The 60270-nt window shown below is 47.1% G+C and overlaps 1 protein-coding gene across 5 annotated transcripts; it reads right to left on the reverse strand.

Moving 5' to 3' along the window:
• Nucleotides 1-26158: 26158 nt before the first annotated feature.
• DCAKD (dephospho-CoA kinase domain containing) lies at nt 26159-59744 on the reverse strand. 5 transcript variants are annotated; one of them, XM_077252635.1, is made up of 8 exons: nt 59658-59740; nt 59499-59566; nt 59317-59391; nt 58406-58483; nt 55413-55526; nt 53637-53840; nt 41999-42086; nt 26159-27010 (listed from the first exon to the last, which is right to left on the reverse strand). In XM_077252635.1, exons 5-8 carry the CDS (start codon nt 55522-55524, stop codon nt 26725-26727), a joined length of 690 nt encoding a protein of 229 aa, XP_077108750.1. In that variant the 5' UTR covers nt 55525-55526; nt 58406-58483; nt 59317-59391; nt 59499-59566; nt 59658-59740; the 3' UTR covers nt 26159-26724. The 5 variants fall into 5 exon arrangements, with proteins under 5 accessions (XP_077108750.1, XP_077108749.1, XP_077108752.1 ...); XM_077252634.1 differs by lacking the exon at nt 59317-59391 and having other exon boundaries at nt 59658-59744; XM_077252637.1 differs by lacking the exons at nt 58406-58483; nt 59317-59391 and having other exon boundaries at nt 59658-59744.
• Nucleotides 59745-60270: the final 526 nt, after the last annotated feature.

Consider the following 60270-nt stretch of genomic DNA (forward strand, 5'->3'; position numbering starts at 1 on the left):
AAGTGTGTTTTTGGGGTACAGAGGATTTCCTTTTTGGGATATATTTTTTCCCCCTCTTCCATTGAAATGGATCCTGTCAAGGTTCAAGCTATTTGTGATTGGACGCAGCCCTCTTCTCTTAAGAGTCTTCAGAAATTTTTGGGCTTTGCTAACTTTTATCGTCGATTTATTGCTGGTTTTTCGGATATTGCTAAGCCATTGACCGATTTGACTAAGAAGGGTGCTGATGTTGCTGATTGGTCCCCTGATGCTGTGGAGGCCTTTCGGGAGCTTAAGCGCCGTTTTTCCTCTGCCCCTGTGTTGCGTCAGCCTGATGTTGCTCTACCTTTTCAGGTTGAGGTCGACGCTTCTGAGATCGGAGCTGGGGCAGTGTTGTCGCAGAAAAGTTCTGACTGCTCCGTGATGAGGCCTTGTGCCTTCTTTTCCCGTAAATTTTCGCCCGCTGAGCGGAATTATGATGTTGGGAATCGGGAGCTTTTGGCCATGAAGTGGGCTTTTGAGGAGTGGCGCCATTGGCTTGAGGGGGCCAGACATCAGGTGGTGGTATTGACTGACCACAAAAATTTGATTTATCTTGAGACCGCCAGGCGCCTGAATCCTAGACAGGCGCGCTGGTCATTATTTTTCTCTCGGTTTAATTTTGTGGTGTCATACCTACCGGGTTCTAAGAATGTTAAGGCGGATGCCCTTTCTAGGAGTTTTGAGCCTGACTCGCCTGGTAACTCTGAGCCCACAGGTATCCTTAAGGATGGAGTGGTATTGTCAGCCGTTTCTCCAGACCTGCGGCGGGCCTTGCAGGAGTTTCAGGCGGAGAGACCTGATCGTTGCCCACCTGATAAACTGTTTGTTCCTGATGATTGGACCAGTAGAGTCATCTCTGAGGTTCATTCTTCTGCGTTGGCAGGTCATCCTGGCATTTTTGGTACCAGGGATTTGGTGGCAAGGTCCTTCTGGTGGCCTTCCCTGTCACGAGATGTGCGAGGCTTTGTGCAGTCTTGTGACGTTTGTGCTCGGGCCAAGCCTTGTTGTTCTCGGGCTAGTGGATTATTGTTGCCCTTGCCTATTCCTAAGAGGCCTTGGACGCACATCTCGATGGATTTTATTTCAGATCTGCCTGTTTCTCAGAAGATGTCTGTCATCTGGGTGGTGTGTGACCGTTTTTCTAAGATGGTCCATTTGGTTCCTCTGCCCAAGTTACCTTCTTCTTCCGAGTTGGTTCCTCTGTTTTTTCAAAATGTTGTTCGTTTGCATGGTATTCCTGAGAATATCGTTTCTGACAGAGGGACCCAATTCGTGTCTAGATTTTGGCGGGCATTCTGTGCTAGGATGGGCATAGATTTATCTTTTTCGTCCGCTTTCCATCCTCAGACGAATGGCCAGACCGAGCGGATTAATCAGACCCTGGAGACATATCTGAGGTGTTTTGTGTCTGCTGACCAGGATGATTGGGTTGCTTTTTTGCCATTGGCGGAGTTCGCTCTCAATAATCGGGCCAGCTCTGCCACTTTGGTGTCCCCGTTTTTCTGTAATTCGGGGTTTCATCCTCGATTTTCCTCTGGTCAGGTGGAATCTTCGGATTGTCCTGGAGTGGATGCTGTGGTGGAGAGATTGCATCAGATCTGGGGGCAGGTGGTGGACAATTTGAGGTTGTCCCAGGAGAAGACTCAGCTTTTTGCCAACCGCCACCGTCGTGTTGGTCCTCGGCTTTCTGTTGGGGATTTGGTGTGGTTGTCTTCTCGTTTTGTCCCTATGAGGGTCTCTTCTCCTAAGTTTAAGCCTCGGTTTATCGGCCCGTATAAGATATTGGAGATTCTTAACCCTGTTTCCTTCCGTTTGGACCTCCCTGCATCCTTTTCTATTCATAACGTTTTTCATCGGTCATTATTGCGCAGGTATGAGGTACCGGTTGTGCCTTCCGTTGAGCCTCCTGCTCCGGTGTTGGTTGAGGGTGAGTTGGAGTACGTTGTGGAGAAAATCTTGGACTCTCGTGTTTCCAGACGGAGACTCCAGTATCTGGTCAAGTGGAAGGGATACGGCCAGGAGGATAATTCTTGGGTGAATGCATCTGATGTTCATGCCTCCGATCTGGTTCGTGCCTTTCATAGGGCCCATCCTGATCGCCCTGGTGGTTCTGGTGAGGGTTCGGTGCCCCCTCCTTGAGGGGGGGGTACTGTTGTGAATTTGGATTCTGGGCTCCCCCGGTGGCTACTGGTGGAATTGAACTGGTGTCTTCATCTTCTCTGTTCACCTGTTCCCATCAAGATGTGGGAGTCGCTATATAACCTTGCTGCTCTGTTAGTTGCTTGCCGGTCAACAATGTTATCAGAAGCCTCTCTGTGCTTGTTCCTGCTCCTAGACAACTACTAGATAAGTTGGACTCTTGTCCATGTTTGTTTTTGCATTTTGTTCCAGTTCACAGCTGTAGTTTCGTTACTGTGTCTGGAAAGCTCTTGTGAACGGGAATTGCCACTCTGGTGTTATGAGTTAATGCCAGAGTTTTAAAGTAATTTCTGGATGGTGTTTTTGATAGGGTTTTCAGCTGACCATGAAAGTGTCCTTTCTGTCTTCTGCTATGTAGTAAGTGGACCTCAAATTTGCTAAACCTATTTTCATACTACGTTTGTTATTTCATCTCAACTCACCGCCAATACATGTGGGGGGCCTCTGTCTCCTTTCGGGGTATTTCTCTAGAGGTGAGCTAGGACTAATATTTTCCTCTGCTAGCTTTATTTAGTCCTCCGGCTGGGCTGGGCATCTAGAATCAACGTAGGCATGCTACCCGGCCACTGCTAGTTGTGCGTTAGGTTTAGTTCATGGTCAGCTCAGTTCCCATCTTCCAAGAGCTAGTTCCTATATATGCTTATGCTATGTTCTCTTGCCATTGAGATCATGACATGCGGTTATCAACAGTGGGTACAGCAGATTCACTGATAGCAGAGGGAGGATTTGCCGGCTCAATGGTTGGCATGGCTTCATCAGGTAAGGCTTGTTGAGGTAGCGGGGCCAGATGATCTGGTACCACCATCGTTTCTGGCGGGTCCGGCTGTTGAAACATCATGACAGGTACCACGACGGCTTGGTTTATCTGAGTCCAGGACTGGGGAAAGTCACCAAGGACAGTATGGAACATCTTCTCCTTTTCCACCGGCGGGGAGATTTCTGGGGCCGTGCCCCTCTCTTTTAACTTATCGGGGCAGACCTTAAGGTGATCCCTGGATACCGCTGTCGAGGTCTCCCCTCTGTCCTTGCTGATGAGACAGACCTTTGTGTTGTCGAAGTCGGATGGCAGGATGGTATACGGTTCTGCTTCCCATTGGTCATCGAGCTTGTGTAATCTCTTTCGTTTAAGTACTTGCTCACCAGGTGACAGGGGAATCGCAGGAGCGTGTTGGTTGTAGTCCCTTTCTTGCTTCTGCCTAGCCTGGGCGAGACTTCTCTCTACACACTCCTGTACTTCGCGGTACCTTCGCTGCCTTTCTGCATCCCAATCTGCATCCGGCGAGGTATCTTCGGGTACTAGGACCCCCATGTCCAGATCAACGGGTAACCGACTAGACCTTCCTCGCATCAGGTACGCTGGAGTACAGTTGGTGGAACTTACTGGGATGTGGTTGTACATATCCACCAAGTCAGGCAACTTTGTCGGCCACAGGTTCCGTTCCTCCACAGGCAAGGTCTTCAATAAATCGATTACTACCTGGTTCATCTTCTCGCACATCCCGTTGGTTTGAGGGTGGTACGGTGTAGTTCTGATCTTCTTACACCCGTACAACTGGCAGAATTCTTGGAACACTTCCGCTTCGAATGCAGGCCCCTGATCGGTCAGTACTTTCTCTGGGTAGCCATGGGGCCTACAAAAGTGCTGCTGGAAGGCCCTGGCGGCAGTCCTAGCTGTTAGATCCTTGACAGGCACAACCACCAAAAACCTGGAGTAGTGGTCCACGATGGTAAGGGCGTAGATATAGCCCGACCGGCTAGGTGTCAGCTTCACATGATCCAGCGCGACCAGTTCGAGCGGCCGTTTGGTGATGATAGGCCGCAGGGGAGCCCGTTGACTGTCACGGTCCTTCCTGCGCAGACTACATGGACCACACTCCCGACACCACTTCTCAATGGTTCTCTTCATGCCAATCCAATAGAACCTCCCTCGGAGCAGCTTCTCCAGCTTCCTCCATCCGAAGTGTCCGGCTCCATCATGGTAGGCTCCCAGAACCATGGGCGCATCTCGCCTTGGCACCACTATCTGCCACACCAATTCATGAGTACGTGGGTCGATGCTCCTCCTGCACAACTTGCCATCATGGATAAACAGTTTGCTTCTCCCCTTCCACAGCTGTTGGGTTTCTTGTGGATCATCTGGGCCAGGGTGCAACCCAGCCTGCGTCAAGAGTTCCTTCACCTGACGGACCGCGGGGTCACTATCCTGGGTTTCTGCCCATCCGTGGTGGGGCAGGGGATTCAGCGTGGCATCCGGTTGGTTCTTGTGCCTGTTCTTCACATGGTGAGAGTTCTGAGTGGCTTTGGGGCGATGTAAGGCAGGCAGCTCCACCTCTTCAAGTGCCTCCGGGTCTTCTCCCACTTCTGGTAAATTGGGCATTCGGGACAGAGCATCGGCATTGGCATTCTGGTGTCCTGCCCGATATTTGATGGTGAAATCATAGTTGGACAGCCGGGCCATCCACCGCTGTTCCAAAGCCCCGAGTTTGGCAGTATCCAGATGCGTTAGCGGATTGTTGTCCGTGAAGACGGTGAATTTCGCGGAGGCCAGGTAGTGCTTAAACCTCTCTGTCACTGCCCAGACAAGGGCAAGGAATTCCAGTTTGAAGGAACTGTAGTTGTCAGGGTTCCTTTCCGTGGGACGGAGTTTCCTGCTGGTGTAAGCGATCACTCTTTCTTTGCCTTTCTGGACTTGAGACAGCACGGCTCCTAGTCCCACATTACTGGCATCTGTGTACAGCACAAACGGTTGGTCGTATTCGGGGTAAGCCAGTACCTCTTCTCCCGTCAGCGCCGACTTCAAGCAGGTGAAGGATTCCTCCAGCTCCCCGTTCCAGTCAAAGGGGGTGTTCTTCCCCTTGGTCTTCTTTGGTTGGCCCACCAACAGGTTTTGCAAGGGTGCGGCCTTCTTGGTGAAGTCTTTAATGAACCTCCGGTAATAGCCTACCAGCCCGAGGAACTGCCGGACTTCGTGGAGGTCACTGGGCTTTGGCCAGTCCTTGATCACTGTGACCTTGTCGGGGTCTGGGGCCACTCCTTCAGCGCTCACCACATGGCCCAGGTACTGCACTTTAGGTTTCAGCAGATGACACTTGGACGGTTTCACTTTTAGGCCGAAGTTGGACAAGGCTTCAACCACCTCAGCCAGGTGCTTCAGATGGTCTTCGTAGGTTTTAGAGAAGACTATGACGTCATCCAGATATAGCAGCACGGTTTAAAAGTTCAGGTGTCCCAGGCAGCACTCCATCATCCTCTGGAACGTTCCGGGAGCATTGCACAATCCGAAGGGCATGTAGTTGATCTCACAGAGACCCATTGGCGTCGTGAAGGCCGTCTTCTCTTTGTCCGCCTCCGCTACAGGAACCTGCCAGTACCCACTGGTGAGATCTAAGGTACAGAAGTAGTTAGCAGATTTTAAGGCAGCCAGAGACTCCTCTATCCTGGGCAGTGGGTATGTGTCCTTATGTGTAATGCGATTCAACTGCCTGTAATCAACACACATCCTCATTGTACCATCTTTCTTTTTAACAAGGACTAACGGAGCTGCCCAGGGGCTACAGCTGTCTCTCACCACCCCAGCCTCCTTCATTTCCCGTAACATGTCCTTGGCACACTGGTAATGAGCTGGGGGTACAGGGCGATATCTCTCTTTTATGGGTCGTGATCTCCCGTGGGGATGTGATGTTGGATCCCTTTCACCTGCCCAAAATCTGAGGGGTGTTTGCTGAATACCTGCTCGTACTCGTGTACCACCCTGTAAGCCCCCTGTATTTGATGAGATGGGGTAGAGTCAGTGCCCACATGCAATTCCCGACACCAGTCTTTCGAGTGCTCTGCAGAACCTTTGTTCTCCGCCACGTTTGACGGGACCAAGGGTTCAGGTGTCTGTAATACACTATTATTGACAGTGAACAGTTTGGCGAGCGTGGTATACTTGGTTAGGTGGACCTCTTCCTCCCCACAATTGAGGACACGTACGGGCACTCTCCCCTGTCGGACGTCGACCACCCCCCGGGCTGTCAGAACAGTAGGCCTATTGTCTGAATATACGGGTTCTACCAAGGCCTGGTAGTCCTTACCCCTGAGGCCTATGGCTGCTCGACACCATATTAACATTTCACTCTTGGGGGGTATCGCGATGGGGTTTGAATCACTCACAGTGACACGACCAATCTCACCACCAGTCAGCTCTACCTGCTGTCTCTGAATCAGAGCTCTGATTTCCTTCTGCAGGGCACGTTGCTCACTGTGGCCAGCGGTTTCTGCCACCTGTTGCAACAAAACAATCACTTCTGCAAGACAATTTTCTATAACATTAGTACCAAGAGTCATCATGGGATTACATTCTCGACGATCAATATCTACAATCACAATCCCTTGGGCTTTCAATTCCACCCGCCCCACTTTGATGGTGACCTCCTTATACCCCACTTGTGGCAACGGCTGACCATTACTGGCGATTATGGTGAAATCATCGTCAGGGCCACGAGTAATATCAGCATCCTCCCAATACCGTTTGTAGAGCACGTAAGGTATAGTCGTCACCTGAGAACCGGTGTCCAGCAAAGCATTCAAGGGGATTCCATCAATCACTACAGGGAGAACTGGTCGTCCTCCAATATACTTGGCTCTCCAATGCTGCGGGCCTGACCGTCCTACTCCTGGGGGTTGGCCCTTTGCCCCAGGGGTTGCTCGTTTAAAGGACAGTACCTTGCAAGATGGCCCACCTGGTGACAGCGGCGGCAGATGGGTCGTCCATCCTGGTGGAAGCGATCGTCGGGCCGGCTCCTGGTCGGCGGAGTCCTCCTCTGTCGCATCCAAGGGACATCCTCCGGGCTGGAAGCCAACTGGATCTTCTCTTTGGGGGCCTCCTGTAGGGACTGCACCGTCCGGGCCAGGGCAGCAATGCTCTTGGTTAGCTCTTGCATCTGGAGACGGAGTCCTGCAGGGGAGTCGTCCTCGAAGCTCTGGGCGTCGGCCTCCGCGGCAACTGGGGTATCCGATGCCACCTCCTGGTGGTATGTGAGAGCGGGGCGCCTGGGTGGTACTGCGCGGCTGGGCTGTCGCTCCTGCAATGCCTGGATAGCTTTATCTTTAAACTGCGCAAAAGTCAAGTCTGGATTTTGCATGGCCAGGAAGTGCAATTGGCCCCGCTGGTGACTGCACAGGAGCCCCTCAATGAACCGCTCCTTCAGGATTTTATCCTCATCCTGCATGCTGCCGGGGTCACTCTGCTTAATGGCCCGCATCGCTTCCTGGAGATTAAGGGCATAGTCCCGTAAGCTATCCTGTGGCCTTTGTTTGCATCCATAAAAAGTCAGTTTAATTTCTGTAGCAGTGCGAGTATCAAAGGTGGCTTTAAGCTTGGCAAAAATCTGTTGTGCAGTTTCTTTATCCTCAGCGGGCCAGGATTTCAATTCTCTCAGAGCCGCCCCAAAGAGTTGGCCGGTTATCATATGGACCTTCTGAGGCTCGGTTAGGGGATAGAACTCGAGCAGGCTGCAGAGCCCCTCTTTAAAGTCAGTGAACGTATGCGACTCCCCAGAGTATCGCGGAAGCCAAGCCGCTCCGGGCAGGTACGGCATAGAGAAGGGCATTATGGCTTTTGTGTTAGCGGCAGCGTCCGGCTGGTTGGGAGGAACAGCGGGTTCTGCGGCTACCGGTGGTGGTATTAGGGCCGCGGCTCCGTCCGCTGCGGGGACCGGAGCTGCCCCTGCGTCCGCGGCTGCGACCGCCACCTCCTCTCCTCCCGACTCAGACATGGCTGTCCCTTCCTCCCACGAACCTGCTGGAGGTCGGAGTTCCTCTTCCGGGATTGGCGCCTTACCGCGCTTTCCGTTCCGCGCTTCTTTTGGCTGATTCCGCCCACGTAGCTAAGGCTCCTCCCTCCGTGCGCGGCAATGGCGAATTTTGGCGGTAAATGGCAATACACAGTCTTTTCAATAAAGTACAATTCAAGCGCAATAAATCACAGTTCCAAGGCACACATGACCTGATTCTTCAGGCTTAAGTAGATCCTGTTCGTGACGCCAAGTTGGAGCGCCCCCACACCGCCGCAGGGCCGAGGGGTGCCCGGAGCCGGGGCTCTGAGTCTCAGTTCTGGGGTTGTCACGGTGGCTAGACCCGGTCCGTGGCCCTGTCTGTCAGTGGGGGACGTCCGGTGCAATAAGTGGTGTTGTAACGGTGCAGTTGTGGGGTGCAGGTCGCGGTAAATAATGAGGACACCAGGTTGCAGTCTCTTTTACCTCTTTACTGAAGGTTTTGGAGACCTCAGTCCAGAGCACTGTTAACTGGGTTGTCAGAGACCGGCCGGTCCAAAGGCACATCAGGAGTTCTCTTTACAGGTGGGAATCAGTGTCTACCTTCTAGCGCTATGTGTTGTAGTTCTTCCCTGCTGAGCTCCCGGGATAGTCCTCACAACTGTTTCTGTCTGTCTCTGATGTTCGCTTTCTCCGTCCCCCAGATGATATGGTAGGACGCACCCGTATGACGGGGTAGGCCTGGAGTTCTTCCGGGACCCTAGAGTCGCCCCTCTCCCACAGCTGCCTCCGTTGTCTGCTTAGGTGTTAAGTGAGACAGCCAACCTGTAATTAGCTATCCTGCCGTGGTTTGCAGTAGTACTTAAAGTCTCTTACTTGCTCGGCGTTCCGGCCACCGACTGTTTGCGCCTCAGAAGGATGTTGCCTCGGTCTAACAGCACGACTCCTTCTGGTTCTAATTCCTCTTTACTGTATTCCCGTTGTTCACTGGTTTGTTCTGCTCTGAGGAGTCTGCCAGGATCCCATCTCTGACAGGTCCTCTCACTAGCTCTTCCCAGCTACTTCTCCCTGTCTTCCTGTCCAACCCCCAGTTTTACCAGAGTTGTGAGGAGTGGCCTACTAGATAGGACCACCCCCCCTGGTGGCCGGAGTGTGAAGTGTGGTGTGAGTGTACCTGGTCAGAGAAACTCCTTAGTGCAATCAGACGTACCATAGCTCCCCATAGTGGCGGAGCCACAGTACTGCAACAACCAGGACTCTGGGGTGCTGCAACTGCTTCTTCACTGCGTACGATGCTACCGCAGCCTTACAATATATATATATATATATATATATATATATATATACATACGCACGAATGCACGCACACACTATGTGTGGAAAGCAGAAATGGTTTTGAAGCCTGACAGTCTCTTGAGGTACAAAGCAGCTTGGTGCAGGGTAAATGTAAATAAGATGATACACAATGCTGGCTATGAGATAATGATTGCCAGTCTTCTCGTGTGTAAGGCTGGCATGGATCTGTATGTAGGATTCTTGTCCTGCATTCGTGGGGAGCCTGGCATTGTGGATGACAAGTCTGGCATTGTGGATGACAAGGCTATGGCAGCGTTTTAAATATTGAAAGCTGTTATGGATGTGAAGTGTGGAGGACGGCGGTGATACCATGGGCACATATTACAGCTACACTATATGAACCTATTCATAGACAGACACTGGCTGCATAAATAATAACTTGTATATAGGACTATGAGTCAGGACTGAGAATGTATGTTTTGGGAGAAAGCACTCAAAAAATTGTCCCACTGGATGCAGTAAAATTCTTATCCTACCATCATTACAACTGTTAGTAAATTATTATTTAAAGGGAACAGTTACTGTAGCCTGAAAGGGTTGTTTGACAATAGAAAAGCATGGTCTTGCTGCCCTCATCCCAAGTCTAATGAGTCCGAAAACTATCCCAATCTTCATAATCTGTAAGTTGATATCCACTCTTTCTGAAAATGCAATTCTTCTTAAATCGGCATTCTGCCAGCACTATATATGCTGGAACATCCTAAAATTCCCAGAACGAATTGCTCCAGGGATTGCCTGCCATAAAGTGAATGCCTAGATTTCTGATGTGCCTCTATGTAATTTTACAAACAAGACACATGGAGAAAACGCACAAAGGCCCGCTACCAGCATACGTCTGATCTGTCGGACAGAGACAAATTACACTTGACAACAGGAATAAAGACACTAGTGTCTGCAGGTGAGGGAACAGAATTTTTAAATCAAGTGATATGCAGATTGTCCATCACATTATCTTAGTAAGGAAGCAGTTATCCTAGGCTTTTATGGGACGCTCTATAAATCCATGTCTGACACCATGGGGGCAGTATTTTGGGACAATCCCTTGGACCTTTTCTTTTTTCAGTAGTTAGTACTTGTCTGACAGCTAATGCCAACCATAACTCTCAGGGGGTTGCTTTATCTGTCACCTGGTCACCCAGAGGCTCCTCCACCCTCCTGACAGCAGCTAATCACAGGGAAATAACTCTCCACGTCTGTTCTCATCACTGATTGTGCCTGAAATACGATCTAGTATTATGCAATCAATCAGACCTGAGCCTTCATCCAGCTTATGTCAGAAAAAAGCAAGGGATGCTGGGAAGTGTAGTTCAGGAGTGAGGAAAGTAGCGGTACACTTCTCCATCACCTAGGGGCTGAAAAGAAATCGATATTGCTGTCAGCCTGAGACACACAAAAAAAAAAAGACATGAGATTTGTAACAAAGAATTAGAGCCGCTTTATTGCACTTCTTAGTAAACCCCCCGTTAAATGCTGGACAATCTGTGCCTGAAAATCCTGGGACCTTTTATACATTGTGAGCGCTGCTCCTGGAGAGACAGAGGGAAAATGCAGGAGACGGCGTGCGTCCATCCCGCCCGGCGCCGCGTCCATTCCGCCCGGCGCGCGTCCATCCCGCCCGGCGCCGCGTCCATCCCGCCCGGCGCCGCGTCCATCCCGCCCGGCGTGCGTCCATCCCGCCCGGCGCCGCGTCCATCCCGCCCGGCGCCGCGTCCATCCCGCCCGGCGCCGCGTCCATCCCGCCCGGCGCCGCGTCCATCCCGCCCGGCGCCGCGTCCATCCCGCCCGGCGTGCATGGCCGCTGACTAGACCTGGACCTGCTACTTCTAAGGCTACGTTCACATTTGCGGTCAGCGCCGCAGCGTCGGGCGCCGCAGCGGCGCCGCATGCGTCATGCGCCCCTATACTTAACATGGGGGCGCATGGACATGCGTTGTGCTGCGTTTTGCGCCGCATGGCCGCAAGCGTTGGACGCAAGAAACGCTTCAAGTTGCATTTTTTTTGCGTCCAACTTGCGGGCAAAAACGACGCATGCGGCGCAAAACGCAGCGTTTTAGCGTGCGTTTTGCCGCGTTTTTGTTTGCGTTGTGCGCTGCGGCGCCGACGCTGCGGCGCACAACGCAAATGTGAACGTAGCCTAATTGATCCTCATGGTCTGTGAGCGGTGCCAGGGCTTGCGCGCCCAGCAGTTATTGGGTTACACGTTCTGCACTCTGGTCACGTAACCACAGTGAGATGCGCTGTGACGGCCAGAAGATTGGGTGGTCTCCCTCCTTGCCGCTGATCCGTATTTGATCAGGAAAAGAACAATCTGATAAAATCCGCCCCCTGCCCCTTCTCCCAGGTCGATAAACACCTCTCGTCTTCACTAATAAGCACTGAAAAGCCAAACTAGGCCACACTGCCACCCGCTGACCACAGTGGGGAACTACACTTACCCAACATCAGGCACATAATAATTATTCCATGGTTCTAAGGCGAGAGCCACACGACTTCTGCCATGCACTGGCCGAATGAGACAAACTGCATTCTCTAGGAGCCAGGCCCTTTCCAATAAGCCGGTAATTGGGTGAACGTGCTTTCCTAAGAACGATCGTTCCCGATCATTGGCGCAAGTGAACATGAAAGCGATTAAACAACCAATACAGAAATGTGTAAAAATTGTCAGCAGCGCATCTCTGACAATTCTCCTGACAATATGCAAAGTACATGAGGACAGAACACTCAGAATAACAATTGTTCAACACCATAGAGTCTGCATCAGTCAGCGAGTAACTATCAGCTTGTTATTCCGACCGATCAGGCAGGAGATCTGCCCATGTTAAAGGCCCTTTAGGGTATTTCGGTCTATAGCTGGTAGCCGTTAGGTTGTGGAATATGTGCTAAATTAAAGAGGATAATCGTGTGGCCATTTTCGCTTAAAGGCCAGGGCTATGCAACGGCGGTGGCTACTGACAAAAGATAACTCTGAGGCCGCGCAGCCAAAAATCATTGTATGTTCCTGCCACATCATAGAATAATGGGGTTGGAACCTGCAAGATAACATGACAAGCAAGTCACAAAAAAGTGGGATTTTTTTTTTACAGCTTGCTTGTTGCAGTTCCCTTGCCAGTCACAGTATGAACCCATTCACCTACACCAGGAGTGGTTAATTAATTTTCCCGAGGCACTACGCAAGACCATGACTGTTGTGGCGGGCCGAACCAATAGGCTGAAATTAATTCTGATCACTATTAACATATTAAGTACAACTATTTACATTAATGGTATCACTTAACCCCTTCACAACACGTGCCGTACATGGACAGCACATGTCATGTATCTCCCTTTGATGTGGGCTGATTTGAACAGCTGACATGTGCCCTTAACAGCTGTGGGTGGAATCGCAATCCTACCGAGGCGGTTAACATGTTAAATGCTGCTGTTAATTTCTGTCAGCGGCATTTAATGTGATGGCGCAGGAAGCGAGTCACTAATCCCACCCATCTGTGCCCGTGTCACATGACTGCGGGTAACCGATGGGTTGGCATGACAACCTGGGGTCTGTAGCAGACCCCTGTGGTTGTCACTGCCGGATTGCTATGAGCACAGCCCAGCGGTCAGTGTTCATAGCAAGTGAGCATCATTTCTGCTATTCAGAGCAGAGCTGAAACCTTGCTCTATGTAGCACAAGCGGTCGGATCATGTAAGCTTCTAGTCTCCCATGGAGGCTATTGAAGTGTAAAGTTAAAAATATATATTTTTAAAAATATAAAAAAATAATGTTCAAATCACCGACCATTCAAAATAATAAAAAAAATAATATACATTTGGTATCGCCGCATTCAGAATCTCCCGAGCGATCAAGATATAAAAATAATTAATCCGATTGGTAAACGGTGGTAAATTAGCCCACACACTGCCCCAATATGCCATATTAGCCCACACACTGCCCCTATATGCCATATTAGCCCACACACAGCCCCCTATATGCCATATTAGCCCACACACTGCCCCCTATGCCATATTAGCCCACACACAGCCCCCTATATCCCATATTAGCCCACACACAGCCCCTATATGCCATATTAGCCCACACACAGCCCCTATATGCCATATTAGTCCACACACAGCCCCCTATATCCCATATTAGCCCACACACTGCCCCTATATGCCATATTAGCCCACACACAGCCCCTATATGCCATATTAGCCCACACACAGCCCCTATATGCCATATTAGTCCACACACTGCCCCCTATATGCCATATTAGCCCACACACTGCCCCCTATATGCCATATTAGTCCACACACTGCCCCTATATCCCATATTAGTCCACACACAGCCCCTATATGCCATATTAGCCCACACACAGCCCCCTATATGCCATATTAGCCCACACACTGCCCCCTATGCCATATTAGCCCACACACAGCCCCCTATATCCCATATTAGCCCACACACAGCCCCTATATGCCATATTAGTCCACACACAGCCCCCTATATCCCATATTAGCCCACACACTGCCCCTATATGCCATATTAGCCCACACACAGCCCCTATATGCCATATTAGCCCACACAGCCCCTATATGCCATATTAGTCCACACACAGCCCCCTATAGCCCATATTAGCCCACACACAGCCCCTATATGCCATATTAGCCCACACACAGCCCCTATATGCCATATTAGCCCACACACAGCCCCTTATAGCCCACACACAGCCCCTATATGCCATATTAGCCCACACACAGCCCCTATATGCCATTTTAGCCCACACACTGCCCCGTATATGCCATGTTAGCCCACACACAGCCCCTATATGCCATATTAGCCCACACACTGCCCCAATATGCCATATTAGCCCACACACTGCCCCTATATGCCATATTAGCCCACACAGCCCCCTATATGCCATATTAGCCCACACACTGCCCCCTATGCCATATTAGCCCACACACAGCCCCCTATATCCCATATTAGCCCACACACAGCCCCTATATGCCATATTAGTCCACACACAGCCCCCTATATCCCATATTAGCCCACACACTGCCCCTATATGCCATATTAGTCCACACACTGCCCCCTATATGCCATATTAGCCCACACACAGCCCCCTATATGCCATATTAGTCCACACACTGCCCCCTATATCCCATATTAGTCCACACACAGCCCCTATATGCCATATTAGTCCACACACTGCCCCCTATATGCCATATTAGCCCACACACAGCCCCTATATGCCATATTAGTCCACACACTGCCCCCTATATGCCATATTAGCCCACACACTGCCCCCTATATGCCATATTAGTCCACACACTGCCCCCTATATCCCATTAGTCCACACACTGCCCCTATATGCCATATTAGCCCACACACAGCCCCTATATGCCATATTAGCCCACACAGCCCCTATATGCCATATTAGTCCACACACAGCCCCCTATAGCCCATATTAGCCCACACACAGCCCCTATATGCCATATTAGCCCACACACAGCCCCTATATGCCATATTAGCCCACACACAGCCCCTTATAGCCCACACACAGCCCCTATATGCCATATTAGCCCACACACAGCCCCTATATGCCATTTTAGCCCACACACTGCCCCGTATATGCCATGTTAGCCCACACACAGCCCCTATATGCCATATTAGCCCACACACTGCCCCAATATGCCATATTAGCCCACACACTGCCCCTATATGCCATATTAGCCCACACAGCCCCCTATATGCCATATTAGCCCACACACTGCCCCCTATGCCATATTAGCCCACACACAGCCCCCTATATCCCATATTAGCCCACACACAGCCCCTATATGCCATATTAGTCCACACACAGCCCCCTATATCCCATATTAGCCCACACACTGCCCCTATATGCCATATTAGCCCACACACAGCCCCTATATGCCATATTAGCCCACACACAGCCCCTATATGCCATATTAGTCCACACACTGCCCCCTATATGCCATATTAGCCCACACACAGCCCCCTATATGCCATATTAGCCCACACACTGCCCCCTATATCCCATATTAGTCCACACACAGCCCCTATATGCCATATTAGTCCACACACTGCCCCCTATATGCCATATTAGCCCACACACAGCCCCTATATGCCATATTAGTCCACACACTGCCCCCTATATGCCATATTAGCCCACACACTGCCCCCTATATGCCATATTAGTCCACACACTGCCCCCTATATCCCATATTAGTCCACACACTGCCCCTATATGCCATATTAGCCCACACACAGCCCCCTATATGCCATATTAGCCCACACACTGCCCCCTATGCCATATTAGCCCACACACAGCCCCCTATATCCCATATTAGCCCACACACAGCCCCTATATGCCATATTAGTCCACACACAGCCCCCTATATCCCATATTAGCCCACACACTGCCCCTATATGCCATATTAGCCCACACACAGCCCCTATATGCCATATTAGCCCACACAGCCCCTATATGCCATATTAGTCCACACACAGCCCCCTATAGCCCATATTAGCCCACACACAGCCCCTATATGCCATATTAGCCCACACACAGCCCCTATATGCCATATTAGCCCACACACAGCCCCTTATAGCCCACACACAGCCCCTATATGCCATATTAGCCCACACACAGCCCCTATATGCCATTTTAGCCCACACACTGCCCCGTATATGCCATGTTAGCCCACACACAGCCCCTATATGCCATATTAGCCCACACACTGCCCCAATATGCCATATTAGCCCACACACAGCCCCTATATGCCATATTAGTCCACACACAGCCCCCTATATCCCATATTAGCCCACACACTGCCCCTATATGCCATATTAGTCCACACACTGCCCCTATATGCCATATTAGCCCACACAGCCCCCTATATGCCATATTAGCCCACACACTGCCCCCTATGCCATATTAGCCCACACACAGCCCCCTATATCCCATATTAGCCCACACACAGCCCCTATATGCCATATTAGTCCACACACAGCCCCCTATATCCCATATTAGCCCACACACTGCCCCTATATGCCATATTAGTCCACACACTGCCCCCTATATGCCATATTAGCCCACACACAGCCCCCTATATGCCATATTAGTCCACACACTGCCCCCTATATCCCATATTAGTCCACACACAGCCCCTATATGCCATATTAGTCCACACACTGCCCCCTATATGCCATATTAGCCCACACACAGCCCCTATATGCCATATTAGTCCACACACTGCCCCCTATATGCCATATTAGCCCACACACTGCCCCCTATATGCCATATTAGTCCACACACTGCCCCCTATATCCCATTAGTCCACACACTGCCCCTATATGCCATATTAGCCCACACACAGCCCCTATATGCCATATTAGCCCACACAGCCCCTATATGCCATATTAGTCCACACACAGCCCCCTATAGCCCATATTAGCCCACACACAGCCCCTATATGCCATATTAGCCCACACACAGCCCCTATATGCCATATTAGCCCACACACAGCCCCTTATAGCCCACACACAGCCCCTATATGCCATATTAGCCCACACACAGCCCCTATATGCCATTTTAGCCCACACACTGCCCCGTATATGCCATGTTAGCCCACACACAGCCCCTATATGCCATATTAGCCCACACACTGCCCCAATATGCCATATTAGCCCACACACTGCCCCTATATGCCATATTAGCCCACACAGCCCCCTATATGCCATATTAGCCCACACACTGCCCCCTATGCCATATTAGCCCACACACAGCCCCCTATATCCCATATTAGCCCACACACAGCCCCTATATGCCATATTAGTCCACACACAGCCCCCTATATCCCATATTAGCCCACACACTGCCCCTATATGCCATATTAGCCCACACACAGCCCCTATATGCCATATTAGCCCACACACAGCCCCTATATGCCATATTAGTCCACACACTGCCCCCTATATGCCATATTAGCCCACACACAGCCCCCTATATGCCATATTAGCCCACACACTGCCCCCTATATCCCATATTAGTCCACACACAGCCCCTATATGCCATATTAGTCCACACACTGCCCCCTATATGCCATATTAGCCCACACACAGCCCCTATATGCCATATTAGTCCACACACTGCCCCCTATATGCCATATTAGCCCACACACTGCCCCCTATATGCCATATTAGTCCACACACTGCCCCCTATATCCCATATTAGTCCACACACTGCCCCTATATGCCATATTAGCCCACACACAGCCCCCTATATGCCATATTAGCCCACACACTGCCCCCTATGCCATATTAGCCCACACACAGCCCCCTATATCCCATATTAGCCCACACACAGCCCCTATATGCCATATTAGTCCACACACAGCCCCCTATATCCCATATTAGCCCACACACTGCCCCTATATGCCATATTAGCCCACACACAGCCCCTATATGCCATATTAGCCCACACAGCCCCTATATGCCATATTAGTCCACACACAGCCCCCTATAGCCCATATTAGCCCACACACAGCCCCTATATGCCATATTAGCCCACACACAGCCCCTATATGCCATATTAGCCCACACACAGCCCTATAGCCCACACACAGCCCCTATATGCCATATTAGCCCACACACAGCCCCTATATGCCATTTTAGCCCACACACTGCCCCGTATATGCCATGTTAGCCCACACACAGCCCCTATATGCCATATTAGCCCACACACTGCCCCAATATGCCATATTAGCCCACACACTGCCCCTATATGCCATATTAGCCCACACAGCCCCCTATATGCCATATTAGCCCACACACTGCCCCCTATGCCATATTAGCCCACACACAGCCCCCTATATCCCATATTAGCCCACACACAGCCCCTATATGCCATATTAGTCCACACACAGCCCCCTATATCCCATATTAGCCCACACACTGCCCCTATATGCCATATTAGCCCACACACAGCCCCTATATGCCATATTAGCCCACACACAGCCCCTATATGCCATATTAGTCCACACACTGCCCCCTATATGCCATATTAGCCCACACACTGCCCCCTATATGCCATATTAGTCCACACACTGCCCCCTATATCCCATATTAGTCCACACACAGCCCCTATATGCCATATTAGCCCACACACAGCCCCCTATATGCCATATTAGCCCACACACTGCCCCCTATGCCATATTAGCCCACACACAGCCCCTATATGCCATATTAGCCCACACACAGCCCCCTATATGCCATTAGTCCACACACAGCCCCCTATATCCCATATTAGCCCACACACAGCCCCTATATGCCATATTAGTTCACACACAGCCCCCTATATGCCATATTAGCCCACACAGCCCCTATATGCCATATTAGCCCACACACTGCCCCCTATATGCCATATTAGCCCACACACAGCCCCTATATGCCATATTAGTCCACACACTGCCCCCTATATGCCATATTAGCCCATACACTGCCCCCTATATCCCATATTAGTCCACACACAGCCACTATATGCCATATTAGCCAACACAGCCCCCTATATGCCATATTAGCCCATACACTGCCCCCTATATCCCATATTAGCCCACACACAGCCCCTATATGCCATATTATCCCACACACTGCCCCTATATGCTATATTAATCCGCACACAGCTCCTATACGCCATATTAGCCCGCACACAGCTCCTATACGCCATATTAGCCCGCACACAGCCCCTATACGCCATATTAGCCCACACACTGCCCCTATACGCCATATTAGCCCACACACTGCCCCCTATACGCCATATTAGCCCACACACTGCCCCCTATATGCCATATTAGCCCACACACTGCCCCTATGCCATATTAGCCCACACACTGCCCCCTATGCCATATTAGCCCACACACAGCCCCTATATGCCATATTAGCCCACACACAGCCCCTATATGCCATATTAGCCCACACAGCCCCTATATGCCATATTAGTCCACACACAGCCCCCTATAGCCCATATTAGCCCACACACAGCCCCTATATGCCATATTAGCCCACACACAGCCCCTATATGCCATATTAGCCCACACACAGCCCCTTATAGCCCACACACAGCCCCTATATGCCATATTAGCCCACACACAGCCCCTATATGCCATTTTAGCCCACACACTGCCCCGTATATGCCATGTTAGCCCACACACAGCCCCTATATGCCATATTAGCCCACACACTGCCCCAATATGCCATATTAGCCCACACACTGCCCCTATATGCCATATTAGCCCACACAGCCCCCTATATGCCATATTAGCCCACACACTGCCCCCTATGCCATATTAGCCCACACACAGCCCCCTATATCCCATATTAGCCCACACACAGCCCCTATATGCCATATTAGTCCACACACAGCCCCCTATATCCCATATTAGCCCACACACTGCCCCTATATGCCATATTAGCCCACACACAGCCCCTATATGCCATATTAGCCCACACACAGCCCCTATATGCCATATTAGTCCACACACTGCCCCCTATATGCCATATTAGCCCACACACAGCCCCCTATATGCCATATTAGCCCACACACTGCCCCCTATATCCCATATTAGTCCACACACAGCCCCTATATGCCATATTAGTCCACACACTGCCCCCTATATGCCATATTAGCCCACACACAGCCCCTATATGCCATATTAGTCCACACACTGCCCCCTATATGCCATATTAGCCCACACACTGCCCCCTATATGCCATATTAGTCCACACACTGCCCCCTATATCCCATATTAGTCCACACACTGCCCCTATATGCCATATTAGCCCACACACAGCCCCCTATATGCCATATTAGCCCACACACTGCCCCCTATGCCATATTAGCCCACACACAGCCCCCTATATCCCATATTAGCCCACACACAGCCCCTATATGCCATATTAGTCCACACACAGCCCCCTATATCCCATATTAGCCCACACACTGCCCCTATATGCCATATTAGCCCACACACAGCCCCTATATGCCATATTAGCCCACACAGCCCCTATATGCCATATTAGTCCACACACAGCCCCCTATAGCCCATATTAGCCCACACACAGCCCCTATATGCCATATTAGCCCACACACAGCCCCTATATGCCATATTAGCCCACACACAGCCCTATAGCCCACACACAGCCCCTATATGCCATATTAGCCCACACACAGCCCCTATATGCCATTTTAGCCCACACACTGCCCCGTATATGCCATGTTAGCCCACACACAGCCCCTATATGCCATATTAGCCCACACACTGCCCCAATATGCCATATTAGCCCACACACTGCCCCTATATGCCATATTAGCCCACACAGCCCCCTATATGCCATATTAGCCCACACACTGCCCCCTATGCCATATTAGCCCACACACAGCCCCCTATATCCCATATTAGCCCACACACAGCCCCTATATGCCATATTAGTCCACACACAGCCCCCTATATCCCATATTAGCCCACACACTGCCCCTATATGCCATATTAGCCCACACACAGCCCCTATATGCCATATTAGCCCACACACAGCCCCTATATGCCATATTAGTCCACACACTGCCCCCTATATGCCATATTAGCCCACACACTGCCCCCTATATGCCATATTAGTCCACACACTGCCCCCTATATCCCATATTAGTCCACACACAGCCCCTATATGCCATATTAGCCCACACACAGCCCCCTATATGCCATATTAGCCCACACACTGCCCCCTATGCCATATTAGCCCACACACAGCCCCTATATGCCATATTAGCCCACACACAGCCCCCTATATGCCATTAGTCCACACACAGCCCCCTATATCCCATATTAGCCCACACACAGCCCCTATATGCCATATTAGTTCACACACAGCCCCCTATATGCCATATTAGCCCACACAGCCCCTATATGCCATATTAGCCCACACACTGCCCCCTATATGCCATATTAGCCCACACACAGCCCCTATATGCCATATTAGTCCACACACTGCCCCCTATATGCCATATTAGCCCATACACTTCCCCCTATATCCCATATTAGTCCACACACAGCCACTATATGCCATATTAGCCAACACAGCCCCCTATATGCCATATTAGCCCATACACTGCCCCCTATATCCCATATTAGCCCACACACAGCCCCTATATGCCATATTATCCCACACACTGCCCCTATATGCTATATTAATCCGCACACAGCTCCTATACGCCATATTAGCCCGCACACAGCTCCTATACGCCATATTAGCCCGCACACAGCCCCTATACGCCATATTAGCCCACACACTGCCCCTATACGCCATATTAGCCCACACACTGCCCCCTATACGCCATATTAGCCCACACACTGCCCCCTATATGCCATATTAGCCCACACACTGCCCCTATGCCATATTAGCCCACACACTGCCCCCTATGCCATATTAGCCCACACACAGCCCCTATATGCCATATTAGCCCACACACAGCCCCTATATGCCATATTAGCCCACACAGCCCCTATATGCCATATTAGTCCACACACAGCCCCCTATAGCCCATATTAGCCCACACACAGCCCCTATATGCCATATTAGCCCACACACAGCCCCTATATGCCATATTAGCCCACACACAGCCCCTTATAGCCCACACACAGCCCCTATATGCCATATTAGCCCACACACAGCCCCTATATGCCATTTTAGCCCACACACTGCCCCGTATATGCCATGTTAGCCCACACACAGCCCCTATATGCCATATTAGCCCACACACTGCCCCAATATGCCATATTAGCCCACACACTGCCCCTATATGCCATATTAGCCCACACAGCCCCCTATATGCCATATTAGCCCACACACTGCCCCCTATGCCATATTAGCCCACACACAGCCCCCTATATCCCATATTAGCCCACACACAGCCCCTATATGCCATATTAGTCCACACACAGCCCCCTATATCCCATATTAGCCCACACACTGCCCCTATATGCCATATTAGCCCACACACAGCCCCTATATGCCATATTAGCCCACACACAGCCCCTATATGCCATATTAGTCCACACACTGCCCCCTATATGCCATATTAGCCCACACACAGCCCCCTATATGCCATATTAGCCCACACACTGCCCCCTATATCCCATATTAGTCCACACACAGCCCCTATATGCCATATTAGTCCACACACTGCCCCCTATATGCCATATTAGCCCACACACAGCCCCTATATGCCATATTAGTCCACACACTGCCCCCTATATGCCATATTAGCCCACACACTGCCCCCTATATGCCATATTAGTCCACACACTGCCCCCTATATCCCATATTAGTCCACACACTGCCCCTATATGCCATATTAGCCCACACACAGCCCCCTATATGCCATATTAGCCCACACACTGCCCCCTATGCCATATTAGCCCACACACAGCCCCCTATATCCCATATTAGCCCACACACAGCCCCTATATGCCATATTAGTCCACACACAGCCCCCTATATCCCATATTAGCCCACACACTGCCCCTATATGCCATATTAGCCCACACACAGCCCCTATATGCCATATTAGCCCACACAGCCCCTATATGCCATATTAGTCCACACACAGCCCCCTATAGCCCATATTAGCCCACACACAGCCCCTATATGCCATATTAGCCCACACACAGCCCCTATATGCCATATTAGCCCACACACAGCCCTATAGCCCACACACAGCCCCTATATGCCATATTAGCCCACACACAGCCCCTATATGCCATTTTAGCCCACACACTGCCCCGTATATGCCATGTTAGCCCACACACAGCCCCTATATGCCATATTAGCCCACACACTGCCCCAATATGCCATATTAGCCCACACACTGCCCCTATATGCCATATTAGCCCACACAGCCCCCTATATGCCATATTAGCCCACACACTGCCCCCTATGCCATATTAGCCCACACACAGCCCCCTATATCCCATATTAGCCCACACACAGCCCCTATATGCCATATTAGTCCACACACAGCCCCCTATATCCCATATTAGCCCACACACTGCCCCTATATGCCATATTAGCCCACACACAGCCCCTATATGCCATATTAGCCCACACACAGCCCCTATATGCCATATTAGTCCACACACTGCCCCCTATATGCCATATTAGCCCACACACTGCCCCCTATATGCCATATTAGTCCACACACTGCCCCCTATATCCCATATTAGTCCACACACAGCCCCTATATGCCATATTAGCCCACACACAGCCCCCTATATGCCATATTAGCCCACACACTGCCCCCTATGCCATATTAGCCCACACACAGCCCCTATATGCCATATTAGCCCACACACAGCCCCCTATATGCCATTAGTCCACACACAGCCCCCTATATCCCATATTAGCCCACACACAGCCCCTATATGCCATATTAGTTCACACACAGCCCCCTATATGCCATATTAGCCCACACAGCCCCTATATGCCATATTAGCCCACACACTGCCCCCTATATGCCATATTAGCCCACACACAGCCCCTATATGCCATATTAGTCCACACACTGCCCCCTATATGCCATATTAGCCCATACACTGCCCCCTATATCCCATATTAGTCCACACACAGCCACTATATGCCATATTAGCCAACACAGCCCCCTATATGCCATATTAGCCCATACACTGCCCCCTATATCCCATATTAGCCCACACACAGCCCCTATATGCCATATTATCCCACACACTGCCCCTATATGCTATATTAATCCGCACACAGCTCCTATACGCCATATTAGCCCGCACACAGCTCCTATACGCCATATTAGCCCGCACACAGCCCCTATACGCCATATTAGCCCACACACTGCCCCTATACGCCATATTAGCCCACACACTGCCCCCTATACGCCATATTAGCCCACACACTGCCCCCTATATGCCATATTAGCCCACACACTGCCCCTATGCCATATTAGCCCACACACTGCCCCCTATGCCATATTAGCCCACACACAGCCCCTATATGCCATATTAGCCCACACACAGCCCCTATATGCCATATTAGCCCACACACAGCCCCCTATATGCCATATTAGTCCACACACAGCCCCCTATAGCCCATATTAGCCCACACACGGCCCCTATATGCCATATTAGTCCACACACAGCCCCCTATAGCCCATATTAGCCCACACAGCCCCCTATATGCCATATTAGCCCACACACAGCCCCTATATGCCATATTAGCCAACACACAGCCCCTATATGCCATATTAGCCCACACACAGCCCCTATATGCCATATTAGCCCACACACAGCCCCTTTAATCCCATATTAGCCCACACACAGCCCCCTATATGCCATATTAGCCCACACACAGCCCCCTATATCCCATATTAGCCCACACACAGCCCCTATATGCCATATTAGTCCACACACAGCCCCTATATCCCATATTAGCCCACACACTGCCCCTATATGCCATATTAGCCCACACACTGCCCCTATATGCCATATTAGTCCACACACTGCCCCCTATATGCCATATTAGCCCACACACTGCCCCCTATATGCCATATTAGCCCATACACTGCCCCCTATATCCCATATTAGTCCACACACAGCCCATATATGCCATATTAGCCCACACACAGCCCCCTATATCATATTAGCCCACACACTGCCCCCTATGCCATATTAGCCCACACACAGCCCCTATATGCCATATTAGCCCACACACAGCCCCCTATATCCCATACTAGCCCACACACAGCCCCTATATGCCATATTAGCCCACACACAGCCCCTATATGCCATATTAGTCCACACACTGCCCCTATATGCCATATTAGCCCACACACAGCCCCTATATGCCATATTAGCCCACACACAGCCCCTATATGCCATATTAGTCCACACACTGCCCCGTATATGCCATATTAGCCCATACACTGCCCCCTATATCCCATATTAGTCCACACACAGCCACTATATGCCATATTAGCCCACACAGCCCCCTATATCCCATATTAGTCCACACAGCCCCTATATGCCATAATAGCCCACACACTGCCCCCTATATGCCATATTAGCCCATACACTGCCCCCTATATCCCATATTAGTCCACACAGCCCCTATATGCCATATTAGCCCACACACAGCCCCCTATATGCCATATTAGTCCACACACTGCCCCCTATATGCCGTGTGAGCCCCCACACATCCTCCATATACAGTATACAGTGTGAGCCCCACATAGCCTCATATATACATACCAAAACATCATCACATACTCCCCTCGCTCTCATTCCCCCGGTGCACTGCTCCTGTATCCTGAGTCTCAGCAACAACGCGATGAAATTATGTAATTGTGTCTCACATGCTGATTGTTGGAAGATGGAGCTGGCGGTCCCGATCCTGAGGATGCAGACGGCAGTGACAGAGGGCGGCAGCGGATGGATGGACGGGTGAGGTCATGGTGTGGCCCGTTGGCCACTGTATAATGCCTGTGGCTGTCTCGGTCCACCGCACACTGGAACAGCCAGAGTTGGATCTGACCTACACTATGCTGCAATGTAGCAGCCGCACGGAGCAATCTTTGGCCGCTTGTCCTTACCAAAGTCACTGTGTAGCCCCCAATACTGCAATATTGCAATACAGCGCTGCCATCTTCAAGTGGTGTGGCCAGTATCGCTGTGTACTCCTAGCCTAAATTACTGTGACTACAGTACATCAGCTATTTACATGAAAAATGACATCAGTATTATAAAAAGGACACATTATCTATCATTTATTTTAATCAATGAACCATAGATCAAATATGGCAGTCAGCTCCCGCCATTAAAAGCATCGTCCCAGCAAAATAAAAGACTTCAATTAATTCCACTCTATTTAAAAAACAATCCATAAGAATGAAATACTTGATGTGTGTTTCTGAAAAAATAAGCCGCTTTTCCATTAGCAGGAAGACTGAAAGCTACAGCTGATGAACAGATGGTATCCACCCATCTCATTCACCCTGTAAGTCGCTTTAATGTTTATTAGCTATGTGATAAAAAAATATATAATGTAACTCTCTGTGTAGTGACTTACATAGCAAATTCTTCTCTGCATTTCCACAATACAGCCAGCAGAGGGCGCAATAAAATTTCTGATGCAGAATTTGGGCTGCAGGGGTTATGCCAGTGGATGCAGAGTAGTCATCTCAATGACTTCCACATTAGAGTTTATCTAGAAATACATTTCTAAAATCAGCTAAAATCCAAGTAAAGGCATTTACAAGAGGAAAAGACTAAAAACTATGTATCACAGTCAGTATATCATTCTGCACTTGGCTGGCGTTCACTGCCATAACCGCCTTAACAGGCTCCACATCAGCGCCAGCAGCCCAGCACCTACAGTCACGGCAGCAATGCGAGTTGGAAGGTATCCTAGTGAAGACTCCAGTCGATGGTGGAGCTGCAGGACTTGCCGCCGCGTACTCTCCCGGTCACCGGAGTTATCGATGACGTGATCGGCTAGTGGCAGTTTGCTATCAATGGGGAGCTGAGCGGCTAAACGTTTCTGGACCTCCTCCCGGGAGAGACCGCTTCTCCGGAGCAATCTGTCAACCTGAGTCTGTGGGTCACTGCAAGACAGTCAATAACATTGGGGCTTAAAATAAGAAAAAAAAATACATTTATAAATGTAAAACTTTTCTTATCCTTTCTTCTAGGCTGGGCTACACTACAGAGAGATTCAATAACACGCATGTCAAGTCCGGCGTTGTCGGGAAAACCACCCGGTATGCATTACAAGTACAGGTATTCAGGTTACATTGTCTTTGGGCTTTGGATGTATTACTTTTATGCCAAAATAAATAGGCGATGTGTCTACTCAATGGTGGCCTGACCCCTGGGACCCTCGACGATCACAAAAGAGGAGATTGCTGGAAAACCCTTTAAGTCACAGGCTTTAGGCCGCACTACTGAGAAATTCTGACAATAACAAGTACCATCCTGGCTTCTGGCAGGCGCACGGAGACTGGATATGAGTGAATCAAATAGACACAAAATGAATTTGCATCGAATTTAAAAAAAAAAATAAAAATAAAAATTCTCCTGTATCTGAATTCCTTTTGATTTGCTTTGTGTGAATTCAGCAAAATGTTGGCAGTCTGAACGCCATTTTAATGATCTCTAAAAAAAATAAAAAAAAAAAACCTGAAAAAAAAGAGTTGAAAAATATACGTGTACTCACCTAGCCGCTAACCTGTCCTATGGCTGCAGCCCCCTCCTGGCCTCTTTCCATCAACATAACATCCTCTTCTGACATCTTCACTCTGCATCAAGGATTACAGCGCTGAGTAGGCTTTTGGAGGTCACGAGGCGAGTCGTCCAATGCTTAAAATCGTGACATCAGAGGCGCACTCAGCGCCGCACGCCCAGAGTAAGGCTACGTTCACATTTGCATTGTGTCGGGCGCAGGTTCGGCGACGCATAGCGACGCATGCGTCATGCGCCCCTATATTTAACATGGGGGCGCATGGACATGCGTTGTCTTGCGTTTTGTGACGCATGTGTCTTTTTTGGCGTAAGCGTCAGGGCGCAGAGGACGCTACATGTTGCATTTTTCTTGCGCAAAAAATCATGCCAAAAATCGACGCATGCATCACAAAACAATGCGTTTTGCATGCGTTGTGCGTTGCGTCGTCGACGCAACAACACAAATGTGAACTTAGCCTAAGAATGGTGGAGGTCTCGCTGGAGGTAAGAGGCCGGATGGAGCTTCGTGGAGGACATGGGGCGGTTACACCAGGATCCGTGAGAAGCAAGACAAGTATTTTTTTTTTTAACTCTGTGTTTATTATGCTCTTAGATTCGGCATAACGTAAGCAATAATAAGGAACATTCGATTAGCATTAGTGATGAGTGAACGTGCTTGGATAAGGTGTTATCTGAGCATGCTCGTGAGCTAACCCAGTGACTTTGGAATGCTCAAATATTACGTTAAAGTCCCCGTGGCTGCATGTCTCCCAGCTGTTCGACAGCCACAACACAAGCAGGGACTGCCTAACAAACAGGAAATCCCTACATGTGTTGCGGTTGTCGAACAGCCGGGAGACATGCAGCCACGGGGGCTCGAACATATTATTCAAGCATGCCGAAGACACTCAGTTAGCACCCGAGCATGCTCAGATAACACCTTATCCAAGCACGTTCATTCATCACTAATTGGCATCGAATAGCTTTGATGCAAATTCTAATTTTGACTTACTAGAGACACTTTATGGATACTATGTACCGTATATGTTACATACATTGAATAAATATGATGGCTTCAAATCATCCACGCTTTCATAACAGAATGCTTGCGGAGTTGCGCCTAAATCTTGACACTTCTGGTGTTTTCAAGCAGTTTATCCTAGATATGTGACAAAATGGGCACAGCTGAGGTAGGACGGGGTTTGGTGACCTCTGCATGTCAAATTCATGACAGGGGCTGGAGTAGGATTTGTGGCGAGGCGTCCACAGAAGTTTTCCCGGCATTCGTCCGACGCTCCAGATTCACGAAGAGGCAAAAGGCATATCTGACTTCAGCACGTCCCCTCATCAAGACCGGCATGAACAACATCACTCTTGATGAATTGGGGCCTAATGTCTACATTAGTGAGGAGCGAGTGTACTCGTTGCTCGGGTGGTCTCCGAGAATTTGTAACTGCTCGGAAATTTAGTTTTTGTTGATGCAGCTGCTTGATTTACAGCTACTAGACAGGCTGAACACATGTGGGGGTTGCCTGATTTGCTAGGGAATCCTCACATGTATTCAAGCTATCAGCTGTAAATCATGCAGCTGCGTCAACAAAAACTAAATCTCCGAGCACTTACAAATTCTTGGAGACCACCCGAGCAACGAGCATACTCGCTCATCACTAGTGTACATCACAATCAGACAAGACTTATGAGTGGAATATTCTCATTAAAGCTCCTCAGGTTTTGGTCTGCAACTTCACGCTATTTTTTTCTTCTTATAGGCCTCCTAATTTATTCCATGGAGTGCATTTCCTTCTGAAAAGTAGAATAATCTACACAATGTTTTTCTGCTGCATCTGTTATACAAAGAAGTGTAGTATCACTACATAACTAGGTGTCAATCCATGTGGTAGCAGTCAGAGTTGCCCACATTTACAGCCAGTCTACCAGAAAAGGAAAGATAGCCTTGCAAATTTTGATCAGAAATAGAAGTGTTTCTACTGCCCAGAAAAGAGCAGGGCAAATTGTGCTGGTCTCCTGATCTGCCAGGCAAGTGAAACATTTGCAAGGTTATAGGGATGACATTAGGAACAACATCCACATCCAAAGGCAGAGGAATGTATTGGCAGGTCCACACTATATTTCTATATATTGCCAGCAATTCACCACATTCCCGCTGATGTCAGTTAGGTGAAGTGAGTTCATCGCAGGACCTGTCTGATGGCATCACGAGCAGGAGAACTTTCTCACTCTCACGGTGCCCTCAGACAGGTAATAGGAGTTCACAGAAAGACACTGAGCAGACGCTGCTCAGTGTCTCTGCTGGATGGCAGGCTGTATGGTCGCATCATGCAACCATGCAGCCTGCCATCTAGATGTAGCAGAGCTAGACCCGTCGTAGGACAAATGGATTATCATCTTCTCTGTGGAAAGGTGAGAAATATTGTTGTTTGTATAAAATGAGATTGTCAGCTCATCACCTCCTCTGGTTAATGTGTCCTCCAGGCAGCACGGATCCACTGGGAGAAAGTTGGTGTGCATCAAATAGTTAATATCCAGCGCCTCTTTGGACGAATGATCCCAGGAAATACAAGGTTTCTTAAAACTTCTATTTATTTCTTCTTATTAAAAACAGGTAACAAAAAGGTCAGGCAGTTTGGATACACTCATGTTTCAACCTGAACAGGTCTTAATCACGGAGTTGCATCTCTATGTCTGTTTGGAAGTCTTAGGCCTCTTTCACACTTCCACTTTTCTTTTCATCCGTCGTGCACTGGATCCGTCGTATAATTGCTGTCCGTCAGGTGGAGTGCTTTTTTCTGTACGTCGGAAAATCGCTCAGCGACGGATCCTGTGCTGTCCGTCGTTGGCTATAATGGAAGCCTATGGACGCAGGATCATCGCTGACTGTCAAAAGCAGGAATCCAGCGACAGATGCCGTCTTTTGCAACTGAGCATGCGCGGAAGAATTTTCTCTCTCGCTCTCTTTTTACTACTGATGCTGTCTATGCAGCATCAATAGTAAAAAGATATGTTAAAAATAATTTAAAAAATAAAAAATTGTGATATTCTCACCTTCCGGCATCTCCCGCAGTCTTCCTGATGCTCCCGGCAGCTCCCGTTCCCAGTAATGCCTTGCGAAATGACCCGATGACGTAGCGGTCTCGCGAGACCGCTACGTCATCACAGTTCATTGTCTTGCAAGGCATTACTGGGAATGGGAGCTGCCGGGAGCATCAGGAAGACTGCGGGGGATGGCGGAAGGTAAGAATATCACGATTTTTTTAATTATTTTTAATCTGGGTTGTGTATGCATTTTTGCAGCGGAAAAACGCGGCGAAGACGTATACACAACGTGTGCACATAGCCTCAACGGATCTGTCAAAACAAAACGGACCCAGTGCACCCGTTTTTTTTACAATCTGCACAGGATCCGTCTTTTCAACATTTTGACGGATTGTGAATGATTGTAAAAAACAGAAGTGTGAAAGAGGCCTTATAAAGAAGTACAAGTTTGAGTTTTTTTTCCCTTTTTACTTCCAGGTAAACGGAACCACCCCTTTCCAGTCCAATTGAATTCCTTATCATCTGTGTTTCAATAGTCCCTGTCCTCATTAGTTTAGGCAATCCTCTTATTCTTTTACACAAGTTTCAAGCTATAAATACAACATATAGAAACAGAATCATTAACATTCACAACATGAATGAAAAATGTATAAATGCGTACCCTCTTTCTCATTTTTTTCCCCCATTTCTTAACCACTAGGGAATAAGGAACACATATTCAAGCATCCACATTTACCTCCTTTAGAGTTTGAGATCACAAATACTCTGTAAGGCCTGTCCCACACGTCCAGATAATTCCGGTACCGGAAAAATCGGTACCTGAATTATCCATGTGCCCGTGCGTTTCTGTGGCACATCACTGTGGCACATGTGTGCCGACTGGGTACCACACGCACCGTGCAGGAGACAGCGCTAGAGATAAGCGCTGTCCCCCCCACGTGGTGCTGAAACCGCCATTCATATCTTCTCTGCAGCAGCGTTTGCTGTAGAGAAGATATGAATAATCCTTTTTTTGTTTGTTTCTGGTCTTTAACATAAAGATCCATGTCCCCACCCCCTGTGCGCCCGCCCGCTGTTATTAAAATACTCACCCGGCTTCCTGTCCTGGCCGCACCTTCTACTGTATGAGCGGTCACGTCGGGCCGCCGATTACAGTCATGACTATGCGGCTCCACCTCCCATAGGGGTGGAGCCGCATATTCATTTCTGTAATGGGCGGCCCCACGTGACCGCATACAGGAGAAGCTGCGGCCAGGACAGGACACTGCGAGGGAGGCGGGTGAGTATTTTAATAACAGCGGGCGGGCGCACAGGGGGTGGGGACATGGATCTTTATGTTAAAGACCAGAAACAAACAAAAAAAAGGATTATTCATATCTTCTCTACAGCAAACGCTGCTGCAGAGAAGATATGAATGGCGGCTTCAGCACCATGTGGGGGGGGGGACAGCGCTTACTGTAGCGGTCTCCTGCACGGCACACGGACTGCACACCGACAACGTCCGTGTGCGGTACGTGTTTTACACGGACCCATTGACTTTAATGGGTCCGTGTAATACGTGCGCTCCCACGAACACTGACATGTCTCCGTGTTTGGCACACGGAGACACGGTCCACAAAAAAAAAAATCAATGACATCTGCACAGATGCATTGATTTCAATGTGTCTACGTGTGTCAGTGGCTCCGGTACGTGAGGAAACTGTCACCTCACGTACTGGAGCCACTGACGTGTGAAACCGGCCTAATTAATGGTAAACTGACTGAACGGGATATGGTATTGCAATATGATTAAGAATATAATCACTCAGAGAAAACACTAGGATCATGTTCATATTTGCCATGCTGAGCTAAAAAAATAAAAATGTGGGGTATTATATATCATCAGTATGTGTTTGAAAGTGATAGGTGGATAAATACATAGAAATGCTAGGACCACGTTAACATTTGCTACTCTGAGATAAATGAAATTAAAAGGGTCAGTTTTGCTATATGAAATTGCATGTATCTGCAATGATAGACAAGTGGATACATAATATGTATGATATAATGAACACAATAGCAAATAGCATTGAAACATTGCATATATCTACAGAGTATTTGTGATATCAAACTCTAAAGGAGGTAAATGTGGATGCTTGAATATGTGTTCCTTATTCCCTGGTGGTTAAGAAATGGGGAAAAAAAAATGAGAAATAAAGGGTACACATTTATACATTTTTAATTCATGTTGTGAATGTTAATGATTCTGTTTCTATATGTTGTACAGAGGTGATCCATTTAGAGCATGAAACTGTTGTAAAAGAATAAGAGGATTGCCTAAACTAATGAGGACAGGGACTAATGAAACACAGATGATAAGGAATTCAATTTGACTGGAAATGGGTGGTTCCTTTTGCCTGGAAGAAAAAAGAAAAAAAAAAAAAAAAAAAAACTGGTGAAACTTGGACTTATTTATAAGGGTATGTGCACACGCTGCGGATATTGCTGCGGATCCGTAGCGGATTGGCCGCTGCAGATTCTCAGCAGTTTTCCATGCGTTTACAGTACCATGTAAGTGCAGCGCCCCAGAGTCCTGGTCGTTGCAGTACTGATGCTCCATCCGCCGCTAAGGGGAGTGATGGTACGTCTGATGGCACTGAAGGAGTTCACCTGACCAGGTATCACAGACACCAATACACTTCACAGTCTGGCCTCCAGGGGGAGCTAAGGGTGCTATGTATTAGGCCACTCCTCACAATCTGGTAAAACTGGGGGTTAGATAGAAAGTTAGAGAGAAGCTGACTGGGTTGGAACCAGGCAACATCCTGTGGCAGAGGGTGTTGCAGGGGAAGATTCAGGGGGGTCCCTGTCAGGGGTGGGATCCTGACAGAGGCCTAGCGAACAGAAAGAACGTTACGGGACCGCGCCTGCACTTCATTGCGGCGGTACCCCAAGAAAGGACAAGAAGCGAGGTTTATTGCGAAGAGTGAGAAACAAGATCAACGCAATAAGGAGAAATACCAGTAGGAGTCGTGCTGTAAGATCGAGGCAACATCCTACTGAGGCGCGTAGCCGGTGGCTGGAAACGCCGAGGAAGTACTGGCTCCAAGCCTTACTTCAAACCAACGGCAGGACAGTCAGTTATAGGCGGGCTGTCTCACCTAAATCACCTAAGCAGACATAGGGGGCAACAGTGGGAGAGGGGCGACTCTAGGGTCCTGGAAGAACTCCAGGCCTACCTGTCATACGGGTGCGTCCTAGCCATATCATCTGGGGGACGGAGAAGAACATCAGAATCAGTTGTGAGGGAACATGAGAAACAGACACAACAGTTGTGAGGACTATCCCGTGGTGCTCAGCAGGGAAGGACTACAACACACAAGCGCTAGAAGGAAGGCACAGATTTCCACCTGCAAAGGGAACTCTGGAGGTGCCATCGGACCGGCCGGTCTCGGACAGCCCTGTTAACCGTACTCTGGACTGAGGATCCTGAAGCCTTCAGTAAAGAGGTAAAGAGACTGCAACCCTGTGTCCTCGTTATTCATCGCACCTTGCACCACACTTCATCACTCTCAACTTTCATTGGACGCCCCTTAGCAGGGTCACGGACCGGGTCTAGCCACCGTGACAATCCCAGAACCGAGACAGAGAGGCCCGATACCGGGTACCCCTCGGCCCTGCGACGGTGGGGGCGCTCCATAAACCTATGGAAAACAGCAACTATGAAAAATCCGCAGTGCACATGCTGCGGAAAAAGACGCACAAACAAAGCGTTGTTTATTCCGCAGCATGTCAATTCTTTGTGCGGATTCCGCAGCGGTTTACACCTGCTCCATAATAGGAATCCGCAGGTGTGAAATCCACACAAAAAACGCAAAAAAATGCGGTAAATCCGTGGTAATTCCGCAGGAAGGATTTACCAAAACCAGTCCGGAAAAATCTGCAGAGTAATCCGCAGCGTGTCTACATAGCCTAAGACTTCCAAGCAGACATACAGATGCAACTGTCCAAGTCGTAAGAACCTTATATCCAAATGGATAATGCTGAATAAAAACTATTTTTTATTTATTTACGTTTAAAAACCTGTACCACACAACAAAAAACGTACAACCGTGCACACTATAACCGTCCCTCACACTGTAGACACTGATATCCCCTGCCTAACCAGCGGAGGTTGGCACCCTAGATATATATATACGAGAGAGGCGCCCCCGCTCCTCGATGGCTGACCCTATCACTCCTACACTCTTTTCCTAGATGAAGTGATACAGCCAAATTAACAATCTCACGCGGCAGGAGATAGAAGAAAAACAATAATATCTTGATAGGATATTGACTAAACAGTGTGAGGGGGAGTGATGCCGTGACCTAAAGTGCAATCTTATAGTGCATAAACATGAAGGACAAACAACCTGACTATAACTGATCCCTGTTCACTGACCACCTGCCTGACTGTGGAGGTTGGCACCCTACTATACAGCGGAATTGGCGCCCCCACTCTGCGAAGGCTCACCCTATCAGTGTCCCTTTTTACCAATATGCCCCGGCTAGTAGATATATAGCCCGGCGCTTGTGCTGATGATGATTTTAATGGGTGGGGGCTAGCATGCAGGTTGGCAATAACATATTTCACAATGTATAAACACACATAGGGACCAGCCAAATGGCAACCATTCACAAAGGTAAGGTTACTCTATGAAACAATATAGCTAATACCACCATCTGATTGATATATAGCCCAGTATAAATACTACCCATGATGGAGCTAATACATAAGGGCCAACTCCAATTCCAATTCAGATGCAGATTAATGCAGCAGTTGCACACTGCTAGCATATGATGTAATAATCCCAAATTTCTTAATGTAAACACAGAGACCAACAGAATAGCGGTATGGATAAACCGCACAGTCAGAACATGATATCTGCCAGTATCAGTTAAAGTCAGGGATACTCATCATGATCGATGTTCTTGAGGACCCATGCCTCATGCCTCAACGCGTTTCACCAACTGGATCATCAGGAGGCTCAGATGAATGATGCTGCAGGCAGGCAGGTGGTCAGTGAACAGGGATCAGTTATAGTCAGGTTGTTTGTCCTTCATGTTTATGCACTATAAGATTGCACTTTAGGTCACGGCATCACTCCCCCTCACACTGTTTAGTCAATATCCTATCAAGATATTATTGTTTTTCTTCTATCTCCTGCCGCGTGAGATTGTTAATTTGGCTGTATCACTTCATCTAGGAAAAGAGTGTAGGAGTGATAGGGTCAGCCATCGAGGAGCGGGGGCGCCTCTCTCGTATATATATATCTAGGGTGCCAACCTCCGCTGGTTAGGCAGGGGATATCAGTGTCTACAGTGTGAGGGACGGTTATAGTGTGCACGGTTGTACGTTTTTTGTTGTGTGGTACAGGTTTTTAAACGTAAATAAATAAAAAATAGTTTTTATTCAGCATTATCCATTTGGATATAAGGTTCTTGCGAGTTCTTTAATATTATAACCTTAGTGGCTTATCTAATTAGTTTAGTTCAACTGTCCAAGTCGAAACATGTTGGTTTCTGTGCCTTTTTTTTTTTTTTTTTTTAAATCATGAGTGTATCCAAACTGCCTAAGAAACTTTGAATTTCCTGGGATCATTCGTCCAAAGAGGCGCTGATATCAACTATTTGATGCACACGAATATTGTTGTTTGTTTTTTTAAACTCTTTTGCACAAGACAATGGCATCTGTGGAAGGGGCAAGGTCGTAAGTATGGTTTAATTAAGATTTATTAGGCTATGTGCACACTTTGCGGATTTTGCAGCGGATCCGCAGCGGATTTGACCGCTGCGGATCCGCAGCAGTTTCCCATGAGTTTACAGTACAATGTAAACCTATGGGAAACAAAAAACGCTGTGCACATGCTGCGGAAAAAAACGCGCGGAAACGCAGCGGATTACATTCCGCAGCATGTCACTTCTTTTCTGCGGATTTTCACCTGCTCCAATAGGAAAATGCAGATGAAAATCCGCATAAGAAACCGCAGTAAAAAAACGCGATAAATCCGCAGTAAAAACCGTAACGGGTTTTCACTGTGGATTTTGGAATTCCGCTGCGGAAAAATCCGCAGTGGAATCCGGAAAGTGTGCACATAGCCTCAAAAGGAATCTGTGTCGTTCTTTCAATTAAAGGACTTTTTTTCTGGGTGTGTTTTTATATGATATGACTATGGGGATAGTAATGGGGGTGTCTTATTGATGCCTCTCCATTATTAACCTCGGGACTTGATATCACCTGGCAACACAAAGGTGACATCAACCCCCCAACCATCACCCCACTTGCCACCGCTACAGGGCAAGTGGGAAGAGTGAGGCTAAGTGCCAGAATTGGCACATCTGAGAGATGCGCCTTTTCTGGGGTGGCTGAGAGCTGATGTTTTTAAATGCGGGGGGGGGGCAGTATCCATGGCCCCTTCAAAGGCTATTAATATCTGCCCGCAGCGGTCTGCATAGCCTTTGCTGGTCATTAATTATAGGGGGACCCTACGTCTTTTTTTAGGGTCCCTCATTTTAATAGCCAGTAAATGCTAAGTATACAGTTGTGAGCTGATATTAATAGCCTGGGAAGCTCCATGGGCATTACCCCCTTCCCAGGCTATAAACATCGGCCTCCAGCCGTCTGCTTCCCCTCTGCTGGTTTTTCAGAAAAATAATCTTTTATTAAATACATGTACAGTAAGCTGCACACACACTGTACTAATTGTATTTGTCACTGACATATATACACATCTACCTATTCAATGTGTATTTACTGTATGCAAGCTATCTATTCTATGCTATCGGCTCCTGCTGTGACTTTACAGTACGCGACTGCTGATTTGCTAATTTCCGGATTTTATATATATATATATATATATATATATATATATATATATACACACATATATATATATACACACACATACACATATATATATATATACATACACACATATATATATATATACATACACACATATATATATATATACATACACACATACATATATATATATACACATACATATATATATATATATATATATATATATATATACACATACACACACACACATATACACACACACCTACATATATCTATGGATTCTATGTATATATATCTATTCTATCTACTCTATTCTAACCTGTCACGCTGCGATTTTACTGTACGCGGCAGATGAATTGTTGGCTTTTCAAAAGGACACCGGTGCGTAAAAATCGGCAGCACTTGCATGGTCCGAGTGCTGTGTGATTTTTTTTTCATCGCCCCCATAGGCTTGCATTGGCGAGTCTCTGCGCCAATTGCAGCATGCTGCAATTTTACATGCACGCCAAATACGCCTGAGAAAATAAATGCTGATGTTAACAACACTCTACAGGATACAGCAGGTTAAATTCCTGCAGAGTCTGGCCGCGCCTCCCTATAGCCAGGTGGAGACTCTCCAGCAACATGAAGATGCATCAGTGCTGGGGGAGCTGCAAGAGGCAGTTTAGTTGTTCAGCAGATAGTCTGACACTGGGAGGAGCAGAGCGCTAAACGCAGCGAGTATGACAGCACTGGTAAGGCGTGTGAGTTACTGACCTCACCGTGACTTTGGTGTATCTACATGTCGTTGCCTTATCTTAGCTTCTGAGCACAGAAGGACCCAGTTGAACTTGGGCATTTTGTCTTTTGCCAACCAAATTAACTATGTGTAGAAGCAGTGAGATGACAACCCTGTTGGTATATTCTCCATGCTCAATAGTATTCGCTTTGCACTTTTTAAAATGGTGTGGCAGCAAGACAGGTTAAACCAGTAAATGGGGAAGTCTCTGCATCCCTGAAGGGCTATATTCACAAATATATTGTTTTTTTCATTTTGGAGGGAAAGCTACTTCAACAATTCTTAAATTAAGATGCCACAAATAAGAGGACGAGACAAGGAACTCCCCAGACTGCTTGAAATTCTCCTCAACTAAAGAGAAATCCATTAGACATACGGTAATCATTGGTTGCTGCTTGTGATTGCCATTTCCAGGCACAGACTCCTAATGAGCCAAACATCCTCACAAATCAATCCGCTCGTATTGCTTTGATAAGTTTTTCTTTTTAGCCATTTTTATTAGTGACAAGCTTGCAGTGATTAATGTAGGACCAAGAAAATGAATAATTAAGTTAATGCTTGGAAGAGACCCTAAATAAAAACTTATATTGGCACAAGTGAACAAACAGAACTCTCTGGGATTTCCCGCATACTGGAGAACCACCATCTCAAAGCGAGATCCTTTATCCCCTCCACATGTGGTGACTTGATTATGTTAGGAGCATTAATTATCTTACCTAAGAAATTGTACTAAACTACATAAACTTAAGACCCCATACACATTAGGCTAATGCTGGCTGAGCCTAACAAAATAGATGGGCTTGGTAAGGTTTATTGGGGCACAGGACATTGGATTGATGGGGGGAGATGATGATTGGGCATGTCAGATTTTGGACTGTTAATCTCTTTATTCTCCCACAGATGAGACGGCCGGCTATGATATCTGTTGGCGACTTTCTGAAAGAGAACACATGAGCACCAGGCCAAAAGCTCCTGTGTACAGGAGACACGGACGTGATGCCCGTCAGCCAAACGATCTGCTAAGCAGTTTGGCCTACCGCCATCTAATCTGTATGGCACACAACAATTTTACATCTCATCATAGCCTGATGCCTAAAGATGTTGTGGGCTAAATGAAAAACATTGGAAGACCTGAAACAACCATTGGGAGCTGCAGACGACTTACGTCCTACTCCGTGTCTGTAATATAATGTTCATAAGCTTTGAATATTAACCTTCTTTATGACCGCAGCCTTAAAAGTAAGAATCACTGGTCAGGTCGATATAAGATCTTCTTAAGAACTATATTCAGCTCATGGACTTAAAGTTATCAGATAGAACTATGTAATGATCGCTCATTCACTGCCTACACCTTGGATATTGGATCTGAGAGGCGAAGCCAATAGACAAATTTCTCTGTAATGAAAAGTTAGCATTTCCCATGGGGGAGCAATCAATTAAGGTAATTAAGGTATCTAATTGTAGCTAGTAAACTGCACCAGACCTTCCGCTCTGCATATATTACAAGTGAACAGATGATGTCAGGCGTCCTACAGAAAAGTTTCATATACAGTATAATGCTCGGGACTACAACATACAGTTTATTCTGAGAAAATCAGTATTTTGTCTGATTAAACAACATTTATCACCTATCCACAGGCTGAGTAATACATGAATGACAGGGTAGACTGAAAATGTGGGCACCAACATCCTGTGTCAATGGAGCGGCAATTTGTGTATCCTCAGCACTGTTAAATTCTGTCGGTCTATGGCAGCATTAGTCGCACATGCGTGCTGCTACTCCATTCACACAGGGCTTTGGGACCCCCACGATGAATGATTGTTGGGGGTCTGACTCCAGGATCCCCCACTAATCATACTTTAATACTTTCAGAATTGAAAGTTGAAAGAAAACAAAGCTAATAAAAGTCTCAGTGAGCGGGGCCTTTTCTGTTCTTACATTATTGATCTAATGTACTCCCACAAATGGAATATGTTGTATTATTCTAGATACTTTAGGCTTAAAAGTCAGATTCCCTCATTCTCACCTAGTCAAATCAGTTCTCATACTTTGCACTAACAAGGGGCAATACCCCGAAAAACCGTGTCTGAAAATTGAGATTCTGAATTGGCTATTATCATAACTCATACTGCAAGTCTCATTAAAGGGTCGATAGGGACTTGCAGGATTGCTGCTTCCATCGGGTGGCGCTATAGAGTTCAAGTCCTCTGAAGTCTACACGGCCCCAATTGGACAGACCATCAGCAGATTTGGCTCAGTACCATCTTTATGCTGATGACACACAGCTATACACGTCAGCCCCTGACCTTACCACCACTGTACTACAGAACGCCACTGACTGTCTGTCCGCAGTCTCCAACATCATGTCCGCTCTCTATCTGAAACTCAACCTCTCCAAAACTGAACTTCTTCTGCTCCCGCCATCTACTATCCTCCCTAAATCTGACATTTCCCTCTCCGTGGGTGGCACCATAATAACACCCCGGCAGCAGGCGCGCTGTCTGGGTGTTACGTTTGACACCAATCTCTTCTTTCCCTCCCATATACAATCTCTTGCCGACTCTTATCGCTTTACACCTAAAGAACATCTCTAGAATCTGCCCTTTTCTCACCATGGAAACAACAAAAACCCTCACTGTCGCCCTGATCCACTCCCGCCTGGACTAGTGTAATGCTCTATTAATTGACCTCCCCCCTTACTCGACTTTCCCCTTGCCAGTCTATCCTTAACCCCTTTCTGACCTCGGATGGGATAGTACATCCGAGGTCAGAACCCCTGCTTTGATGCGGGCTCCAGCGGTGAGCCCGCATCAAAGCCGAGACATGTCAGCTGTTTTGTACAGCTGACATGTGCTCGCAATAGCGGCGGGTGGAGTCGCGATCCACCCGCCGCTATTAACTAGTAAAATGCTGCTGTTAAACGCTGACAGCGGCATTTAACTAGCGCTTCCAGACATCTACAACTTGCAGTTTTAGGCGCTCTCTCAAAACACATTTGTTCAGAGCGGCCTATCACGTTCCCTAATCAAAGTCATTTTATCTGAGAATAACCCTCCATCAAACTCCACCGCACCCAACAGCACCACATACTGGGTGGTGACTAGCTCATGCGGCCTTTATCTTTCCTCCACTCCCTGAAGATGGCTGGACCATCATTGTAAATACACACCTGTACTTTGTATCCCCCCCCCCCGTTGTAGATTGTAAGCTCTCACGAGCAGGGTCGTCCTATTTTGCTTTAATTATTGTATTGCTAACGTTATTACTTATGACTGTTGTGTTTGAAACTGTTAAACTGTAAAGCGCTGTGGAATATGTTGGAGCTATATAAAGATTATTATTATTATATGGTTATTATGTGACATTTTAAAATTAGGTCATCAAAAATGTACCGGGTCTTTTTTTCCATAGATATTCATATGATATATATTTATCACCTATCCTGTATATGGAACAACCCTTTATTTTATTACAAATGTATAATCTGATGCCATACTTACGTATCAGACAGCATCAGCTCTAGGGCAGGAAACTGAATATGGAAGAATAGTGATTTCTACATAAAAGAAAGGCGGCCACGGACAGCAGATCTAAGTCACCGGGATCTGTCAGGCTCATTGCCAATCTATGGAGTCTGCTAGTGATCTCATTGAGGTAACATGATGTGCATGTTGCTCAGTGTATCTATATAATCACCGTCTTGTAACTCTTACCAGTAAACAAGCACAGTGTGTTTCATGTAGCGCGTCAGGGTCCTGGACTCAAACAGAAGTGGGATGTCAAGGATCACGTATTTATACCCTGTAGAAATGAAAAATACGTAGAATCACTTTTACCATTATCTGCAGCTCTGTAAAGAAGCAATTCAACTGAAGCCTACTATTTTCTGTACAATGAATAAACCCAACGAATGCTTCATTTAAATGTTTTTTTTTTTTATATAAAAAAGCACTGTATGATCACTCCTAGTGGCATGTTCTCCAAATTCTTCTTGTTGAATTGGACACACAATGTAATAGTGGCTGCAGAATGGAATAAACTGTTTAGTTCTTTTTTAGTTTTGCCTCCCCGTTGCAGAGATATTAGTAATAAAAGTATCTGGTACCTATTGAGTTAACCTTTAGGCTATGTGCACACGTTCAGGATTTCTTGCAGAAATTTCCTGAGCAAAACCGGACATTTTCTGCAAGAAATCTGAATGTGTTTTTCTCGCGTTTTTACAGCGTGGTATGAATCGTGGTATGTGTTAAAGAGGGGGGCCCACTGAGACTCTTTTGACCGGGGCCCTCAAAAACCTGGACCCGGCCCTGACTTCACTGATTGGTCACGGCCGGCCGGCCGTGACCAATCAGCGACAGTCCCAGTCCGCCTCAGAATTGGCGTGGAATTTGAACCACGCTTCGCTAATTGGTCTTGGCCGGCCGGCCGAATCCTGTGTATAAATTGCATTATTCTGAAAACTTCATAAATAAACTACATACATATTCTAGAATACCCGATGCGTTAGAATTGGGCCACCATCTAGTCTCAAATAAGATCCCTGTGGCGTAGCACAGCTGAGCTTAGCGTTGTCACAATACAAACCCTTCTATCAGCTCTCCTCCTCTCATAGCACTGTCCGCTCTAATGTACTGCCTCTCCTCTCACAATGTACTCACTTTGTTACTTCTGTGCAAGATGTAATGACACCCAGCTCTGCTCCCACTGCACTTATATCTGTTGTGCAGCATATTGTGTGACATCTCTGGACAGACAGTAAGCGACAATACAATAGAGCAGACAGTACTATAAGAGTAGGAAAGCTGATAGAAGGGTTTGTAATGTGACACAGGTAAACTCAGCTGCACTTTCTAACCATGCAGGAGGTTAGACCAGGAGATCAGTGCTCTATCATTACATACTGTGGCGCTGCGCCTACTGTTTGTGTTGGGAAACACTCACTTGGCAGCGGATTAACGTAGTCAGGCACGTTTGTTTCACACAAAACAGTCCATACGCTTTATTGAAACGTCATAAACAGCTCCGTAAGCCAGGTTGCATATCAGTGGCTTACACAGTCTGTTACTTCATCGCATATGGCTTTACAAAGCATTCACTAGTCAAGCCTGTCTCTCTCCAGTCACCGGGTGACTGCGCAATTCAGTAACTGTCCTTTGTCAGTGCACATAGTTCTTTCCACATACCCAGGGTTACCTCTCAGGAGCTCCGACCCACAAGCTGACTCCTTGTCAGTCCTGGCTTCGCCAACAAAATAGCCATCCCAGGCTCTGCAGGTACATGGTCTCACCAGGTGCTTCCAGGAAGTCTCCACTCACCGGAGCTTCCAACACAGACCTGACCTCTTTCAGGACCTACAACACAGACCATTCAGGTCCATACACTCTGACCATGTGACCAGACCTCAGTCACATTATATGGTTGTAACCACCCCCCACGGATGAGCGGTGCATGTGTGGTTAGTCAATTTCCGCCCAGCTCTTTGACTAACCCTATAAGCCCCCTTATAGTTCCACAAGTGTTTGTTGTGTTTACTTATAAGTCCCAGCATAACCATATCATTTTGGGCTTACAGCGCAGAGAACCTCTGCGACACATACCAGCCATTTACAATAATGCCAGTCCCTAATTCACCATAATCCAAGCGCACCCTGAAGCGCACACACAGCGCCCCCAGCTGTAACAGGGGTCATTGCGTCACAATACACACTGAGAAACCTGATCTAGACTATGGTGAAAGCATGTTCATTTTCTGCTCCATTGCTGCCTGCTTATGATTGGTCTGCATCACAGCGGGAGAAGAAGAACACACCTCTAGTGAAAACTCTCTCATAAAGCCCACTTGGACTTAACAAAAGTTAACTCATTTTATAATGAATACTTTGATTGCCAATATCTCCACAATGGGGAGGTGAAATTAAAAATCCCAATGTTTCAGGCTAAGTGCACACGTTGCAGAATTGCCACAGAAATTTCCGCGGCAATTCTGCAACTCCTGCCGTGGGTATATCGCATGCGGAATTGGCATGCATATTCCCGCAGAAAACTAGCGTTTTGCAAGCATAATTAGCTTGCAGAATGCTAGCGTTTTCCAAGCGATCTGTAGCATCGCTTGGAAAACTGATTGACAGGTTGGTCACACTTGTCAAACATAGTGTTTGACAAATGTGACCAACTTTTTACTATTGATGCAGCCTATGCCGCATCAATAGTAAAGGATAGAATGTTAAAAATAATAAAAAAAATTTTTAAAAAAATGGTTATACTCACCTTTCGCAGACAGCCGATCTCCTCAGCAGCTTCTGTTCCTATAGATGGGGTGTGTGCAGGACTTCGATGACGTCGCGGTCACGTGACGTCATCGCAGTCACGTGACCGCGACGTCATCGCAGGTCCTTCACACACACCATCTATAGGAACGGAAGCGGCCACGTACACCGCTGAGAGGCGGGAAGACTCCGGGGCCATCAGAGGGTGAGTATATCACGATTTTTTATTTTAATTCTTTTTTTTAACAATTATATGGTGCCCAGTCTCCTCTCCTCCACCCTGGGTACCAACCGCACATGATCTGCTTACTTCCCGCATGGTGGGCATAGCCACATGCGGGAAGTAAGCAGATCAATGCATTCCTAGGTGTGCGGAATCCCCGCGATTCCGCAAATTTAATGAACATGCTGCGTTTCTTTCTGGAATGCGATTCCGCTCAGGAAAACAACGCAGCATGTGCACAAAAAATGCGAATTGCATTCTATTAAATAGGATGCTTAATGTGAGCGTTTTTTTCGCGGTTTTATAGCGGTTTTATAGTGAAAAAAAACGCGAAAAATCTGCTATGTGTGCACACAGCCTTATTCCCCACTGTAGCCAGTATTCTCATGTATCCAGTTCAAAATAAAAAAAAAAATTGGTGAAAGTTCTGCTTTAAAGGAAATCTGTCAGCAGGATCAACCCTCCTAACACAGTAGAGCTGAAGTGAACTTTGTCTTTTTAAAAACACAATTGCAGATGTACTCGCAGTGCTTCAGCTTCCATTTAACATACAGAATAGTAATAGAACCATTGAATAAACAGTATTGGCACATACAGTGACTACTTACAAGTATTAAAGGGAATCTATCAGCAGGTTTTTGCCATTTAATCTGAAAGCATCATAATTTAATAGCAGAGAGCCTGATTATAGCGATGTGTCACTTATTGAACTGTGTTTTGCAGTTTTAATAGTGTTTTATCAGAAGATTATGTCACAATTGAATGTACATAAAAAGATGTGGTGTGGACAGGGTTACACACAGTTGAACAACTGAGATCTGCTAAATCTGCAGCAGAGAAACTGACTCTAATAACTGCTGCACCCAATAAACTAAGTGATACATTGCTGGAGTCAGGGCATCTGTCCTTAACTTGTGATGCTGTCAGATTACATAGAAAAAAACTGCTGGAAGATTCCCTTCAAACAGTGCTAAACTCAAAAAAAATATACCAAACCTGCCTACAAAAAATGGCATTTGCAAGCACTCGAAGGGTTAAAAATACCAATCTTTATTACCAATTGTTTTGTGAAAATTTAAAACAATTCCATCAACAAAACAACAATTTCATGAGCAAATCAATGACATGATCAAGGCGTGATGTGATATATGTATGTGCAAGGGACAAAGTGCAAACTTGAATTAATTAGTACAAAAGTTCATAATTGTCATCATGAACTATAATCCCAGAGTACAAAGATCAGAAGAGCCAGGCAGCTTTTATAATAGGGTAAAGTCCCAGACTGAAAAAGGGTACATATACATTAAATGACAATGGATAAAGTCCCCTCAAAGAAGCGCCATAATAAATATACATACATACACACAGTATATATTATATGCACACACACATTGTCCCAATCATGAATAAGTCAAACTAACTTAGGATAATAACTATGCACACAGAAATATTCTCATACAAATACAGTCATGGTGTCAGCCCTGCCTTACGTTTTGGTGCTGCCTTCTTCTTAGGGTCGAGTAATCACAACAGGACCAACTATTTAAAGAGGATGTCCCATTAACAAAGTACATTTTAATCCATAGATCTTGGAATAAAAATAATTTCCACATTTGAAGGTGTTTAAAAACATGATCCGATCATATTACATCTCCTGGGCAGGGGAGGATGCAAAAGAGTATACAGATAGGACGGCACGGGACACTCATGGGAACAAGAGGGAATAAAAGAAGAACAAATATAGGCCTATACTGAACCGGTGACAAGTCCTCTTTAAAGTGAACCTGTCAGCTAATTTATGGTGCCCGAACCACAGAGAGCACCACAGTGTAAGTTTTACTCTGAATCGCTGCATCGAGACAAAACATACGGTACTTGAAAAAAAAATGGCCAGGAACAGGGTGTCCTGGATGACTAGTCCAAGAGGCTCCGCTCCCCGTAACTGACAGGTCAGTCCTCATAGACACAGGAAGTGACCGGTCAGTGTACGAGAGCAGGCAAGGCAGAGGCCACCCAGGGACCCGCCATGGACTAGTTATCCAACCATATAGTCCGCAGTATGTGTTCTCCTAAACCCCGCAGCACTTCAGAATAAAACATACCAGGCTGTAATCGCAGTTCAGACAGCAAGAATGATATCTGTCAGGTTCGCTTCATCGCAATGCTTCGCTGTAGAGCTTCTTTCAGTAATATATGAGGGAATTGCAAATGTAATTACTGGAATTGGCAAAAAAATAAAGCTAAAAGGGAGTAGCACAAAACAAACAAACAAAAAAAAGCTTACCTGATTAATTTCCTGCCCCTCCATCACTCCCTAGAGACACTGAATCAGCAAATAATATCTTAGGAGGTTAGCAATGGTTCTTCTGTTAGTTTCTGCAATTTACTCCATGTACTTAAAGGGAACCTGTCAGCAGGTTTTTGCTATATAATCTGATAGCAACATGACGTAGAGACAGAGAGCCTGATTCCAGCAATGTATCACTTACTGGCTTGCTTGGTGCAGTTTTGATAAAATCTCTGTTTTGTCTGAGATAGATGCAGCAGAGCTAAGACCTCTGGACTGTGTATATCCCACTCACATCCCTGATTGGCTGGCAGCTTCCTGTGTACACGGTACACTGTCACCAAACTGCCAATCAGTAGTGGGGGCGGGGAGACACAGATTAGCCGGACTGTCTTGCAGGAGACATGTAGTCCAGCAGTGATAATCTCCAGCTGATAAAACACCGATTGTACTGAAACTACAGCACACATCCTAGTAAGTGACTAGCATCACTAGACGTCAGACTATAGTCCAACATATAAAAGTCTTTGCAAAACACGACGATATTCAGGATACTGGGTGAAGATGAGCGGTGAAGAGCTGACAGAGAAACCTCTACCATAAAGTACCTGGACCCCCAGCGCTGTACACGGATATAGAACGGTGGCCATTTCTGTATACCATGCGTGGTTCACATATTAGACATGTGTACTAGGGATTTGCGGTTTGTGCAATTAACAATGTGTCTATGTGCCCAGGATACCTAACCTTGCTGTCATTTCTGGGCTCTCCTTAACAAGCCAAGTGCTGTTCATTGGCCATAATATTTTACAATCTATATAAAGACATTTTAGCCGTACAGATCAGGACGTCCCCAGAAGACCAATTCATCCTTTCACAAAAGGGTACAAAGGACTGCAGCCTTTCAGCAATTTCTGCAGTTGTAAAGGTCTCCCCTTTTGCGGTGCTACACCAGCCTGCACATGCTCTAGGACCTCTCTATTCTTCTCCCCCTTCTCCATGTTATAATAGAGGGCCTTATCTGCAAGGGCTGACATATTGTTCATATAATAAGCCGCAGGAGCTCCTGGGAGAAGGGGAATATTCGGCCCGGCTCCTTCAGACTTTGATTTTTATCGAGACTGGAACAGAATAGGAGACACGCTCCCTTTCATCTCCCTACAGGCTCTGTGACATTTGTCACCCTCATCTTGAATAAAGTGATTTGTCTAGGTCTGGTTTAAGGAGTTTAATATTTCTCATGCACCAGAATAGAAGAGGTTGGTATAGCACAGGGGAACGTGGGGCAAGTAGGACAACCAGGTGACTGACACGTCCTTCAAGTTATGGGCTAAAATCTCTTCATAACATGCAATGAAACTTCTTCCCTGTCTAGGTCCTGCTAAAGAAAAATATTCACTGCATTCCCCATCCATGGGCATGGAGGACACTGAATATTAATTTATTTTTAATAGCATCCTGGAATACATGGCCCCATCCTTATCCTGGTATGATTGGCCTCATCCCCATCCTTGTATGCATGGCCCCATCAAAAAAAAAAATATATATATACCGTATTTTTCGGACTACAAGACGCACTTTTCCCCCCCTCAAAAAAAGGGGGGAAAATGGGGGGGTGCGTCTAATAGTCGCAATGCAGGCTTACCGTGGCTTGAGAGGTGCGGCGGCAGAGGTGTGGCAGCAGAGGTGCAGGGATGAGGAGGCGCAGTAAGCGGGGTCCCTTTCCCCGGTGAGGTGATGCAGCAGCCCGGTAATGCAGCAGGGCCGGGTGAATCCTGTTGTTACCTGTGGTGGCGGCCATCTTCCTGAGGCCACGCGTGCGCAGATGGAGCGCTCTGCTGCCCGGGGCTTCAGGTAAATGGCCGCGGGATGCCGCACGTGCGCAGATGGGGATCGCGGCGGCCATTTTCCTGAAGCCGAGATGCGAACTCTGCTTCAGGAAAATGGCCGCCGCGATCCCCATCTGCGCACGCGCGGCATCCCGCGGCCATTTTCCTGAAGCCCCGGGCAGCAGAGCGCTCCATCTGCGCACGCGCGGCCCCAGGAAGATGGCCGCCACCACCGGTAACAACATGATTCACCCGGCTCTGCTGCATTACCGGGCTGCTGCATCACCTCACCAGGAAAAAGGACCCCTCTCACTGCGCCTCCTCATCCCAGTACCTGTGCCGGTAACCACTGCTGCAACCCTCCCATGGACACCAGGCCGTGGTGTCGCCCACCTAAGCAGGAAGGGACCCTGCTCAGGTGCACGCCGTACCGCATCACCCCACCTCTGCCGACACCATGCCTCTTGTGACCCTGCTCTGCCACCGCCAGCCCTCAGGTAAGATACTGTAAATTCGGACAATAAGACGGACCCCCATCTTATAAAAAATACTTTTTTCTGCAATTTTCACCCCAAATTTGGGGTGCGCCTTATGGTCCGGTGCGTCTTATAGTCCGAAAAATACGGTATATATATTACCCTTCCTGTGCTCCCTCCCAGCGTTTTGTTCTGGTGCCAGCAGTTGCTTTATGCTTACAAGCCGCGGACAACTGCCGGAATACTCACTGCTCTGCACGCTGGGCGTATGTGCGTGGAGGACAGTGAGTATTCATTGCTCTTTAGTAGCGAGAACAGTGTAAGCTGCTAGCTTCCTGTAGCTGCCGGGCTTTCATGTGTTCTCGCTACTTAAGGGAAATTAATATTCACCTTGCTCCACTCACATGGGTGTGGAATAACGGATGAATAATCATTTCTCTTAAGTAGCGGGCACACATGACCGCCGGCAGCTGCAGGAAGCCGGCGGCTGACAATGTGCTCGCTACTAAAGAGCAATGAATACTCACTGCCCTTCACGCACATAGTCCCAGCGTGAAGAGCAGTGAGTATTTCGGCAGTTGTCCTTCGGCTTGTAAGCAGCGCGTGACGTCACTGCCATGAGCTGCTTACAAGCATAAAGCAGGTTCTGGCATCAGAACAAGAAGCTGCAAGGGAGCGCAGAAAGGTAAGTAATTTTTTTTTTTGTTTTTCTGATGGGGCCATGTTTACCAGGATGGGGATGGGAGCCAGTCATATCAAGATAAGGATGGGGCCATGTTTACCAGGATGGGGATGGGAGCCAGTCATACCAAGATAAGGATGGGGCCATGTATATTAGTACGGGGATGGGGCCAATCATACCAGGACTGAGATGGGGACCTGCATACCAGGATAGGGATGAGAGGGACCATTCCTACCAGGATTGGGATGAGGGGGACCATTCCTACCAGGATAGGGATGAGAGGTGCTATGCATTCCAGGATAAGGATGAGGAGGGCCATGCATACCAGTATAGGGATGAGGGTGCCATGTATACCAGGATGGGGATGAGGGGACCATATATACCAGGATGGAGATGAGGGGGCTATGCATACCAGTATAGGGATGAGGGTGCCATGTACAGTTGTGGCCAAAAGTATTGACACCCCTGCAATTCTGTCAGATAATACTCAGTTTCTTCCTGAAAATGATTGCAAACACAAATTCTTTGGTATTATTATCTTCATTTAATTTGTCTTAAATGAAAAAACACAAAAAGAATTGTCCTAAAGCCAAATTGGATATAATTCCACACCAAACATAAAAAAGGGGGTGGACAAAAGTATTGGCACTGTTCGAAAAATCATGTGATGCTTCTCTAATTTGTGTAATTAACAGCACCTGTGACTTACCTGTGGCACCTGACAGGTGTTGGCAATAACTAAATCACACTTGCAGCCAGTTGACATGGATTAAAGTTGACACAACCTGTGTCCTTGTGTGTACCACATTGAGCATGGAGAAAAGAAAGACCAAAGAACGGTCTGAGGACTTGAGAAACCAAATTGTGAGGAAGCATGAGCAATCTCAAGGCTACAAGTCCATCTCCAAAGACCTGAATGTTCCTGTGTCTACCGTACGCAGTGTCATCAAGAGGTTTAAAGCCCATGGCACTGTGGCTAACCTCCCTAGATGTGGACGGAAAAGAAAAATTGACAAGAGATTTCAACGCAAGATTGTGCGGATGTTGGATAAAGAACTTCGACTAACATCCAAACAAGTTCAAGCTGCCCTGCAGTCCGAGGGTACAACAGTGTCAACCCGTACTATCCGTCGGTGTCTGAATGAAAAGGGACTGTATGGTAGGAGACCCAGGAAGGCCCCACTTCTTACCCCGAGACATAAAAAAGCCAGGCTGGAGTTTGCCAAAACTTACCTGAAAAAGCCTAAAACGTTTTGGAAGAATGTTCTCTGGTCAGACGAGACAAAAGTAGAGCTTTTTGGGCAAAGGCATCAACATAGAGTTTACAGGAGAAAAAAAGAGGCATTCAAAGAAAAGAACACGGTCCCTACAGTCAAACATGGCGGAGGTTCCCTGATGTTTTGGCTGTGACTGCTTGACCGTGTGCATGGCATTGTGAAGTCTGAAGACTACCAACAAATTTTGCAGCATAATGTAGGGCCCAGTGTGAGAAAGCTGGGTCTCCCTCAGAGGTCATGGGTCTTCCAGCAGGACAATGACCCAAAACACACTTCAAAAAGCACTAGAAAATGGTTTGAGAGAAAGCACTGGAGACTTCTAAGGTGGCCAACAATGAGTCCAGACCTGAATCCCATAGAACACCTGTTGGAAGATCTAAAAATGGCAGTTTGGAGAAGGCACCCTTCAAATATCAGGGACCTGGAGCAGTTTGCCAAAGAAGAATGGTCTAAAATTCCAGCAGAGCATTGTAAGAAACTCATTGATGGTTACCGGAAGCGGTTGGTCGCAGTTATTTTGGTTACAGGTTGCGCAACCAAGTATTAGGCTGAGGGTGCCAATACTTTTGTCTGGCCCATTCTTGGAGTTGTGTGAAATGATCAATGTTTTGCTTTATTCTCTTTTGTGTTTTTTCATTTAAGACAAATGAAGATAATAATACCAAAGAATTTGTGATTGCAATCATTTTCAGGAAGAAACTGAGTATTATCTGACAGAATTGCAGGGGTGTCAATACTTTTGGCCACAACTGTATACCACGATGGGGATGAGGGGACCATATATAACAGGGTAGGGATGAGGAGGCCATGCACACCAGCATAGGGATGAGGGGCCATGTATACCACGATGGGGATGAGGGGACCATATATACCAGGGTAAGGGATATTAAGTACAGAATGGACCACATTTTTTTTGCTTCAATTTAGTTTTTCTAATTTCCTGCTCTAACCTAGGTGTTTGTTAGAGTCCGATGCGTCTTCTAGTCCAAAAAAATACGGTAATTATTTCTTTGAGGTAAAACAAAAAAAAAAAAAAAAAAAAAAAAAACAGGCAGGGAAATGATTTACATCACAAAATGAATTAGGCTACGTTCACATTTGCGTTGTGCGCCGCAGCGTCGGCGCCGCAGCGCACAACGCAAACAAAAACGCAGCAAAACGCATGCACAACGCTGCGTTTTGCGCCGCATGCGTCCTTTTTTTAATTGATTTTGGACGCAGCAAAAATGCAACTTGCTGCGTCCTCTGCGCCCGGACGCGGGCGCCGCAGCGACGCATGCGGCGCAAAACGCAAGTGCGACGCATGTCCATGCGCCCCCATGTTAAATATAGGGGCGCATGACGCATGCGGCGCCGCTGCGGCGCCCGCCGCTAATGTGAACGTAGCCTTAGCTGTGATCCCCTGCTGTAATATCTGTACACTTCCGCTTCACCCCTGCCCAGGAGATGTGGTATGATCAGACCATGATCCTGTATGGTCAGACACACACATTACACAATATAAGATTTTCTCAGCATGAGAACGTTTTATTTAAACACATCCAATTGTGGAAGTTATTATTCCAAGATCTATTGATTAAAATAAACTTTGTTCGTGGGAAAACTTCTTTAAATGTTGATTTGTCCAAAGGTAGAGGAAATGGGATGGCACTCCCCAGATAAAAAGGTAGCTTTAATATCTTCAGAAAGCGCCATACAGACCGGAAAGGACCTGGCAGCAACAGCTGTTTCGCAGTACTTTGTGCTTCTTCAAGCAGTGCAAATTACTGTAAAATGAGCATTGCTATCTGAAGCTCCCTCGTCTGTATGGCACTTTCTGAAGATAATGAAGCTACCGTTTTTATCTAGCAAGTGCCGTCCCTTTTACAATTGGACGATGTACTTAATTTTGAATGTGGTAATTTGAAAAAAAATCATGAAGGCCTTATTTTTATGCTCCAAAACTGAGGTTAGTAAGCGAGTGAACCATCGGATAAAGAAGTCACATTATAGTGCCGTACCGGTATCTCCTATTTTGCACTGCAGATTTGTCAGAGATTGCAATACACATTATTCACAGCACGCGGATAAAATTGGTTGAAATCTGTAATACACTGCAGAACTGCCACAGAGAAAATCTGGTTGGAAAATTTGCAGAGTATCTGTTTGGTGTGAACATACTCTAACAGCAAGAGTCTACACTGGGTGAAGAGATGATACAGTGGCCCCTTTGTCATGAAGCATCTGGACCCCCACTGATAATACAGGGCTAAACAGTGATATATAATGGTTGCCATTTGTATATACTAGTTATGGTTCACATTTCACTCACCCACAAAAAAGAAGCACAGCGTCTGTCTCAGCATAGCTCTGCGTATTGGAGGGTGAGTGATGGAATTCAGTAGAGCCCTCTTCTCGGGACTTGAAAAGATAATGGATCCCAGCTTCTCACGATCAAGTTCCCCATTCTTTAGCAGTACTTCCTCTCCAAAATGGAACACAATTTGACTATGGGCCGAGGTTCCCGGCTGTACCACTGAAAGACAATCACAATAGTCAGCAAGTGTCCTGATATCACGGCAATCCTTAATGTGAACCTGTCAGCGGATACATGCTTCCCAAACCATGAGGAGCATGTATCTGGCACTGGCTGTAGTATATGAACTATACTCGCTCATATCCAGAAACCTGTCTCTCCAACACAGCGTGCGGGGAGAAGCCGCTGGGGATTCACCCATCCAACTAATCTACAGAGTGCCTCAGTCTGTGGAAGCTATTGGAGTATGGTTTTTTTGGAGATCATACAGCCAGTGCCTGGTACATGCTGCCCCTGGATTTAAGCTACTAGAGAGTAAAGAAGGAGCACTGATCCGATATATAAAAAATTTAACAAATTTTATTCAATAAAGCACACATCATCACAAATACATAGAATATGGATAACTTACATACAAGACATATTACATAGACCAATGATTGCACTAAAAGACATCACTGGCACCATGTCAAAACAAGGATAGAAATATATAGCCACTCCCTAAGAAACATGGGTGACATAGATTTATAAAGATCTAATATCAATAGATGTCCACCCGTTGTTCCAACAAATAATTATGCAACTTCTATCCACCAATATAATGGTAAATTAGGCATAGTGGGCTAAGTGCATAGCTACAGCCATATAATGCTAGTTTTCCAGTCCATAAGTAGCTAGCCAATCACAAACATGAATATACACATTGTATGCCCCTGCGCTGATCTCAAACTATACCTGTCGACATGGTATCAGAGACGTCCGTGCACCAAACACCTCACTTTAAGAGCCTATAGATATGAGGTGGTATGTGTCATCAAGGTAACCCATATGGCTAGTATGGGACCTACAAAGGGAGGCCAAACCAGGTTGACCCTGAATGCAATAAAAAAAAACAAAAAAAAAAAGACCTGGGTGTCTGCTTTGAGTGACCTGAAATGATCATTTTCACTTTGCGGTCACCGTAATTGAAATTAAAGGTGATGTCTGGGACTGAACTATAGATCCTAATGAGATTAGAATAGGCCTGACACCCGTAAATTAACAGGACTAGATAGTAAACAATGTATGGAACGGTGGCACTCCGCTTCTTATACTGCTTACATCTGGCCACTGTCAAAACAGATCTCAGCTGATTGGTGGGGGTACCGAATCTCCTATGGATAGGTCATCATTAATCTAGTTTCAGACCCCCTCCCCCCCTTAATCTGCAAGCTTATGTAATGATATCGGAGGAAAAAAAAAAAAAAACAATTCCAGACTTTATGTACCCATCAATGAACATTACTTACGAAATCTGGGTTTCAAGGGATAAAATATTGCAGAGTTTTGAAAGGAGTCCTTTTATAGCTCCGTGTCCTGGATCAGTGGCGTATACGGAAACCCAAACCCATAACACTTTGATCTGCCGATCTAAGCCCCTAACCTAAGTGACTCCTATGAAACCCTAATGACATTAATGTCCTCTTCTAGGTCTGTAATATCTTCAGATTTGGACAGGAGAGACCAGAATCCGCACACAGCATTGCATGTCCAATTAGTTTATGTCCCGACATATTATATAATGATACATACCTTGTCTGGCAATGACATCTGCGTCAATAACTGCACATCCCAGTTCCCTGAGGATTGACACAACAGTGCTTTTACCTGACGCAATCCCACCAGACAAGCCCACCAGGAACATGGCTGCAATGAGAAAACAGCCACAAAAGGGACACATCAGAAGCAGCTGAAGCTGGTCATACACATTAGATTACAGTCGGATGAGCCTGCAAAGTCACAAGCAGGAAGGTGACACAACAGAACAACCTAATAAGTGACGTGTAGTTGTCAGACCGCTACTTCCTCTCTGAAGATCAGTTAAGGTACCTTCACACGAAACGACATCGCTAGCGATCCGTGACGTTGCAGCGTCCTCGCTAGCGATATCGTTTCGTTTGACACGCAGCAGCGATCAGGATCCTGCTGTGATGTCGCTGGTCGCTGAATAAAGTCCAGAACTTTATTTGGTCGTCCGATCGCTGTGTATCGTTGTGTTTGAAAGCAAAAGCAACGATGCCAGCGATGTTTTACACTGGTAACCAGGGTAAAAGTAAAAAAAACAAACAGTACATGCTCACCTGCGCGTCTCCCAGCCTCTGCTTCCTGACACTGACTGAGCGCCGGCCCTAAAGTGAAAGTGAAAGCACAGCGGTGACGTCACCGCTGTGCTGTTAGGGCCGGAGCTCAGTCAGTGTCAGGAAGCAAACGCTGGGGGACGCGCAGGTGAGCATGTACTGTTTGTTTTTTTTACTTTTACGCTGGTAACCAGGGTAAACATCGGGTTACTAAGCGCGGCCCTGCGCTTAGCAACCCGATGTTTACCCTGGTTACCCGGGGGCCTCGGCATCGTTGGTCGCTGGAGAGCGGTCTGTGTGACAGCTCTCCAGCGATCAAACAGCGACGCTGCAGCTATCGGCATCGTTGTCGCTATCGCTGCAGCGTCGCTTCGTGTGAAGGTACCTTTACAGCTACTGATGAGCAAATGTGCTCTGATAAGGTGTTATCTGAGCATGCTCGGGTGCTAACCCAGTGTCCGGTGTGCTTGAATAATGTAACAAGAACAAGTTACACGGCACTCTATAAATTTGTGAGTGGAGGTGCTCAAGTAGGGTTTCCAGCCCCTTAAATCAAATGTATCAAAAAGCTTGGCACTGAAAAATGCTTGTAGAAAATAAAGTCATTTATTTTACATCTGGACAGACAGATCAGCGGTAGCTCTTTTCTTGCTAAATGTTTTCGGTCCTTTGTGGACCTTCCTCAGAGCAAGTTTATCTAATGTAATACAGAGATTATACGGAATAGAAAAAAAGAAAAAATAAAGATCAAAATATCTGTCAATGTCAAAGCACATTACATAACAATATATAAAACAAAGAAAGAAAAAAACAGATAACGGCACTATATGTCAAAATAATGAATAACAGTGACTGCAGCTGTTCAACCAGTTTCCGGGGAGACAAATAAAGCGAGACGTCCATTAGCTACAGAGTCATCAGTACCAACTTGAGATCCTAATAGAAAAGGATGTTGTGGAACAGAGAGACGGATATATGTGCTCCTTAGGCCTCTTTCACACTTCAGTTGTTTGGCGTCAGTCTAAAACCGCCAGTTTCCTCAAATAACGGATCCGTCATTTTTTTTTGGCGGATCCGTTATTTTCCCATAGACTTGCATTGGCGACGGATTGTGACGGATGGTCGTCCGTTCTATCCGTCATGCGATATTTGGCGGACGTTGTCTAGACATAGACAGACATTGAAACGTTTTTTGTCAACGCCGAAATGACGGTTCGCGGCGGATCCATCGCCCCAATCCGCTTTTTCAATTGCGCATGCTCCAAAAAGTAGATACTTTTCCCAGACAACCCCCAAGTAACGGATCCGTCAAAAAACCGGATCCGTTGGAACCGTTTTCTCAACAATTGTGACGGATCCGTCGATCCGTCACTATGTCGGAAGTGACTGACGCCAAACAACTGAAGTGTGAAAGAAGCCTAATGGGTCCTAAGTAGGTGTCGTAGAGAAGCTGAGGTATCGTGGTGCGTACTAGATACGTGCCTAAAATAGTAAAATGCCATAATCGTGCTCTGGTGTATCGTGCCAATATCCTATAGTCTGGAGAAGAAAACGTAGTGTCAAAAGCAGAGTAATAAAACACAGAGGCAATCTCATCAGTTCAGGAAAAGCAAGATATGGAAAGTTGCAAGGGAATACAGTGACAATGGAATTGCCAGGGCTGCCACTAGAAATTTCGGGGCCCCATACTGGCAAAATTTCCAGGGCCCCCTTGAGACTCCGCCCAGGCTCCACCCCAGACCCGCCTCCACGCTCCACCCCTCAAACTGTCCACAGTCCCACCGCTCTCTAAGAAAAACTCCACTTCTCACCTATCACACATTGACAGTTCCCATCACCAGATCACACATAGCCGGCAGCTTTTGTTTTGGCAAAAAGATTTTTTTTAAGCCACCAAAATGACAAGGTAGACACTTTTGGCCAGGCCCTACTCTACTGTAATCTATTAAATATTTGTTAAAATATGCAATACAATTAAGGTATATTTTTATTTATTTTTCAATTTTTAAAATGACCTATAACACCACAGCACCATGACCAGACACCATATCACCACAGTGACCTATAATACTATCTACAAGGCATAAATACCACCACAACATGACCAGATGACATATTACCACCACAGTGATCGAATAATATCAAATGCAAGGAACAAATACCACAACATCATGACCAGACCACATATTACCACCACATAGTGACTGAATACTACAGTACTGATCAATAATAAAAACAAAACCACAATACTATCACCATAAGTGCCATTTTACACAGGAGATCTGTACTTAGTATGCAGTGTCTGTGTACAGGTAATACAGTGATCACCAGTGACATTATACACAGGAGCTCTGTATATAGTGTATAGGTACTCCAGTGATCACCGGTTACATTATACACATGACCTCTGTATATAGTATACAGTGTATAGGTAACACAGTGACTCACCAGTGACGTCTCTAGGTGAAGTCCTTCATCTTTCATCCAGCACAGACCGCCATCACTTCATCCAGCCAGGACTCGTCTCTGCAGGAAAGAACACAGTTATCTCGAGTTCCACTTGCAGAACACATTACTTAATTTTCCCAACTTCTACATTACACCACATGAAGAAGGCGACATAGTGTCACTTTACACAGTAATAGGACCGCCCCTCCATTTAAAACAGTGTACTCAAAAAATAAAATAAATACATCACTGCAGTAATAATATCCCTTAATTAGCCCCTATGGTAATAATATTCGCCATCCTGGCCCCCCTGTGTCTCATTCCTGGCGTCAGCCATATGTTCTCCCATCCTGCCCCATCTGTCTCCATCGTATCCATCCTGCCCCATCTGTCTCCAATCCTGCCTCCAGTCATGCCCCGTTTCTCCGTTCTGCCCCAGTGTCCAGCTTTCTGCCCCAGTGTCCAGCTTTCTGTCCCAGTGTCCAGCTTTCTGCCCTGGGCCCCCCGGATCGCCGCTCTCAATAAAAAAAAAAAAAAAAAGTTCTGCTTACCTGCCGCGCTCCTGCTCTCTGCACGCAGCTGAAGCGTGCACTCGCCGGCGACACACTCTGCGGCTGACGTCAGCTGCCAGCCTCAGATTGGCTGGCGGCTGTTAACTATTGATGTGCGGGCCCGCACGTCAATAGCGTTAAACAGCTGCAAAGCCAGCCGCTGCTAAGGGCCCGGTTCAGCCTGCGGCTGCCGGTAGGGGCCCGGTGAGCAGATGAGACGGGGCCCGATGCGGGCCCCCCTCTGCCCACCGGGCCTCATACGCCAGTCATGGCTGTAATGCCCTAATGGCGGCCCTGGGAATTGCTGCCCATGATGTGTGTCCTGTGATGCTAAATAAGCTGATGCGAGAATATAATCACCTGGAGCGTAGGATCTGGACTTATAAGCAGATGTATGAGTATATTGGCAATATATGTGGAGGCAAATTTCAGAGGCTACAATGTTCAAAAAGAGATTCAACAAAGAGATTCAGCAAAAAATTCCTCAGGTTAAAAGGAAACAGATCACATGGTAAGTATAGGATAATGATGGACAAGCTTACCAGTAATGGAGACTGGTGACTGTGAGCAGAATAAGCTGCTTGGGCATGCTGTGTGCCCACACTGTGTGCTAAAAATGGTGAGACAATGGTGGGTCAGTGTAACGCACTCACATAACGGGGAGGTGTTAAGAGGGGGGAACGCTGCGTGCGTGTGCTTACCGTCCTGTGGCCTGGCGCGCTGGTGGCGTGCTGAGACGCTGAGGGAGGCGTGCTGCGAGTGTGGCCAGAACTTCCGGGTATTTAGCTTGGGAGGGGGCGTAATCGTATCACATGTTGCTGCACGTCAGGGCGGTCATGTGATCACAGTGGGTGTGTGCAGGCACAGGGTGGGGTGAGCCTGTATAAGGATGTAGGTGGTGCTGGCTCCATGTAGCAGAGGGGAATGAGTGTGTGCCCATGGGAACTAATACATATGAGGGAATGGTCACTCCTGGATTAAAAAGGGAGAAGGATGCAATGCTAGTAGTGACAAGGTGCCCAGGATGGGTGTTGTGTCATGTATGGAAATGGACGTAGGCTGTTGTGACATACAAAAGGCGGCTAGGAGAGAACTAATTGGAGAAACTAGGCAATAGATAACACTGGTCAACAGCATTTTTGGTGCCAAAGATATTTCATCGAATTTAGGGTATTTTTGGGGTGCTGATTCTGAATATGTCATCAGTTTTGCCAGATTGGCTCAAGTTTTTGAGATTTTTGGTATCTTATTTATAGCACTTGTTGGTAAATGCGACGCATCATATCATTAATTTCTTTGGATTAGTACTTGAAC

Source organism: Ranitomeya variabilis, chromosome 4, assembly GCF_051348905.1.
Source record: "Ranitomeya variabilis isolate aRanVar5 chromosome 4, aRanVar5.hap1, whole genome shotgun sequence".
Taxonomy (NCBI): Eukaryota; Metazoa; Chordata; class Amphibia; order Anura; family Dendrobatidae; genus Ranitomeya; species Ranitomeya variabilis.

What these genes read in the sequence shown, in the direction of transcription:
- DCAKD (XM_077252637.1), bottom strand. Translation starts at nt 55,524, where the DNA reads ATGTTCCTGGTGGGCTTGTCTGGTGGGATTGCGTCAGGTAAAAGCACT. An exon ending in GCTGTGCTTCTTTTTTGTGG is followed by an intron (nt 42,087 to 53,636) that starts GTGAGTGAAATG and finishes TCATTTCTACAG; the next exon opens with GGTATAAATACGTGATCCTT. An exon ending in CACACTGTGCTTGTTTACTG is followed by an intron (nt 27,011 to 41,998) that starts GTAAGAGTTACA and finishes ACTGTCTTGCAG; the next exon opens with TGACCCACAGACTCAGGTTG.